This window comes from Dipteris shenzhenensis, chromosome 3 (genome assembly GCF_047967505.1).
Source record: "Dipteris shenzhenensis isolate YYH24624 ecotype China chromosome 3, Dip_SZ_1.0, whole genome shotgun sequence".
NCBI classification, from domain to species: Eukaryota; Viridiplantae; Streptophyta; class Polypodiopsida; order Gleicheniales; family Dipteridaceae; genus Dipteris; species Dipteris shenzhenensis.
Genome location: NC_141598.1, coordinates 53,974,229 through 54,045,472, shown reverse-complemented (window position 1 = coordinate 54,045,472; position 71,244 = coordinate 53,974,229). Strand labels below are relative to the sequence as shown.

The window sequence follows — 71,244 nt, the reverse complement described above, 5'->3', positions numbered from 1 at the left end:
TGAGAGGGGGTTCTTTTAGAAGACATTACAATTCTTTTTAAATTAGTTTCTTATTTGAGTTTTTGAGTTCTATTTTAATTAGTTTTTTATTTATATTTGAGTTTGTAAATTTGAGAAATGAGAGAATAGGGAGGGAGAGAAAGAGAGAGGAGAGAGGAGAGAGGGAAAGAGAGAAATTCAGAGAGAGAAGAGGGGCTCCTTAAATGAGAGAGGAGAGGGAGAGAGGGAGAGAGAGAGAGAGAGATTCACAGAGAGAAGAGGGGCTCCTTAAATGAGAGAGAAGAGTAGGGAGGGAAAGAAAGAGAGAGGAGAGAAGGAGAGAGAGATTAAGAGAGAGAAGAGAGTCTCTTGGGGGCCGTGGCTGCTTTGAGGGAGGGAGAGAGTAGGGAGAGAGAGAGAAAGAGAGAGAGAGGGAGAGAGAGAAAGAGAGAGAGAGGGAAAGAGAGAGAGGGAGAGAGAGAGAAAGAGAGAGAGGGAGAGAGAGGGATTAAATTAGTTTCTTATTTGAGGTTTTGAGTTCTATTTTAATTAGTTTTTTATTTATATTTGAGTTTGTAAATTTGAGAAATGAGAGAATAGGGAGGGAGAGAAAGAGAGAAGAGAGAGGAGAGAGAGAAAGAGATAAATTAAGAGAGAGAAGAGGGGCTCTTGGCGGCTCTGGCCGCCAAGAGAGAGGGAGAGAGGGAGAGAGAGAGAGAGAAGGGGCTCCTTAAATGAGAGAGAAGAGTAGGGAGGGAAAGAAAGAGAGAGGAGAGAGGGGGAGAGAGATTAAGAGAGAGAAGAGGGTCTCTTAGGGGCCGTGGCTGCTTGAGGGAAGGAGAGAGTAGGGAGAGAGAGGGAGAGAGAGAGAAAGAGAGAGAGGGAGAGAGAGAAAGAGGGAGAGAGGGAAAGAGAGAGAGGGAGAGAGAGAGAGGGAGAGAGAGGGAGAGAGAGAGATGTTTATAAGAATGAAACGTGGCGAGAGGAGAGAGGAAAAGAGAGAGAGAGAGAGAAGAGAATAGGGAGACTTAGGGAGAGAGAAAGAGAGAGAGGGAGAGAGAGAGAGAGAGAGAGAGAGAGAGAGAGAGGGAGAGAGAGGGAGGAATGAAACTTCTGTGCTAGAGGGAGGGAGAGGGAGAGAGAGAATAAGTGGGATGAGGATAGAGAGAAAAATACTTAAGAGTTGTTAGAGAGAGAGAGAGAGATTAAGAGAGAGAATGAGGTGTCTTGACTATGGCTACAGAGAGATTTAGGAGTCGAGAGAGAGAGAGAGAGAGAGAGAAAGTAAAGAGAGTTTTATATATTTACATGTTTTATATTATACTTTTAAAAAATTATAAAAGAGTGAATTTATGGTTTGTTTTGAAGGTGAGATAATATTTATATATATATTCATCTTTTAAATTGAAAAAAGTTAACTTTTCTTTAGATACTTGTTCTTCATTTATATCACATGCAAGTTTAGCCTCTACATCACAACCCCTTCTTTTGCATATTTAAGCCTCTTAAACCCCAGCACATTAAAATGAACACAGAAAAAGAAATTATTTATTGCTTTTCTTTGCTTCGACGGTTGGTTTAGCATAGTTTAGCATAGATTAGATTGCCTTAGAGGAGAGACAATTCTCCAAGTTGCCAATCAAAGCCATGCTCAAATTTTTCTAACTAGTTCCTAATCGTTGTCAGTCCCTTCGCTCACATGCGGTTTAACACTCATAACATGCTATTAAATAAGACCTTTTACCATTTACCAAGAAGTTTATCAGTGGGCAGATTGCATGAGCAGATATCAGTGGACAGATTACATGTCATGGGACATATTGGAGCTTGATGATTATTGGTTATTTTTATTGCATTTGTATAAATATTTAAGCTCCTTTATTGTCATAAAAACCCTTGTAAAGCCTTCTATGCTATTTTTTACATTTATTGTCATATGAAGCGCCTTGTAATAAACCCGACCATCCCGACCATTCACTATTTAACGAGTATCAGTGGGATGCATAAGTGGATATCATGTGGGCTGCATAAGTGGATATCAGTGGAACAGTTTTTAGTGGATAGATTGCATTAGTTGGGTATCAGTGCACAGATATCAATGGATGGACAGATTACATGTCATCATGAAGATTGAAGCTTTATGACTAGAGGGTAAATCAATGGATGGACAGATTACATGTCTTCACAAAGATTGAAGCTTTATCACTAGATGACATTTTATATTACTTGTAAAGCTTTATTGGCTAATTTTTTTACATTTGTACAAATATTTAAGCCTTGTAAAGCCTTTTAGGCTATTTCCCACATTTATTGCCATATGAAGCCTTGTAAAGCCTTTTGGGCTATTTCCCACATTTATTGTATCAAGGGTTGTATATTGTACTTTACTTGTATGTATCTAAATTCTTCATTATCTTTTCTTGTAGGATTATGGAGCAATCAGCTAATGTGATGGCTTTCCTAAATGACTCTGAGATTAGAGAATGGGTTTCTGATTTCTGATGTCACTCTGAATTTCAAACGAAAGGAATATAGCCCCAATGGCTTTTGTAGGTGGACTCGATACACATGGGCAGAAGAGCTTGGTTTCTTCATCAAAAGGAAAAGAGACTCTTTCTACTTATGTCAAAAAGGGAGTTCAATGGTGTTGAAGATCCATGGGATGCTACTTTCTTCAAAAAAGATATGACTTCAAGCCTTGTGGTAGGCATAATAATACAGCGAAAAGACACATTTGTGGATATTTTAACAAAGAATTCAGATCCTGAAGTTGGCGGTATTCATTTTATTGTGTCAAGGAGAGACTCAAAGACCTTTGTGATGCCTCCTCCTCAACCATCAAAGTTTCCAGAGCTGCAAAGTGCATTGGAGACTCTTTCATATACTTGGGAGCAATTTCCTAGTGTGGTGGCAAAAAGGATGCATGCAAAGATAATGTTTGAATACTTTCAGGATGCAGACTATGCTCCTCATATTCAAGGATCTTCACATGAAGGAGATAAAAAAGCTCAGACTTCGATGTAGGGACAAGAAGAACAGGCACACTATCACAAACCTGTAGAACATGAGCGTAAACTTCTAGAGCCAGAAATGGTGGATGTAACTAAGGATGATGAAAAACAAGCCTTGAGTGCATGGGAATTAAAAAAAATTGAAGAAGATCAAGGTCGATCCACTGCAGTTATGCTAGAAGCTCTTGCTAGCAAACCACGACGTGAAATGCAAAAGGCTAGTACTGCAAGAGCCACGGTTCCAAGCAGTAAAAAAAGACATCGTCCCACTGTAGAGAAAGATAATGTGGATGAAAAACGGTCAAAAAAAGAGAAAGATGAAGAAGACTCAGAACTCGGGGCTGAAGATGATCAGGATGAACTCACATCAATCAAAAATCTTAATCTGCGTCTTAATGAAGCAGTTACAGATGATGATGTGGGATATATCTGGGGTCAAAGGACGTGGTTTGTGAATGCCAAAGATGTGGAAGCTGCAGCTCTCTTTACTAATAGCCGAAGCCTTGATATATCCTATGCAATGCAAATATACGAGGCTTTGAGAGATGGTAAGAAACCTGTGGCAAGCAATGTGGTCTTGCACCCAATAATGTTTTGTCCAACCAAAAATAGTTTTCTGGATCAAATAACATTTACAGGGCCTACACATTTCGAGGAAACCTTCAGTCAATTCTTTAAAGACACTCTGAAAAATATTCCACATGAACAAGGTGAAGAGGCACAAGGTGAGAATATGCTAAAGGAAGTAAAGAAGGAATTCCTCCTTCATTGCAGATTCCAGCCCATTGATGGTCAACATTGGGCTTATGCTTGTAATCAGATCGCAAGGGAAGCAAAGGAGGGCAAAAGACTCACTCTAGAACAATTTGTAAAGATAAGTTCATTCCATTATTATCCTGCAACAATCTGTGTATTCAAGCATGAGATCAAGTATTTGATTGAGAAGACTTAATCATTATGTCCATGGAAAGCGTAAGATATCCTCAACATCAAAGGTCTTACAGAAGGCAAGGGTTATATGGACAACATTTGGTTCTCCAAATCGTGATTTGAAGCAAAAGGTCACAAAAGTAGACGCCGACACACTCACAAACTTTTATACTTCTTTGAGTGCAGTTGTGCCTAGGGGAACTCAAGAGCGAGAAGAAAGTATGACAAGCCTCAAGGTGGTGAGGGACAGATATGCCGACTACACTTCTATCATATTTCGTCCTGTTGAAGTGTTCAATGAGATGCTTGAAACGTGCATTGCTTGTGAGCGTGGACAGCTGACCTATGAAGCTCCTTTGTTTATCTCCGGCAAGTCAAAGGTAATGGATAAGAAGGAGTTGATGGCAAGGATGTGGAGGCCTGTAAAGTACTTACCTGATAAGTATGCATCCATTGATGCATTCTTCCATGCAGTGGTCTTTGTCTTTTTTTCCAAAAAACCATTCTTTCTTTAAAATTTTTCAGGTGAGGCGTGATGCAGTGCATAGTGCCATTAAGTATTTGCTGTCAGAGAAACAAATTCCACTTACTCATTGTAACATTGACTATAATGTGGTGAAGCATATAGCTTCTTTGTCAACACCCAAGGTAAAGCTATGGCCAAACAGGTGGATTAAAAAGGATGAAGATGGGTCGGAGATAGTAACCTCTTATATGAGAAAAGAAATCCCACAACAGGTGGTTGCATATGTGGAAAGATTAATCAGCGAGATAAGGATGCCAACAGATATGCACCAAAGCTTTCAATTCAATGTAGAGGTTACGGCAGAGTCTGGAAAGCTTGTGAACTTCAGGGGAGTCTCAGAAGATGACTTCTTCAAGAATGGTCAGCATGGGATAAGCCACAACTATTCTTTATCAATGAAGTTTCTAGCGATGATATCCATAACTTCATTGATAGAATAGTATATACCACCATTAGCAAAGTGGCGATTTGCAACATTGTCATTTTTGTTGATAAAAAAGACAAAGAAGCCATGCAGGTTACTCTAGAGCGAGCATATTCATCAGATTTGAAGATCTATAGTGGTGTTTATGCAGCAAAGAGAGGCAAGAGAGAATGTGGCATAGCGATTCAAACTCTTGAATCATTCTTTCTGTGTATGCGGAGTCCCAACCCTGATCACTCCTTACAAAAGAACATAATAGGGAATTCAAATAATTTGAGATTGATGCTAGAAGAGTAAGATATTCCCAGGTCCATACATTATCAAAAAAACAACTATGGAAGTCCTACAAAAAGTGGGAGTCTCTTGCTTACCATGATGGAGAATTTGCTACCGGCAGGTTGGGAGGTCACCTTGTGCAGGATGGGATATTTATTTGAGGATCTCCTAAGAAAAGGCAACTCCACAAATATTATTGAAAATAAACATTTCATGGCTTATTTCCAGCTTCAAGCAGATCTAACCACAGGCTATGAAAAAGAGATAGACCACAAGGACACCGATGACATGGATGATTACCTTGAAGATCATAATGTCCCAGTTGATGATGATGAAAAGATGGACTTACATGACCCGTTCACAGAGAGGTTGGTGGATGAAGACAAACATGATGATGCCTTCTTTGATAATTATGGCTCGTAGGGTTATGAAAAAAGGCCACTACGACAATACTTAGCAATATGAACTCTCTATTTCTCAACTAAATACAATTTTTTAAATAAGATTTAAATTTAAAGATAATGAATCTAATCTCTCATATTTGTTTACAGGCAATAGAGGGAGAAGAAATGGATGAAGTCAATACGGAGGCACTCCCTTCTACTTCAACAATGCAACCACCTCTAAATTTGATTGAAAAATCAAATTTAGCTGCATTGGATGAAATGGAGAGCTCATTTGAAGTTAGGATCGTTTTGAAACGAGAACCTCAGTATTTAAGCTTTGGTAGAGAGGAGGTTTCAATCCTCTCCAATCCTTTAAAAGAGGTTAATGACAATGTTATCTTGGCCATTCTGGGAAAAATCTTTTGGTGAGCTTTTTAATGTGAGCTTTTTTACCATTTCCTTTGTTTTTGTGAGCTTTTTTTAGAAATCCATACATGTTTTTGTTATAAGAAAGATGGGGAGGTTAGAAAGAGGGGGAGAGGATATAGGATATATTCATTTTCATAGCATGTGGAAGGGGTGGAAGAGTGTATACTATGCACAAGGGGGGGGCGGATATGAGTGGCAGTAGGAGGCAAAAAATTATGGAAGATATGTCCATATTCAAAGTAGAAGGGAGGAACTATGGGAGATATGTTCATTTTAAAAGTGTATAATTTGAAACTTTTGACCTCATATTTGGATTCCTCGTCAAATTCCGGTCATTTTGAGTACCAACATGACCATATTGCGATAAAAATTGGAAAAATGGTATTTTTGTCATTTTGGCCTGTTTTGGGCCTATTTTGAGTCTGCGCTAGCGCAGACTCAAAATAGGCCCAAAACAGGTTAAAATGAATTCATGACAAAAACACCATTTTTCCAATTTTTATCGAAATATGGTCATGTTGGTACTCAAAATGATCGGAATTCAACGAGGAATCCAAACATGAGGTCAAATCTATCAAATTATACAATTTGAAAATGAACAAATTTCCCATATGCTCTCCCTTCCCCTGTACATTTAGTAGATGAACATAACTTTCACATTCCTCATCCTCTCTCTCCTCCTTACACTCCTCTTTGCATACCTTATAAGTTCCCCCTCTAACTATGATAACGAATATATATTCCAACTCCCCTCCCCTCCCTTCTCCATGCCACTTTACCCATGCACCCATCCCTCCCCTTTTCCTTTATCTCCCCTCCCCCCCCTCTCTCCTCTTAACTGCAACCACAACCCAAACTTTCCATCCACCCCACTCCATGACCCCCCCCCTCTCTCTCTCTCAGGTTAATGAAAAGCTCACAATATTCATGAAAATTGAGAAAAAGCTCATGACAAAAAGCTCACCAAAAAATCACATCCGGCCATTCTCAGGTAACGTTTATTTATTTGTTGCTACTTCAATGAGCTAACATTTTTTTATTTATTCACAATGTAGTTATATATCAGTTTCCTAGTGTAGAATGCAAATCAATTCTATGAGCTAATGTTTGTTTATTTTTTGGTGCAGTGTAGTTATTTCTCAGCTTCCTAGAGCAGTGCAGCATCGTGTCTACATGCTCGATGCTCTCCTTTCTTCTATTCTTAGCTCTCCTCAAAAGACTATAGAAGATGTTTGTACCTGGTTAAGCCCTTTGAATTTTGAATTTAGATGGGGTGCGAGTCATCTTAATGCCTTATCATGAGGCGTAAGTATCACCTCTAACCTTATTTTTACTATTTCTTTGGCAAGTTTGTGTAAAACAATAATCATTTTTATTCTGGTCATGTAGCTCACATTGGAGTCTGATCTTCTGGGACCTTGAACTCAACCATTTATGGTTTGTGAATTCAATAGAAGGCTATCATGCCAACTCCCCAAGGTAATTATTCTCTTAATATTTTTGATACTTTCTTATTTTGTATCTTATGATCATGACATATTAATATATTTAATATGTCATGATGGACAGTGCTGCATATCGGCTAGTATCTGCTGTCAGAACAACCACGGAGCAACAAGATCAAGTAGAATTCAAAAGACGTCTGCCAGTGGAGCAAAAAGATGGACACAGCTGTGGGTGGAGAGTTGCCTACAACTGCATGTTGTTTCTTAGAGAGATTTTTGATTTGGAGTTACCAGTCAAAATGGAATCATATACAGAAGCCGATCTGCTAGCATTTCGGGCTGAGAGTATTCAGCATCTAATTACTACCATTGGGAAACAACCTGAAAATATGACTACATTGCAGCATGTATAAAACCTTATCTTTATACTTGTATGCTTGTTCCAGCCTTTAATTGGGATGTGTAAATCTCATAACTTTTTTATATTTTCCTCCAAGAGGAGAAGAGACTGAGTCTAATGAAAGCATGCTATCTTTATACTTTTATGATTATTTAAACCATTATTTTTATTTGGGATGTGTAAATCTCATAACTTGTCTAATGAAAGCATGCTATCTTTATACTTCTATGATTATTTAAGCCATTATTTTTATTTGGGATGTGTAAATCTCATAACTTTTTAAATTTTTCCTCCAAGAGGAGGAGAGACTCACTCTAATGAAAGCATGTATGAAACCTTTTTAAATTTTTGCTCCAAGCAGAGGAGAGACTCACTCTAATGAAAGCATGTATGAAACCTTATCTGCTTGTTTAAGCCTTTATTTGGGATGTGTACATCGCATAACTTTTTTATATTTTTATGGCAGAAGGAGAATGTGGAGGACATAGCAAGTGAAGAAGAATATGATGTAGACTACTCTCTCAATAAGATGAGTCATGAAAATATGAATCTATTGGAGCAGATTGGAAGTTCATTCACTGCTATGTTGTTAATTTGACAACAACCTCATTTTTTTGAATTTGGTGAAGAGATTTCAATCCTCTTGAATCCTAAGAATGAGGTTAATGTCAAAGTCATTACAACCATCCTCAGGTTTGATGCAGCCTTTTCCTTGGCTTTATACTTTCCTTATTTTGATTAAACCCAAGAAGCTAATACTTTTCCTTGACGATTTTCAGTAAAGCACTGAGGATCCTTCTTTTGGAATCTTAAAGTTATTGAGGGTCATTCGTAAAATACTCCTTTCTCTTGCACATAGGCCTGAGAGGTCCTAAAGTATGTGGCTACTTAACATCACCATATCTTCATTCTGTCATTAAATGACTTTCAACCAAAAATACCATCATAAATACATACCAGTGTTAGTCCATGTGATCTCAGCAAACATAATTTTGTCAACATACACACCTGAGCTATAGAATAAATTTGTCTCATGAAACCTCACTAGCAAATTTTCCGCAAAATATACAAAGCGTTTCATATATGCTCGATCCTCATATTTCGGAAGTGCTTAGCAACAAAGAAGAAACCATAGAGAATGTTTGCAAGTGGTTCAAGCACGTTCCTATGAATGACACATGAGTTATTTTTACAGCATATTATGAGAAGTAAGCATCAAACCCTACTTGTTTTTTCTATTGCATTGCTAGAATTGTCTCAAACACAGTAATTATTCTTTATTGATAATGCAGCTCACATTGGAGTCTGGTAGTCGTGGACATCCTTGCGAAGAAGTGCTTCTTTGCCAACTCAATGACATCCGTCCATGGCAATGTGTTAGAGTAAGTATAGACTACACTTGTTGTCACTTCTTGACATATAGATTGATATGCAATGCACATATTCACTGTTGTTATATGTTTTGATGTGTAGATCAGCTCGAAAGTTAGTAGGTGCTATCGACATAGTAATGTGGCAATGTGACTTGGCACAAGAAATAGAGTATATAACATGTCAGGTATCACATCAAGAGAATAGCCACATCTATAATTGTGGATGGAGGGTGGGCTACAATTGATTTTTGGTACTTCGTCAAATTTTTGAGATACAAAATGACACCACACTATCAACATATACGGATTTGCATCTCTATGCATTTATAACATGTACCATTCAAGCAATCATTGATTGCGAAATGAATGCCATCAAAGAGTCAAAGAGGATAGAAGACCTCAACTCTACAAACATGGCTTCATTGGAAGAATTGGGAAGCTCTTTTAATGTTAGGGTTATGATTCAACATAGACCTCAGTATCTTGAATTTGGGGGAGAGGAGATTTCAATTCTCTCGAGAGCTTCAAATGAGGTCAATAACAACGTTATGATGGCCATTCTCAGGTTTGATACAAACTTTTTCTCTGCTTGATAATTCAATATTTTGATTAAATCTAATAAGCTAATATTCATTTATTTGTTGGTGCAGTATAGTTATCTCACGATTTGGTAGAGTCGTACAAAATCGTGTGTATATGTTGGATTCCCTCCTTTCTCCTATACTTAGCGATAGCAGAAAGACAATAGCCGATGTTTGTAAATTGTTACAGCCTTTACATTTACATGGCGTGCGAGTCCTATTTATGGCATATCATGAGATGTAAGTATCATGGCAACCTTTATTTTCATCTTATACTGGCAACATTGTGTTAAATAATAATGGTTCTTAATTATTCGTGTAGGGAACATTGGAGTCTGGTGGTTTGGGACCTTGAAGACAACTATTGTTGGTTTGTAAACTCGATTGCAGGCTTTCATGGCTCAGTGCAAATGTAAGTATTCTATTAATCTGTTGTTACTTATATATTATGTACCTTATGTAATAGACACACTAAGTTTTTTTAATATGTCACGATGAGCAGGTCGATTGAGAAGTTGGTATTTGCTATCAGAGAAACAGGACAGTACAAAGACTCGGTAGACTTCCAAAAGCATTTAGTAGTAGAGCAGGAAGATGGGCATAGTTGTGGGTGGAGAGTTGCCTACAACTGCATGTTGATTTTCAAAGAAATTTTCTCACTTAAGCCACAGATCTCATCGGAAGACTCTTTGGAGCTCAAATATTCAGAGGAGGATATACAATTGTTTAGGGCTGAAATTATTTGAGACCTAATTGCTGCCATTAGAATACAACGTGCAACTGAAGCAATATCAGAGCTTCCCTTTAAGGAAGAGGAGATTGAGTCTACTATGAAAGCACTGCACACTACAGAAGAAGTAGAGACCCAGTGTACACCTACAGCACCACAGCCTCCACTGGAAGCATCAGAAGAGTTGCCACCACCTCCGCTTGCATTTAAGGAAGAGGATACTGAGTCTACTCTGAAAGCACTACATACTACAAAAGAAGTAGAAACTGAGTGTACATCTACAGCACCACAGCCTCCATTGGAAGCATCAGAAGAGTTGCCATAGTCTCCACTAGAAGCATCACAAGAGTTGTGATGCATGTATGATGTTGTGTTTGTAGTTTTTGTTGATTATACACGAATTTGTGACTTATTACTTAAGTGGCATTTACTGATGATATTTATATAATTATTTCATGCACACAATTTTATGATATGAATGTGTGATGATGTGATTATTTGGAAATAAATCCTTGTGTGATGAGAATTTTGATATGAATATGTGATGATGTAATATTTGTAATATATTTCTTCATGCACACAATTTTATGATATGAATGTGTGATGATGTGATTATTTGGAAATAAATCCTTGTGTGATGAGAATTTTGATATGAATATGTGATGATGTAATATTTGTAATATATTTCTTCATGCACACAATTTTATGATATGAATGTGTGATGATGTGATTATTTGGAAATAAATCCTTGTGTGATGAGAATTTTGATATGAATATGTGATGATGTAATATTTGTAATATATTTCTTCATGCACACAATTTTATGATATGAATGTGTGATGATGTGATTATTTGGAAATAAATCCTTGTGTGATGAGAATTTTGATATGAATATGTGATGATGTAATATTTGTAATATATTTCTTCATGCACACAATTTTATGATATGAATGTGTGATGATGTGATTATTTGGAAATAAATCCTTGTGTGATGAGAATTTTGATATGAATATGTGATGATGTAATATTTGTAATATATTTCTTCATGCACACAATTTTATGATATGAATGTGTGATGATGTGATTATTTGGAAATAAATCCTTGTGTGATGAGAATTTTATTCAGTTGGACAGTCTCCACTCACTTAAAGTAGAGCATTCGCAATGCTTCTCTCACTTTATTCCAACCCTTATCCTTATCAACTCCACTCACTTAAAGTAGAGCATTCAATCTCCACTCGCTTTATTCCAACCCTTATCCTTATCATAGTGAACACATCGTGCCTCTCACTTTATTCCAACCCTTATCCTTATCATAGTGAACACATCGTGCCTTAGTGCACTTGTATTCTTCCATCCTAGTCCTTCCACAAACACTCTCTTATTTCTTACATCCTAGTCCTTCTGAGTAACTTGTATTCTTCTATCATAGTCCTTCCACAAACACTCTCTTCTTTCATCCATCCTGATAACCAAGTATTCTTCTATCCTAGTTTTTTCCACAAACATTTTCTTCTTTCATCCATCCTAGTGCTTCTCATTAACTTGTATTCTTCCATCGTAGTCCTTTCGCAGACACTCTCTTCTTTCTTGCATCATAGTCCATCTCCCTTTCTTTATCATCTCCCCACCCATGGATGTCCTTGGCATTGTCGAAGACGTGGAGTTTGGAATTAACAATCTCAAAGAATGGATTGCTAACCAAGGAGCACAGAGAGGCCAAAATTCGACAAGGTTCTCCTTTGACACACATGGAGAGAGAGGAATTTGCTGCACAAAGGCACGCAGAGAGGGAGGAGACTCTCAAGATAGCAGAGAGTGAAAGACTTTTAAGACGTATGATAAAAGCACGACAAGATCTATTAGACTTCTTAAGTAACCTGCGTTATCGCAGCTCTCGTCATGGGCGATTTGATGCCGATGCTGAGAGAACAATAAGAGCCTCTCAGAGAAATTATAAAGAAACAATTTGTGATTGCTTAAATTTCTTCTTCGCATGTAATTATGTTGAGGATACAGCTGTGGAGGCAGTGAAAGATTGGGTTGTTGAGAAGATAAGAGAGACCAATGATGAGATCTTCTAGACTTAGTGTGATTAAGAAGATAAGAGAGACTGTATTAAGGTGTTTTTTGACACCATATGGCTTTGAGTAATATGATCTACTTCTTGTACAAATGTAATGTTAAGATGATGTTAAGAGAGACTGTATTAAGGTGTTTTTTGACACCATATGGCTTTGAGTAATATGATCTACTTCTTTACAAATGTGATGTGCTCTTTTTGAAATGTACTCTAGTTTTCATAACATGTCACGCCATTTTTTCTAATTTGATTTTTTAAAATCTTACTTTTTGTCTCTTTTAACAATGTGATGTACTCTATTTTTAATGTACTCTAGTTTTAATAAAATCTGGTCATTTTTTCTAATTTGATTTTTTAAAATCTTCCTTTTTGACTCAATGTTTTGTTTTATAAGAGCCTCTTTTTTTGAAATGTTTTATCCAAAATTATCTCACAAAATGAATTTGGACAGTGCAAGAGTCCAAAATTAATGAAATAGGTGTTCAATGTAAGAAAACGATACAACGTCTATGCTCAACAGATAACAGGATCTCATATGCAAGAGAGAAAATCAGATAGTATGGAGAATAAAAAATTTTGATTACTATAAAACTGATACAATAGATGGTGCTGCCTCCCAGCCGTGCGCTCCTATGAGAGGAGCTTCAATGGCACATTGGAAACAATAGAGGACGGAGGCTGGATGCTAAGGAATCAGGGTTGCTATAGCCAATGATGATAATGGGCTTCACGGGCTTGATCTTCTATAGCCAACAGTCGTAGTCGGTTAGACCCAATTGGTGACCAACCCAGTCCACCCAAAACGGTCGACTAGAGGTCCGGTCCCAAATAGGCCACCGACCACACGATAGAACCGTGGCACAAAATAGAGCAACTGACCTACAATTGATGTTCAGCCTAGAGCCATCAAGGATTATTTGGGGCTCCAAACGAGCCCCGCAACCCGAGAGTGGGCTGCCCCAGGAAATGCTCCATCTACCCTCAGTGTGGTCAGTCATGGGATGCCCTCCCGCACATGCATGTAGCCTAGTTGGTAGTGTGCCAACTCTATCTGAAGCCATCTAGCCATCAGGCCACACATGGCCCCCATCTGGTGTCCAAACCAGGACCTACCAAATAACTGAGCTACTCAAATGCCTTCTCCTCATATGGGGGGCTTACAAGTAGAGTTATCTAGCTCTCGCGTAGTAACATGAGAGTGGAGCATTGATATCTAACACCCCCCCTCAATGTCCACCTGCAAGTGAACTTACTTTTTTGGCCCAATGCCAAGTTGATCAAGATGCCTCTCCAGCAAGTCTCTTCCAAGAGCCTTTGTGAAGATGTCCGCAGCATTCTCTGTAGTTGGACACTACACCAAGTCGACCTCTCCATCCATGATGAGCTCACGTACAAAGTGATATTGAATCTCAATGTGTTTTGTGCGAGCATGGAACATAGGGTTCTTTGCAATCACCATGCAACTCTGATTGTCACATGATAACTGTGTAGGCTTGTTTTGCACTGCACCCATGTCCCCTAAAATCCTCCTCAACCAGACTGCCTCACAAGAAGCAAAACATGTTGATTTGTACTCAGCCTCGGTAGAAGAAAGAGCAACTGTAGGTTGCTTCTTGCTGACCCATCACACAACTCCAGATCCAAGTGAGAAACAGTAATCTATCACTAATGTCCTCCTGTCCACATCTCCTACCCAATCCGAGTCACAGAATCTGGTCAAGATGTTGCCCTTGGTATAGGTGATGCCATAATCAAGAGTGCCTTTGATGTATTTTAACACTTGCATCCCCGCCCTCCAATGATTCTACTGGGGCTTATTGGAAGACCTTCTTAGTACACCAGTCGCAAAGCTGATGTCCGGCCACGTGTTGCACAAGTAGATCAAACTGCCCACAAGCCTTCTGTACTTCGCTTCGTCCACCAGTGGTGATGAATCCTCGTTTGAGAGCTTCACATCAACCTCCATAGGGGTACCATTTGTCTTACACTCAGCCATACCAAATGCCTTTAGTATCTCTCCAACATACTTCAGCTGTAAGATGAAGATCTATTTTGGCTCTTGCCAAACTTCAATCCCCAAATAGAAATGCATCATTCTAAGGTTTGTCATTTCAAACTCTCTTCCTAGCAATTGCTTTGTCTGCAAGATCTTTTCTTCATGGTTCCCTGTTATGATAAGGTCGTCCACATAAAGGACCACGATCATACACCTACCTCCTTCTTTGAAGATATACAAATTTGCATCAGATGGCCTCCTCCTGAACCCGTTTTGCAGAAAGTGGGCATCAATCTGCTGGTACCACACTCGTGGGGCCTGTTTCAGTCTGTAAAGTGCCTTCTTTAGTTTACAGACTTTGCCTTACGAACCAGGGATCACAAAACCTGGTGGTTGTTCCACGTATACCTCCTCCTTGAGATCTCCATTCAGAAAGGCGGATTTTACATCCATCTGAAACACGGGCCAAACTTCCCTGTGCTGCTAAAGCCAAAACACTACGAATTGTGGTTAGTTGAGCTATGGGAGCAAAAGTATCCTAATAATCAAAACCATGTACCTGTGCAAATCCTTTTGCCACGAGCCGAGCCTTGTACTTATCCAATGTGCCGTCGGACTTGTACTTGGTCTTGTACACCCACTTGGTGCCAATGACCTTGTGTTTTGGTGGTCGATCCACAAGGTCCCAAGTGTTGTTCTTCATTATGGAGCCATACTCCGACTGCATAGCCTCCATCCACCTATCATCACCCTGTGCCTCTTCAAGACACTTGGGTTCTTCAGCACGGATCACCTCTATCATCAAAGCATAGTTGACCAAGTGTTCCTGCGCCCTTCTTTGCTCCTCTAATCTCTTGGACCGGCGGTGTTCGGATGGTTCCTCCTCAATGGCTGGAGGTTCTCTACCATCCAAAAGCTGCTTTACCCACTTCAGGAATGGCCGTTGCCATTGTGGTTCCACAGGCTCTTCTCCCTCTTCTATATCTTGAATCCTCCCAAGCACCGTTGGGGGAGTTTGGTCTGCTGTTGGTGGTTGTACTGGATGGATATTCTGGTCCTGGTTGTTTGGGAAGAAATCATCCTCCTCCAATTGATGTGGCTGTTCTGAGAAGACCACATCACGACTTACTATTACCTTCTTGGTAACAGGATTATAGAGACGGTAACCCTTCGCCTCTTCAGTGTAGCCAAGAAAATACACTTCCGGCTCTTCAGTTCCCATTTGGTCCTGTTCGCATCAGGGACATGCACAAAACAGTCACATCCAAAAACTTTGAAATGTGCAGCTGAAGGTTTCTTACCAGAAAAGGCCTGCAGTGGAGTCATCTCATTCACAGCCTTCGTGTAGCTACGATTCAGAATGTAAACTGCCGTGTTACATGCTTCAGCACAGAAAGTCTTTGGCAAATCTTCCCCTTTCATCATACTCTTGCCCATTTTGCAAATGACGCGCATCTTGCGCTCTGCTACTCCATTTTGCTATGATGTATGTGGCAGGGGTTTCTGCCTCTTGATCCCGTGACTTTTGCAGTAACTTTCGAATTCACTTGATGTGAACTCACCACCTCTGTCTGATCTCAACTTCTTCACCTTCCTCCCCGATTCTTTCTCGACCATTACATGCCATTCTTTGAACTTACTAAAAGCCTCATCTTTAGTCTTCAGGAAGTATATCCATATCCTTCTACTGTAGTCATCGATCAGCATCATGAAGTAGTAGCCACCCAAAGCTTCCATCTCCATCTTTCCGCAGAGGTCCGTGTGAACAAGCTCTAGAGGAGCCTTAAAAATATCTTTTTTTGTGGTCTCAAAAATACTCATGAAAGTGAAATAAATAGATAGCATAGAATAAAATAAAATTAGGATGGCAACATTAACCCTCATTAACATAATATAAAATTAGTATGAACATTAACCCTCATTAGATTTATATCAATCTCATTTTAGGACCTAGAGAATGGCATTGGTGCTAATGTTCGAGTTGAGATTCTAGGGAATGGCAGGGGCACCAGCCTCCATGTGAGCTTGGCATCATTGCCATTTTCCATAAAAAATGTGTGAAAAATGGGAAAGATCTATGTTAGGCTCATGTAGATTGGGACGAGTCCCATTCTATGTGAAAAATGTCAAAGATTTATGAGTAAGTTTTATTCCAGTGCCATTCTAAAGTCCAAAATATGGGAAATTTTCCAAATATTGGGGAAAAAAAGAATGATTTATGTCTCACAGGTAGAGTGCCGTTCCAAAGTTAATAAACATGGGAAATTTTCCAAATATTGGAAAAATATTAATGATTTATGTAGAAGATTTATGTCAATCACATGTAGATTGGAAACAAATGTGGAAGATTTATGTTTAATATTTATGAGTGATTGGCACAAGTGCAATTCTAGTTTAGATTCTAGGGAATGGCACTGGTATCAGTCTCCATGTGAGCTTGGCATTAGTGCCATTTTCCATTAAAAATGTGTGAATGAATGGGAAAGATTTATGTTAGAAACATTATGATTGGAACCAGCTTCTAACCATCATCAGTGCGATTCTAAAGTCAATAATTGGAAAAAAATGAATAATTTATGTAGAAGATTATGTCCATCACATGTAGAGTGGGAAAAAATGAATGGTTTATCTAGAAGATTTATGTCAATCACATGTAGATTGGCATCAGTGAAACAAATGTGAAAGACTTATGTATAATATTTATGAGTGATTGGCACCACTTCCATTCTCCATAAACTTACAAGAAACTTACATTGATTAAAATGGCATTGGTGCCATTCCCCGTGTGAGTTTGTGTTGCATGGCACTAGTGCCAATCTCATCTGAATGGCAACAATGCTATTCTCTAGAATCTGAATTAGATATTCATTTGTATCAATCTCACGTGGAAAATCCATTTAGTTTGTGGGGAACATACTCACGTGGAGCTTGTGCTAGAGAATCCATTGTACCAAAATCCTCCTTAGTTTTGTCAGACATCTATTTCCTTTTTATGAAGTCCTTTCTATTCTCTTCTAATATATATATTGTCATTCCCCAATCAATGATTCCAAATTAACATGCACCCTTTGAAGTAAAATCAAGCAAAATGTTGCCAAGCTAAAAGTTTATATGGAAACATTTGGCTTGATGCAAGCATGTTAGTTCAGTGATGAGGAGAGCATGGATCATATAGTATGCATAGGCTCAAAAGAAGTGGTTTCTCTATATGGCATCTCCTCCTATGATTGGATCCTCTAGCTTGTGTTCTATCTTTGGCCTCATATGTTCTCCTCCCTTCAATGATGCAGCATGAAGGACCCTTGCCTAAGGAAGAAATAAGAAATTCTTCCATCGATAACAAGTAGTGCAACATTGGTCTAGAGGGGCTAATATTGGGTCGTGGAAATATCTTAGCTGAGGGTAGGGTGTGCTATTTACATGGCCACCTCTCTTCATGCCTCTTTTCTACGAGTCTCAGCAGTGCCCTTCTACCATTTGGCAGAATGTTATTTGTTTTGGGCTAGGTGAGCCTATTAGATAGACCCGATGCATATTCTTGTATGGACTAAGAAAGATCTCTTTCTCTACAATAAATGTTACAAAAGTAACATTTCTTAGTGACTAGTTAGCTATTATAGCTTTTGGGTGTCACCTCCATGCACGTTCCCTTTCAACATAGTAGTGTATCCTTCCTCAACTTGCTCAACTGCTCCTTTTCCATCCTAAGCATTAACAATGCATTTTTCTCCCCACTCTGAATCATGAGGGTATTCTTTTCAAATCATAGCACTCCATTTTTAAAAAAAGCACATATTGCATCCCATCATTCCATATGTGATGCAATGTGATATTGTCTACAAATGACAATCTTGTAACACATTTTTCCCCTAATGGTGTGTAGATTTTTCCAATGTGGGATTCTATATAAAGCAATGTGAAGCTCTAAAACAAGAATTGATAGGGATTACATTAGATCAATTGTTGAGATTGGCTCCATAATTTTAAAAATTTTCATTAAAAAAATTTAAGAAGGCGGCCAAAAAAAAAAGAACAAGGACCCCTGCAAGAAGAGGATTAGATTGATTGTAATTCCTTTACATATATTTACATACATGGACCCAAATCCTCCTACACGAAGCCAACTACTCAATGCAACTTTTAATGTATTGCAACCTCCACTCCATTAGGAGATAAGTTCTATATGAATTTTGTAAATCCCGGTTTTACTTGTGAAATCCTAATTTGCAAGGTTGGATACAGTCTAACTTTATATAATATATAAACTCCTATGTCATGCACTTACCTTATGAGGAGGAGTGTGTTCCAATAAGGACACCAGTTGCAAACAAGCAATTTGTGCATAGTGGCCAAGTATTGTACGTCACATAATTATTCTTTGACGATATGTACACCATGATAGCCATCTTATGAATTTCAAAAGACAATCTACAATTTGTACATGCCAGGCATGAATCAACCATTGCAGTATGCACAAAGCTGATCGCACATAAGAAATTGTCATCTCCAATGCTAATCGAGTCTACCAACATCCCAAGTCTAAAAATTTTAGTCTTTCAAGTATGACCATGAGTATATACCCTTCTACATTTTTCTTGCACACCACTACTACAAAAAAAAACCTCACTACAACAAGCATCATGGCACCAAATCGTAGAGATGGTGCTGCATAGCTACATTTCGATTACCATGTTTAAAAGAATTGTCCTCTTGTGAGAAAAAATTGCTCTTAAAGATGTAAGGTCATCCCCACAAACGTAAGGGCTATGCAATTGTAAAAACATATGATGACCAAGCCATAAAATGTATGGGTGAGTTTGTGCTCGTTCTAAGTTCAAGCCCTAGGGCAATCTTGGTGACCTTGTATGAAGCATATTGTCTAGCAATTAAAGTAGAAATAGGTTGCAAATCAATAAATATGTATGTATATGATCTATGGTTTATTAGCTTATAACAAGAAACTGAGACTTTGATTGCACTTGAGTTGCTCAAAATTAAATTGCATTTCACAAATAGTGACGCTTTAAGACGGATACCTTTCATTCCTAAGTACAGCTGTAGCGTTTTATTCACAAATATGGAATAAATGGGTCAAATGTATTATAACATAAAAGACAAGAAATGGATTAAGACATGGTAAGATTAGCATTCTATTTGCTACCATCTCATATGTGCGTGCACTCACCAGTATATAAGTTATTGAAAGTAGTCAATTAACAGTATGACAATACTTGTTAAAGCAATAAGTAGATATGTATACACACGCACATAAAGTCATAGGATCAGGCGCCCACACATGAGCATGCATGTGTGCACGCCAATGGGTGGCGGGCGGGTGTAGAGGTAGGCAGGCGAGCGAGTGCATGCATGCATGCATGTGTGTGTGTGTGTGTGCGCGCGCTCTCTCTCTCTCTCTCTCTTTCAATAATTCATTCATATATATATGTATGCATGCATGGAGAGAGAGAGAGAGAGAGAGAGAGAGAGAGAGAGACTCTGAAAAAGGATTTGTACATAAGAGTTAATTCAAAAATAAGAAACAAGGGGCACACACGTGCATACAAAAGGATTTGCACATAAGAGTTAATTCAAACATAAGAAAGAAGGGGCACACACGTGCATACAGCACTGCCCGAAGTGGCTGAATAGAACTCGAGTTGATCCGCTTTCAAAGGGTCTTAAAAAAGAAACTTTTTAGTAGCTAGAGAGCTCTGCCCCCTAACAAAACCCCTCTAGTAATCAAAGATCATACGAACCAGCTGCTTTATTTTGTGAGCTATAAACCTTTGGATTCTTTCATTGACCTGTTGGCATGATTAATTTCCATACTGCAGTCTCAATAATTCCAATGGTTTTCCCTTGAATGTCAGGAGCACACGTTGAAATCAGAAAAGATCACTCCACACCATCCAGATGTGAGTGGCTGACAAAGCTTGGGAAAGTTGTGGTAATGTCCCTGCAACATCAATAAAATGTACGTTCAAATGCCATTGCGTCTGTAAATAAAAGATAACTCACTTGTTTCTAATCTAGCCAACGTTTTTCAAGATGTAATCCAATAAAAACTTTGATCATCCAAATAGGATATACTAAAATTAAAACGAATTGACTAATGCTGTGCTACTGACGAAGTGATTGCCCCAGTACGTAACCTTCCTCTCAAACAGCACTGGCAGACTTGTAAATTCTATCAGACATCAAGAAGACTGAGCACAGCATGCGTTATTTAACTTATTAGGATACTGATGACAGAAGGCACAAAGAACAAGCCCAAAAATCGGCATTAACATATTTCTCATGTTAAGGATTCAGCAGCTGTACTTTAGATAAGGCAAAGTCATTATCTTTATAAGAGATGGATTGCGACAAACAAAGTTCCTCCATTCCTCTTTGTCAATTTTCCCATCCCTGTTTAAATCTGCCTCTGCAAAACTCTGCACTCAAAAGGAATACAGGAGATGATAGTTGCAACTCAACAGTTTTTACAAAAGCAATTCCAGTTGAGAGATTGATATGCTTGTTCAAGGTCTGAAACAAATAAACTGGATTGTAGAATTAGGATACCTTATCAAGAATCGTTTCAATTATCTCATCTTCTAGTTCCATATCTGACTCTGTAAATAGTGCCTTCAGCATCAGTTTAACCTGTCATCACAAGGATCGCACCTAACAGCAGTCAATTGCTACAGCCTTTACCATTCCTTCTGGGACATCAAGACAAAAGAACTACAAAATGCCTGCACATACAGTCTATGCATATGACACTAGGCTGGTGTAGATCCAATCCACTCTCATGGCCGTGCCAGATCCGGCTTGAAAGAAAGGCAAACCGTATTCACAGAGCCACAGCACGATGCAGAAGCTCACCTCTTCCCGCTCAATGTATCCAGTATTTCTTAAGTCGTATAATTTGAATGCAACTGCATCAAACATCAATAATGAAAATGTGCTTTTGAAATTAACATGACAACTAGCATTATGCAGTAAAGATGTCCTGAGATTGCTCACACTCTATTTTTTCTACTTCAGATGCATTTGGGTGAAAAACGCTGAGTGCCCGAACAAATTCACCAATTTCAATCACTCCATTTCTTTTCACATCGAACACATCAAATACCTGTCCATCCAGAACAATCCCATCCAAGGTCAGTTCAGTCCAACAACAGACTTACCTTATTGCAGCATTGAACATTCTATATGTTGTCATAGTTACAAAAGCATATAGGGAAAAACAGCATACACATGCACATGCTTGCACACACATTACATATGTGCATGCACGCATACACATGTACACAGACACCCCACACAGACGCATGTGCCCCTGCCCCCCCAACAATGCACACATGTATGCATGCATGGACATGTGTATGCTCACACATTTGTGTATGAGTGCGCAAATATATGAGCACTACACACATATATGTGCAATGCCAATGTGACCTATGTGCCTGTACATGCTCTGTGTGCATAAGGCTCGTTAGACAGATCTTGTGACACTGCAATTGCCCAACTGAGAAAGAATATAGTCACTTTATGGCTCTCGATTATCCTAAATAGCGCATTTGATATAAAAATAGACATTAAATGAAGATTAAATGAGGCATTGCTGGACAGAATGCTCACCCTATCAGCAAACAAATTCTCCCTTTTCCGGTTCTTGAACAAGGCCAACTTGAATTCTTCCTAGAGAATTTACCACCATGGCAAGGTCAGCCTCAATCAAGTGTCTTTTGGTAGTGCCTCTCACTGATGAGCTCCAAATTTTATTCTTTAAGGAATACAAAAGGGAAATTTTGTGACCTTAAGTATAAGACCGTTGTCAATCAAAGAGCTGCTTATCTTCATGAAGAGCTCATACAAGGCCTTAACTTCACTTACACTAACTGCAATAAACATTCTATAATCTATTAGACTTGGAATTCCAAAATGCCTTCAACAAGCTGTCACATTATGTCAAACTAAGGCCGAAAGCATGCTGTCAATAAGTAAAATGTCCAGAGCTAGCGGGAGTACAACATAGCAACCTCTTCGAAAAAGTAAATGCAATCACAAGAAATGTCCTAGCATTGTCCAAGCAGTTGATTCATGGTGATGTTTCAAAAAAAAAAGAGAGACATGTAATGCAGAAACTACAACTGCAAAGTTGTAGCTCAAAGAATCTGTATCAACACCCTTAAATGAGCCAAATATTCAAGCCTAAGCATACAACTTCAGAGGTCAACTTACATGATGTCTCTGCTGCAAGCTCTTCAGGGTTTTCATACCCTGGCAGCCGATTTGTGAGCTTGGAGTTGAAGCAGCCCATGTAAAGTGCACCAGCATAATCCAGCAAATATTGACCAGCAACAACAGAAGTGAAGTTTTTTTGACTGCTGCTATCTCTAGCTTAAAAACGCTGTTGACAAAATGGGAGAACTTATTAGCAAACTTTCACTGCTGTCCTATAATTCTTCCTACAGGTAGTTTGACCAGAGTATCTGAAACGTTTAGCTAGGTTATATGATTCTATGCAATAAAAAAATTCCCATAACACGAGGATTCACCCTGTACATACATTGGCCATGTGAAGAACCAGCCTCTTCAAGAATGCAAATGTGTGCAATGCATGCAGAATTTGAATGCCGATTGGCCCTCCAATGGGAAGAGCGCCCTCGTGAGAGTACTTGTTTCTAATTCGATCTACATGCAAGGTGTGTGAGAGATGGCGGATGAATGCAATGTGAATGAAGAATGCTACGTGAGATTCACAATGAAAGGGTGATACCCTTTCATTAATGTCCCTTGAGATCACTCAAGTTCCATCTTCCCATTTACACCTACCCTTAGCCTATGACCCATGCATCTACCATTCAATGCACCTTAATGCACCCTTCCCTTCCTATTGCCCCTAGGACCTAGACACGTGTGTGCACATTTTTATTAATAGAATAAGTATCACATGTCCAAATTCGATGCCGTCTGAAGCAGTGGTTCCAGCTCGACTAGTCCTATCTACTCAAATGATCCACCGCCATAACCAATCGATCGGTGTCCATCATAAATACATATACATGTTACACCATTGGCATATAATATATAATAATGTTTTAATGTCTACTAATCACAGATTAGTGATTTCTCTTGTCATGACAGGCCATCATTTGGACAGATACATACACACCTTGGTGGCCATCTGGGGGAGCAACAAGGGGTCATCCTGAGTAGCCTCTACCAGGAGGACTGTTTTCCTCATGGAGTGGAGTGGCTCCCTGTTTTTCTTGGAGTCCTCTACAAGGTTGAGGTGGCACTTTGAGCTGTAACCTTCGAGTTTTTGAGATCTCTTACAGGAGCTTGATTTTGCCCAAGTAGGGTGTTGGTTTTCTCATGTCTTGCATGATGTTCTCCGATGCCCTTTGCTCTTGGAATTGCGGGGGAAAGACAATTGGCAGCCCCTTGAGTCTCTTCTTCCAAAACCCCTCCCCTCCCCCACTTTGGCTGGGGTATTTTTGTCTAGTGTCCTAATTGCATATATTCGATGCCCCTGCCACAAAATGTGAATGGGCTTTTAAGGTGAGTTCTCTTCTATTGAAATCACTAGTGGACAGCCTTTAGATAACATCACAGGAAAAAGGCCTCCACATTTTCATAGTGAAAATTGATGTTCTTGACAAGTCCTTGGTGTAACTGTTTAGGACTACAAGCACTCTTTGTCTGTACAAGGAAGCACAGGCAATTCAAAACGTCCTCAGATTGGGATTCTGTGCTGTTGTGTGGTTACTCAAAGTAGATATCCAAGCTTTCAGAGAACATGATTGACAAGGGTCACGAGAAGTGCTGCTGCATCTATCAGGACAGCAACGACTTCATCGTTTTCCCCAGCTCTCCTCCTGTTCATTTCTACCCCCCCCTCCCCCATTGTGTCCTTGCCCTTCCTTTTCATGCTCCCCCTCACTCGAGTAACCTTTGATGCCCCCCTTGTTGCTTCATCTCCTTCCACCTAGAAAGGCAATTTTGGCCGTTTTACCTGCATTAAGGTTTCTTTAATTCTTTGTGCAGTGACCCTCAGAGACCTAGGCTGCCTCAGTCCTCATGGATGATGAGATCTCCAAGGTCTGTGTGTGGTCACCGACCCTACCTTCCTCCCTTCAGGTCTTTCTAGGGCCCTTTTTGTACTGGAGCGCTCAACTAGATGGGCATGAAACACCCCCAACCAGGCTAAGGCACTTCTAACTGCGCTACGGTGCCACCCTTGAGCTAGTATTTTTACTAACAAGTGATAGAGCAGAGCAGCTCACCTCCCAGTCCAGTACGTCGAGTAACCCCCGAGCTTGAGGTGTGGACCACCACAAGAGCATGTCAGCTTCAAGGTCAGATACTACATGACCCTTCGCCTAGCTATGCAGTGAAGGTGAATGGGGAAGTGAGAGAAAGCCACGGAAGGCAGGGGGAGATAGAGAAGGAATAGGGGAGGGAAGTAGAGAGAACAAGACTGGAAGTACACAAGTGATGAAGGAAGCAAGGAGAAGTGGATTAGACGTCAAATCAATAGCCCCTTACAATCCTTTTGGGTTGACTTATATAGTCCCCCACAGTTCCCACATTTCCCCTACTATTCTCCCATCTATTTCCCCCTTAAAATCCATCTTTTTCCCACCTTCATTACAGCCATCCCTTCCCAAAGAATTTTGCCCTCAAAATTTCCAACAGGCTGCCCTGGATGAGAAGGATACAACAGAAACTTATCAGATCTGTAGGAGATAGGGGTAGTCCTGCACAATGCTCTCAGGTTGCCAAGAATTCTCATCTTCCGTTAAACCTTTCCATTTGATGAGGTATTCTGTGTAGGCTTTGTTCCTGAGTACATGATCTCTGAAGCCCTTGATTTGCTCCGGCACATAGATTATGTGGCCCTCTTCATCCATAGGAGGCAACTCAGGAAGAACCTAGACATGCTGTCCGACATGTGGTTTCAGCAAGGATACATAGAAAACATTATGGATCTTGGAGGTACTGGGTAGTTCCAACTGATATGCTACCTACCCAACTTTGCGGGTGATTTTGTAGGGGCCATAATACCTGTGGGCAAGCTTTGTGTTGGTATTACCTTTCAGCGAGGAATATCGATTCTTATGGAGACGTAAATGCACATAATCCCCTTCTTCAAAAGATAAGTACCTCCTTTGTTCATCCGCATACTTCTTCTGCTTGGCTTCGGCATCCTGCATATTCCTCTTAGCCAACTGCAGAAGGGCATCCATACTCTCCAAATCATTCCTTGCTTGCTGATTTTTCACAGCCAAGTCTGCAACCCTGGAAGGCATTCCCACTTTGCATCCATACATAGCCTCGAATGGACTCATGCCAATAGAGAGGTGTTTGGTGCTGTTGTAGCAAAATTCAGCCAATGCTAACCATTTGTCCCAAGACTTCTGCGTGTCATGACAATAATGCCTTAGATACTCCTCCAACCACTTGTTCACCCTCTCTGATTGTCCATCCGTCTGTGGATGATAAGCAGTACTAGGCGCAAGGGAAGTACCAACTGCAGTGAATAACTCCTGCCAAAAGTGACCCATAAATTTAGCATCCCTGTCACTGACAATCTCCCGAGGAAAACCATGGTGCTTGAACACATACTCAATGAATTGCCACGCAACCTGTGAAGCGGAGTACCGAGTCCTAGTCGGTATGAAATGGGCCTGCTTAGTCATCCTGTCAACCACCACAAATATGCTATCCCAACCCTTATCTGTAGAAGGCAAGCCTGTAATGAAGTCCATGGCAATGTGAGTCCATTTGCCTTCAGGAATGGGTAGCGGTTGCAGAAGGCCTGCGGGTAACCGGCTGTCCACTTTATTTTGTTGGCAGGGCAAACATTCACTGACAAACTTAACCACATCTCGCCACAAACCATCCCAAATAAAGCTCTCCTTGACTTTTTCATATGTTTTTGTGATACCCGTATGCCCTGACATAGGGGATGAGTGCATTTCCTGTAATACCATCAACCCGTACTTGGAGTCTGGCACAAGATAAATTCTGTCCCTGCACCATAACAGTCCGTTGCGGAGCTGAAATCGAACATGTCCTTGGCTGGACGGACTCTGTAACTCCACAAAAATAGGGGCTGCATTAGAATTTTGCATGTATTCCTCCTGAATCCCAAGTATCCACTCCTGATGAAGCGTGGAAATGGCAGACAGTTTGCATGACCACATCCTGGACAAGGCATCAGCAACCACATTCTCTTTCCCCTTTCTATATTCAATGTCAAAATCATAGGACTGAACTGCAGCCAGCCATCTCTTCTGCTTCATGGATAAATTAGGCTGCGTTAAGAAGTACTTGAGTGTCCTGTGATCCGTTTTGACCTTAATCTTGCTACCGTACAAGTAGTGGTGCCATTTTGCAAAAGCATGCAAGATTGCCAGCATCTCTTGATCATAAACATGATAATTCATTTCCCTGGCATTAAACTTCCTGCTCTCAAAAGCAATCACACCATGCTCTTGTCTTAGGACAGCCCCTAAACCTTTGCCACTGGCATCCGTCTCAATAATGAAAGACCGTGAGAAATCAGGGCACACCAATACAGGTGCATTGCTAAGGGCATCCTTGAGGTTATCAAAGCTGAGTTGTGCTGCTTCTGACCATTGGAAGGCATCCTTTTTCAGCAAATCAGTGAGAGGGGCAGCCCTTTTAGCGAAGTGCCTAATGAATCTCCTATAAAAAGAAGCAAGACCCAAGAAACCTCTGAGCTGCGTGGTATTTTGTGGCTGCGGCCACTCCTTAATGCATTTCACCTTAGCTGGGTCTACCCTGATTCCGTGCCTGCTTACAACATGACCAAGATATTCAACCTCCTCTGCCATAAATGTGCACTTGCTGGCCTTGGCATAAAGCTGATGCATCCTCAAGATTTCTAGCACTTGTCGGACATGGTCAATGTGTTCCTGTGCATCCTTACTATAAATGAGAATGTCATCGAAAAATACTAGCACACATTTGAAAAGAAGGTGGTGTAAGATCTTGTTCATGAGTGCCTGGAAGGTGGCTGGTGCATTAGTCAAACCAAAAGGCATCACCTTGAACTCATATAATCCTCTTTCTGTACGAAAGGCAGTCTTATGCTCATCACCCTCTTTCATCCTGATCTGATGGTAACCTGACCTCAAATCAATCTTCGTGAAATATTGAGCACCCTTGAGTTCATCCAACAGGTCATCAATCCTGGGAATAGGAAACCTGTTCTTAATGGTGGTCTTATTCAATTCTCTGTAATCAATGCACATACGAAAAGAGCCATCCTTCTTCTTCACCAGGAGTACTGGAGATGCAAAAGGCGAGGTGCTATGATCAATGAAGTTCTTCTCAAGTAAATCCTGCACCTGTGTTGCCACTTCTTCCCGTTCAACCTTAGAAAGTCGATACGGGGCCTTGTTTATTGGTTTACTGCCATGTTCCAGAACTATGGCATGATCAACATCTCTTTTTGGGGGCAACTGAGATGGCATATCAGCAAACACATCCCCAAATTCTAAGAGCGATTTCTGCATTTCACAATTATCCACATGGGGAATACCACCCTCCTGAGGTACAGAGACATTCAATGCATAAATGGCACTTTCGTTCTTGAGCTCCCTAGCTAGCTGCCTTGCTGAAATGACCTGCAATTTCTGATTCACAATGCCCTGCAATGTAACAGTTCTACCCTTGTGGCAAAACTCAAGAGATAAAGCATTCAAATCTATACTAATTTTCCCCAAGGATTTCAGCCAATCACAACCCAGGACAGCATCTATGGGCCCCATATCCAATGCCAAAAGATCACCTGCAAACTCATAATGATCAGAAAACTTGATCCTGGCATCCTGGCAACAATGTCTGCTGATCATGTGCTGTCCATTCGCGATCTCCACTTTCAGACCATGGTCTATCTCTGTAGCAACTAATCCCAATCTTTGCAATGTTCTACAATTAATGAAACTGTGAGTGCTACCACTGTCTACCAATACATGGACAGATCTGCCATTAATCATTCCCTTCAACCTGATTGTGTCAGCACTTTTGGCACCCATCAAGGCATGTAGTGAGATCGTATACAGTGTAGACTGGGCATCCCAATAAATCTGTTCATCATCCACAGGAACATTACCATTAGCATCACCTCTGACATGAAAAGGCATTGTAGGTTGATGCTCCAACACAGAGAGTGTTGGCCTACGGCCTTTCCTGCTACATGTAGGCTGAATATCAATCTCATGCATCACATGAGTGGTTTGCTCAATAGCCCCACCCGGATCAAAAGGAAAAGCAGTCCCCTTTGTGGCATCTGTGTCAGGAGACTCATCTGCATCATGAGCTCCTGTCAATTCCTCATGAGAGACATCATGGGGGTCTGCTACATCAGCCACTTCATCATCATCAGATAATTCAATTATCATGCTGAGTTTGGCTGAGCTGACATTCTTCATTTTGCACACATCTCGGTGCTCAGGTGTCCATTTCTCTCCACACCTAAAGCATAAATTTGCCTTCTTCCTACTGTCCATTATGGCTCTGGAATGTTGTTTAACTTCTGATTTGTCAAAACCAGCACTGGGTTTGACACCTGTCTTTGCATCCATGGGCCTGTATGGCTTTGCATATGGCATCTTACTTCCAGAAACCGTTGGATATCGTGGGAAGGAAGCAGCTGCTGGTTTCTTATCAATCCAATCAGCAGAGTTTGTCTTCCTGTCAGCATCATAAGCAGTACCATAGAAGCTATGTGACACATGCTTGTACTTGCCAACATATTTTGGCTCAAACACCTCAGCAAGCTGGGCTGCTCGCTTAATGGTTAGAGGATTGTGAGCTCTCACATCAGCAGCTAGAGAGGGATTTAAGCCTTGTATAAAACGCAGCAACTTCCCTTTCTCAGAAATATCCTGTACAAACAAAGAAAGTCTCCAAAAACGCTGCAAGTACTCCTGGACCGTACCTGTCTGTGATAGTGCATAGAATTCAGCAAGGTACTGTTCAAGGATCAGGGCCGAGATGAAGGTCGTGACCATAAGCTCCTTGAACTGTTTCCAGGTGGTAGGCTTCTGAGGTGACTCTCGCATGTAACGCCACCATGTATGTGCATAATCCTGTAAATGCATGCCAGCAAAAATGATCCTCTCCTCATCATTCTTAGGGTAGAAGCGGAAATAATCTTCCAGCTTCGTGAGCCACTCCTCCAACTCATTGGGAGTGCGAGTGTCACCCTTAAACTTATGCACAGAGATTTTATCTTTCACATCTTTGGCTGCGTTATTCCTATAGTGACTACCAGCATACTCACGCTTGAAGCTCACATACTGTGAAAAGGGCATCTCATCACGAACATCCTCAGGCAAAGCCCTATATGAACGTAAGGCATCTGAAAGCATATCATCCATGTTTGCATGCTGCCCACTTACAGCATCATGCTGGTTAGGAGAACCACTCCCCTGATGCATAAAGTGCGTCTGACTGAAAGCATTACCTCCCTGATACGCAGGCTGAGTCTGACTGAATGTATTAACAGGAGGTGTCATCGAAGCATGCAATCCCTGCTGAGTCTGCCTGCCATAAACATCTCGGTGGGTGGGTGGCATAGAAAAAGGTTGAGAAGAGGACTGGCCCCTCTCCCAACTGCCCTGAAACCCAACACCCAATCCAGGCATGCTCGCCGTTGGCAAAAATGTGCCAATGGGCCGGCCCAATATGGACGGCTCAGCCAATGAAATATGCGAGCCAAATGGAGGCCTGGAATCAATAAGAGAAGTGCTCGGCGGCACGGGCAAGGCATCACCAGAATCAACATAATCCCCATGCTGGGGTGCATGCATAGAACCAACATCATAAGTGCGACGGCCATCAGCCATAAATCCCTTGTGTGGGTCACGAAAATCACCCTGGCTATCCGACTGATCCCCGCGCTGGGGTGCGGGCTGCTTACCCTTATCGTGCATACTGATGGCGATAGTGATCTGTTGCCCAATGTTCTTACCCATCTGGGTGATAGCTGTATCGTGCATAGCCATAGCAGTGGTGAGCTGCTGCCCCAACTGCTGACCCATCTACTGAAAAACCCCCTGAAGCATCGAGGCCAATACATCCAAAAACTGTGTGTCTGTAGGCATAGCAGCAACTGGCTGTGAGGGAGATACACCCTCTGTAACTGGCATCAGCTCCTGCTGAGCAACATCATCGCCATGCTGAGATGACTCATCTGATCGGGATGCACGCCTGGGTGCCATGAGTGTGCGATGGAGTCGATGAAAGGGGGGGGTGCGAAGAAAGCTCGGTGAAGAGGATGGAGATGAGGCTCGAGATAAGCCACAAAGGTGGCTGAGAAGGAACCAAAAGAAACTGTCGAACTTCGAAGTGCCCAAAAAAGAGACAGGCCTAGGACTGTGCGGGCCTAGGACTGTGCGGGCCCTAGGACTGTGCGGGCCTAGCTAGGACTGCTAGGATTGCCCAGGCCTAGCTAGGATTGCTAGGATGGTCCGGGCCTAGCTAGGACTGTAGGACTTGACTAACTAACTAACTGACTAACCACAGTTAACAGTTAACTAACTCGTAGGTTAACTATCCTTAGAAAAAAGATTAGGTAAGAAAATAATCTAAGGTGTGAATATTGGCGATTCACGGTGGCATGGGCGGAATCGACGGGGGTGGAAAGCGGTGGCTGAGGCGGAGGCGGGAGACGGTGGCGGAAGATGGTCGACAGTTGGCAGAAGATGGTCGACGGTGACAGGCTGAGGCGGATGCGGGTGACGGAAGGCGGAAGGCTGAGGTTGAGGCGCTGGCGGTGACGGTGGCGGAAGACGGTGACGGTGACTGTGACAGGTTGATGGTCGACGTGAGGAACGGACGGAGGCGTGAGGAAAACGGGCGGGAGCAAAGGAAAACGGACGGAAGCAGGCCGGAAAGGAGGTGTCGGAGCGAGGTCACGAGTGAGAAAAACACAGGACACAGGCTCACTCCGTTTCCCCCGTTACTGGAAGCAAGGATTTGCAGATGGCTCTCCGTGTCCTGTATCAGCCCGAAGTCGAAAAGCTTCCCGACATTTTCAAGCGTCTGAGTCTCGAATACAACGAGAAAGTGCTTCCGTCGATTGGAAACGAGACTCTGAAATCGGTAATGGCGCAGTTCAACGCTGATCAACTGTTGACAGAACGTCCTTATATTCCAGCAAGCATGTGTAGCTTCGTAAGATGGCGCAGGTGGTGGCTTCACATCCTTCAGTGTGTGACCTGCTCGCACGATTCTAGTCACCCATGGCAGAATTGCTTTCGCTAAAGATACAGTTGCCTAAATCCTGGTTCACGTAGATAACCATCTGTAGGTGCCAGAATTTTAAGCTCTGATACCAATGCAGTGAAGGTGAATGGGGAAGTGAGAGAAAGCCACGGAAGGCAGGGGGAGATAGAGAAGGAATAGGGGAGGGAAGTAGAGAGAACAAGACTGGAAGTACACAAGTGATGAAGGAAGCAAGGAGAAGTGGATTAGACGTCAAATCAATAGCCCCTTACAATCCTTTTGGGTTGACTTATATAGTCCCCCACAGTTCCCACATTTCCCCTACTATTCTCCCATCTATTTCCCCCTTAAAATCCATCTTTTTCCCACCTTCATTACAAGCTACAACTCCCAAGCCAACCGGTCTACATCCACATGAGACATCTGTCAGCATAATAACTTGATACTGAGGCTTGGCTTATATTTATAAGCCAAACCTTGCTACCGTTAGCAGCTAGCCTTAGCTTTAGGTTCATAAATAAAGTAGCCTCATTTTTCATAAGGAACCTCTTCCCAGAATAGCTTACATTAGTTTGGGTCAGCTTTATTCCATGCTAGCTCCAGCAACCTGCGGTTATTCTAACCCTAGGTTAGATTGCATACCTATGCTATGCACAATGTACTCTTGCCTTGAACATTTTGCTATTGGGGCTTTAATCATACTTAAAGCAAGTCCTTTTCATCTAAAAGAAAAACATAATTTACAGATTTAACAAAACAACTAATATGAAATTGTGCTCACACGAGCCTGATTGAGAATAGAACCAGATAGCACACATGACAGTCAAGAGTGGGAAATAACAGAAGACATAGGATAGATCTGAATGAGGCGGCATTGGTCACATTGGTAAAAAAGTCATGGTTGACAAAAATTTCAACAGATTGAGCTGTGACCAAAAAGTGAACACTGATTTTTTGGTTTGTTTTGCCTTGATGGTCCGCATTTGCACTCCTTGTCCTCCATAGCAGTCCCAAGATTTGTCTGAAGAACGACTGTCCAAGGAGTATGCGTCACCTTATTTGGATGTTTTTCCTCTGTTCTGCTCTTTGGCTACCAAGTGTATACTATTACTAAATGCAAGTCTAACCTATGGCTTCCACCTTTGACAAGGCAGAGCTTATGCTAGATGATGGTGGTCTAGTTATGCCACTGCAATCAAATGGTGGATGATGCATGTGGTACTTTCCCTCCCTCCTCATGCACTCCACATTTTTCTAAAGTTGCATCATGCTGGATTTCCATTTGCTGTTCCACCTCCTGAAGCTCTTGACCTATGCTAAGTTCCAAATAGTTTATGTGGAGAAAATGTTTATGTGGGGTGCTTATGACGTCTGTTGGGACCACATTGTTTGTTCCATAATCAAAGGATGAGTTTGATTGTGTGTGCGCGAGTGTGTGTTGTAGATATATGTATTTGTTTGAGGCCTGGAAACAACTTTCAGTATCAGCTGCAGATTATAAAATTCAAATTTGCTTCTACTCTTTCAATGCGATTTGCTCGACATTTGTGTGGGGCTTGTCCTGCACCCCACATGCTCCCTACAGCTAAATCATCTCCTAGAAAGAGAATTGAGTCTAGAGCTATTTGCAGCCAGGAGTGGAGAGATGGTTGCGTTCTTGCAGCTCCTGATCCAGGAATAGATTGCAATATTTAATGGGCTTCTCCTGAAATTCCAGAGTCTAAGTATTGATCACTGAGTGCACTCACAAAACATGACCGTCTAGATGGATGCAGAAGAAAAGATCAAAGACCAATTTCTAGGATATAATTCTATCCTAGCCTGCTCCTTGTTCCATGGCATGTCGTCCAAAAATGCCAGTTTTATGTGTGACAAACAAGATCCAAAGTATCAACTAAAGGTGGTAATGCATAACATATGCATTCAGGGAACAACAGAAAGATTTCAGACGGAAATCTATCCTTTGTGAATACTTGCACACATCTAACGCACCTTCTCTTAGGAAATTACAAAACAAGCCCATGTATGGAGAATACAGGTGGAGCTTTGAAGACCGGAGAACCGGTCTGCTTCACCAATTAATAATGGAAGAGTCTTAACTGACCCCCTCCTATTGACAGCCTGAATAGAGACGTACGTTTGTAGAACAATTCGAAACTCTTTTCTGTGCTGTTCTTGTGTAACTTTTTACTGAAGCGAGAGGACAAACCATTACAGTGCTCTTATTTATCCTGAGAAGTTTTTTTTTTTCAAAGAATTATCCTGAGAAGTTTAAATAGCTTTCCCTCATGCTCAATGAAGCATGAGGAGGCTATCCATGAATTCAGGTTTTTTAAGTACTTTTCAGGCGCAGTTGATCACGGTCGAATTGAGAAGTTCGTCAAGTTCGAGAACTCCCTGGCCAGTTCGTCCGATAAAAGGATTCTCTTTCTGCTGCCTATGAAAGGTTTGGCATGCAAAGTCAGAAGTCAGGGATGATAAAGGGCTGCTGGAATTACACTGTCCCCGTATCTGAGGTTTTATAGCAAAAGCAAAGAAAATTGAAATGACAGCAAAGTCAAGATGAGACGTGCCAATTATAGAAGAAACCAACCAACATCTTCCTTGTCAGTGGTAAACTTCCATCAATGGAGAAGCCGAAACACGCTTTCAACATATGATTTCTCAAAGCAAAGAGATGGGTAAAGAGACGCAAGAGCTAGTAACAACGGTGTTGAGATAACTTATTTCATGACTAAGCTCATCTCAACTGGTTGAGCTGCGGCAAAAACACAGACCCAAGAAATGAAAATGGTGGTCGTTCACTCTGACCTCGTACTGAAGGACTGCGAGACGAGAGCTGTAAGCGTCTTCAGGAACAAGGCAGGAAAACAAGACAAGACACAGCAAAGATCTTACGGATCTACTTACGGATCTAAGATTCCGGGATATCGAGTACGATGTGACAAGTGGCAAGAGAATCAAGCTGTTATTAATGTTTTGAAAAACGCCCATGATGATAAAACGCCATATTAAGCGGGCTGCCATTTCATGTCACAAAGGGCTGATTGGACCAGTGGTGGCTGAAGGAGCTCATTATGGTTGTAGTAATCTCCTCCTCAACTCAAGTTTTTTGTGTGTGTGTCTTGGTTCATCCCTCCAACAATCGAGCTAACTAGAACGGCAGCCCTTCACTCACATTTTTTGACGATGGCCGCCGGGTGGGGGATAGCTCAAACAAAAAATAAAATAAAGGGATCGGGGCCAAGGTATTATTCCGTATGCAATACTCAATGCGCATGCCCTCATGTTCTTTCGGTTGCATGGAGGAGAGAGGAGAAAAAGTCTTGAAAGGGAGGACATGAAAGGGGTAAAATAGTGCACCTTGTCATGCATTAAAATACCCCATTACATGACAAATTTCCACGTTTTTTATGACTCATGCATGGTGAGAAACAAGAAAAAATACATGCCCAACCATGCAAATGACATCCGATGGCCACAATAATTAGGTTAAATCTTATGCAAAGTATCGTACCCATCGAAGACACACATATACGATACATGATGCTTTGACCCCAATCCCAATATTCCCTAATAGAGATCACAAGAGCACACAAGTGCACGTAGGCACTGCCTCCTAGTATAGTGGTAAAGCAAGTGCTTTTGGATGTAAGCAAATGTTTTTTTGGGCTATTAAAAGGAAAATTCTTTTAGGATGATCTCCATAAATGCAATTTGAAACACACAGGAAGGAGGAGAGGAGTGGTTTCACTTAAGGGTAATTAGGGAGATGAGAGGTAGAGTAAATGGAGGAGTGGAGCCCATCTAGTGAGCATCTAACTCTACCCAAAAGGTAACTTTCACATCACTTTAGTCTAAACATTTGACTATGCTACTTTGAGAAAGACATACACCTTGACTCAGATAATAAAGCTAAGCTTGGAGCTTACCTACACTAGCCAAATATCCCCCTCCTTAGTATAAAATAAAAATAATAAATTAGGGTTTGTAGGCCATGTACAATATGAGGAGGAGAAGAGGGGAGGGAAAAAATCCCCTCCATCTGCTCATATTGCACATGTACAACCCAGCTTAAACTAAAGTACTTTAAGCTAGATTGTGTGTAAGTTTAGCAAGCATGTGTGTGCGTGCATGTGTATGCGTGTGCGCACGTGTGTGTGTCAATGTGCATGCACATCCGTGCATACATGTTCGTGTGTGTGTGCACGTGTCTGTGCATGTGTGCATGTGTAATTGTGTGTGTGTGCACGCACGTGTACATGCATGCGTGCGTGCATGCGTACAACTTGTGTGTGTGTACACCTGCGCGTGCACATGTGCATGTGTGTGATTAGATTGTGTTTTGTTTTGAGGTTAGTTATTCCATTAGGTGTTGTGATATGAATAGTTGTGTATGTTTTTTCAATTACCCCAATCACTTGAGCATTTTGAATTGAGTTTTCAAATTTTCTACATTTTGTAGGATGTGTATGTCTTGGTGATCCCATCAATAAATGAACCATACAATTAATTCAATCATATGGATAATTATAAAAAGATGCCTATGAGAAATGGATTGAAATTCATTAAGAAAACAAAATTGAAGTAACTTTTGACAATATTGTAATCCAAAAATTTGGTATGAAAGGCCAAAGGATTGCCAATAATTTATATATATATATATATATATAGAGAGAGAGAGAGAGAGAGAGAGTTTGCAAAGAAACAGTACAACAGTGTCAAATCCGTCAGGTAGTCCACGCTCCGAGGTTAGGGTCTACTTACCTTCCACCATCCAACAAAACCATAAGTTAGAACATTATAGCTTTACTTGGGTAGAGAGGTAATGCCTGTGTCCCCCGGCTTATTATTGCATTACCTAGGAACATGCACAACCTTCTAGATTCTAGAGCATAAAAAGAGTCAATAGGTAGCAACTGTAAAGGGAGAAAGTCCACATCTAATGTGGGATTAAAAAAGACCAAGGGATGAAGCACTTTATTTTTTTAATATAAATCATTCTTAATGGGGGGTAGTCCATAACATTTGAGAAAAAATTAATTATGGGGGGTAAACCACACCCATGATTGCAAACCAAGGACCATCTAGACACTTTTAATACTTAAGGGGAAATAAAACAAATTGCTGGAGGATTTCTATAAATATCTATGGTAATTATTAAATTAAGTCAATCAATTTAAGGGAAAAAAAATTTTTGAAGGAAAAGTAAGGGAGAACATCTAACAAGGGACATTTATTGGATTTTTAAATAAGGCAAACCATTTAATAAAGGAAAATATAAGCATTATCATGAAAATCAAGTTAAGGTCAAAAAAGGGAAAAGGACTTAGGCACAATATTTTTAAGGAACTACCACATACTTCTCTATTAAGCTAAGCAAGTAAGACGATGTGCTTAAAATACAAGCTAGAAAATTTGTGAAATAACACAAATGTTAATAGACCAACTCATCCCTTTATAAAAAAGTGTAACGGTGCTTAGCTACAAATTACAATAAATTGAGTAAATGAATTAAAGGAGAAGAAAGTGTACTGGAATAAAAGAAAATAAATGAAAATTAAATAAAACACATAAAATAATAATGGAAAGTAAAAAGTCTATAAAGTCTCACAATTAATTAGACAATAAAACAAAGAGAGACTAATAATAGGGGGAAATAAAGGAAAAATAAAGACTTAAGAGGGGTAAATAAAGAGCTTAAACAACATCTTCTACATAATAAAGACCAAGAGGAAAAAAATAGGAAAGAAAATAAACAAGACTGAAAAAAATGGAATAAATATAAATAAGGAGAGATATATATAAACTAAATATATATAGATAGGGTGTAAATAAGGAGAGAGACACAATAAACCTATGGCCAAAGAAAAGGAGGAGGACTCTAAGGAAAGTATAAATCTAAGGGGTAATATAAGTAAATACACAGATCTATAAATGTGCAATGTGACAAATTAAATGAAAAAATAATCTACAAAACTAAGGGGTAATATACATAACTATAAACGTGCACACAAGAAAAATTAAGTGAAAAAATAAACTATAATAAGAAAAATTAGCAAGTAAAAATGTCTAGGTAAGTCAACTGTAAGGTTGACAAGGCAAGAAAGAGGACTTGTTCTAAAAAGACCCATGTAAACAAGCAAGCGAGCCAATTCTTTGGCATAAGTAAAAAGTGAAGAGGAACAGCTCTGCAAAGAGGACCTAGCAGGAAGCCGCTACTTCCAGAACTGTGCAAGAACGACCGGCCAGCCAAAAAACATAGCGTAAGGTAGTAAATAAGTCAGAATCCACAAGTTGGCAATGCCATCCTACAAACAAATGCGACGTGAACATGTATCTCCTACAAGACCCGTGAACAACACACTGTAGTCACAGGTGGCCTTCGCAACAATTAGAGAGGGTTGTAAAAGACCAACAAGCTTATGTAAACAACAACCAAGTAGCTACAATATCCTGATCTCCAATAAAGGTGAGTACATGTAGCAACCTGTGTGTCTGCCATTATCAAGGAATGCTCCAGTAAGCCATTGAAGTAAACAGTTATGAAGGGCACAATAGGCAAACTGTAGGAGACGAAAAGAGGAGGTAGGCATATGTGAAGTTTATGGACAAGAAATGCCGTGAGAAAGGGTCAACTAGATCGATTTAGTACTGAAGCATGAAGTGGCTAGACAAGGAATCAGCAACATCGTGTGGTAGAGGAAAGAAGTTTTGGAGCCATTAAAGGGATGAGTGCCTGAGACACAATGGGCAAAGCTAGGAATGACAAACAATAGTAAGAAGAGGACGCTGGAGATACATAAAGAAAAGGGAGCAATAAAGACTTGTGAGGAAGCCATGGTACCGGCTTTGCTAGGGTTCGTAGAGGAGGACCGTAAGGAAAGGGAGTAAGAGGAATCATCTGCTGTGAGCTTTAAAAAAGAGAAACAAAGGGAAATTGCAAGAAGGCAAGTAACCACCAAGAACATTCTTGCTCCTACCACGATGTGTAAGAACGTGGGTGGTGAGGAAAAACGTGGATTAGGATGTTAATAGTGGTTTTTAGGAGGGTTCTAGTTTAGAAAGGTTAGGTTAACTATAGGGCTCAAGAAGAGAAATTGGGAGGTCTAATGTTGAATCGAGGGTTAATCCTTGAATGTAGGTGTAGTTACGTGCAAATATCTTTGTGATCTAGAGAACTTCCATTGCTAAAGTTACCTTCCAACAAAGACCATGCTTAATTGGTTCAAGTAGTTGCCAATTGCAAACTAGTCTTTTTTCTTTCATTCCCTACCCAATGCTTGTGAGAAGTGTATTTCAAATTAGATATAGGTAGAGGGCCAAGAGAAAGGGACCTATGAAATCAAAGGGACCTATGCAAAAGGGGGGCCACTAACTAAAAGGAAAAAACAAATTTAAACCAAGAAGGGGCTAAGGGAGTAAGGTAGGGGCCTAGGTAGGGGTTAGGGAGTATGTGCACATATGTGTATGTGTATTAAAAAATTGTGCTAATAGAGATACAGTGGGGTAATTAAATGTATAAATTGTGTGTGTGTGTGTGTGTGTGTGTGTGTGTATGTGTGTGTGTGTGTGTGTGTGTGATAACCATTGATAAGACTCCACAAATCAACATAGGGGAGAACCCAAATCTGGGGCAGTCAAATGCATAGGTGATGATGTGGATGTATAGGGGATGAGAAGGGGAAAATTTTTAACATATTATTTTCTAAAAATAGTTTCAAATGGATTAGTTAGTGTGTGTTTTAACTCCTAATTAAAAAAAGAATAGATTGCATCAAAAAAAAGGTTATGGTTATTATGTGCTTGTGTAAGTGTGTGTGGGGTGGTTTTGGTAGAGAGAGAGAGAGAGAGAGTGTGTGTGTTTGTGTGTGTGTGTGTGTGTATGTGTAAAGAAACTATCAAACGACACATAGTTTTGGACCATAATCAATCAAATAAATTTCATGATTTTCCAAAGAAAATTTGGGTAATGTCTCCTCGCAGCAAGAGATACTGAGGAAGATGGCACCCAGCTTCACCGAAAGTGTAGAAGAGCCTGCCGCCGTAAGCTAATTCTCCCTCCCGCATCTGCCTCGCTTTGACCCCTTGCTTGCATCTCTCTCTCTCTCTCTCTCTCTCTCTCTCTCTCTCTCTTTGCTCAGCCTTCTCTCTTCCCTTTGTTCCTAGCTCCCTTTTGCCATCCCCCCCTCTCTTCTACTTACCTTGCCATCTCCTCAACTTTGTTCCCTGTCTCTCACCACTCCACTTTTGTGCCCTCCCAAAACGCCTCTCAATCAAGCCATTTGCATCTAGAGAGAGGGACGAGGGAGCAGATAATCGTTGGTAGGAGCAAGGAGAGCGAAATGGAAAGAAGAGATTAAAATGGAAAGCAGTGCTCGTTTAGATATAAAGCAGAGATGGAGGTGGTTGAAGTTTCCAGAAGGAGGAAGCGTCGAGAAAGGAGTGCTTTAATTCGTAAGATAGACTTATGTTAATTTTCCATAGAGAGTGTCGACACTATTACTAATGTGAATTTCTCAACACCATGGGAACCTATTTACTAATCAAAAAATATTTTGTGTGTGTGTGTGACACTATTACTAATGTGAATTTCTCAACACCATGGGAACCTATTTACTAATCAATTTTTTTTTGTTTTTTTGTTATGGATAAATTTGACCAAGGTAAAAGGCATAGATATGTGTGTGTGCTTGTATGTGTGGCAATAGTATAATAAAATATGGTGTGCAGAGGGCCGAGGGTTGAGGTGGCAGGGCATGACCATGTGCCACCCTTCCACGTAAGAGGACCCATAGGTGTGTTGTACATAATCCATGGTAGTAATATTATAAAATGTTAAGGTGGCATGGTTCCTACATGTGGCACCCCTCCACCTAGGCGATCCCATGCCTGCATTTAGTGAGACATGGCCCAAGGACCATGGGAGAAGTAATATAAAATAGGTGGAGATGGATATTATATTGGATTATTCCCTCCATGTAGGATAGGCCCATGTGGGGGGGGTGTAGATAGCCCAAGAATGCAAGTTAAATAATGGGGAAAGTAGGATGAGGTGGAATGTCCATGCACCAAATGTGCAAGAAATGGTACCACCAAGTACTCCCACACATATACAATCAAGGGTAGATGATGGATCATCTATTGGTGGAAATGATGAGCCAAATGTGGTTGATATGTAGGTGGGACAGCAAGCTGAAATGCCCTTGAGAAGATCATCTAGATTGTCTAGACCACCTGATAGGTTTGTTCCAGGGGTAGACTATGTGATGCTTACTGATTGTGGGGAGCCTTCTTGCTACAGAGAGGCTATGATGTGCGAGGATCAACACAAGTGGGAGTATGCTATGCAATCAGAGATGAGTTCACTTATGAAGAATAAGACTTGGGACTTGGTTTCTTTGCCATATGGAAAGAAAGCATTGCCATGTAAATGGGTCTACAAAATGAAGGTCACAGGTGATGATGTGCTTAGGTACAAGGCCCGTTTGGTCACTAAAGGGTTCAAGCAAGAGAAGGGTGTGGACTTTGATGAGATATTCTCTCTGGTTGTGAAGATGACCACACTTAGATGCATGCTTGGACTAGTGGCATCAAAGGATATGGAGCTTATGCAGATGGATGTCAAGATAGCTTTCTTGCATGGGGATTTGCATGAGGAAATTTACATGGTGCAGCTAGAAGGCTTTGAAGAAAAGGGCAAAGAGCATTTAGTTTGCAAGCACCTAGAGAATGGTATCAGAAGTTTGATGCTTTCATTCGGTCCTAGGGTTTTAAAAGGAGTGAAATTGATCACTGCCTCTACACTAAAAGGGCTAAGGATAATAGCCTGATAATCTTGGCACTATATGTGGATGATATGCTATTGGCTAGCAAGAATACTTATGAGCTAGATGCATTAAAGGCCAAGTTGCATGAGGCCTTTGATATGAAGGATTTGGGACTTGCAAGTCATATTCTTGGTATGCGCATCACGCATGATCGGAGTAGGAAAATCCTTTGGCTTTCACAAAAAGAGTATGTTACAAAAGTATTGCAGCGTTTCAATATGGAGGGGGGGAAGGCAGTGAGTACTCCATTGCCTCCATATGTGAAACTTAGTCATATAGATAGTCCCAAATCAGATGAGGAAAGGGCCATGATGGCCAAGGTTCCTTATGCATCAGCAGTTGGGAGTCTTATGTATGCTATGATAGCTACTAGACCAGACATTGCATTTGCAGTGGGAGTTGTTAGCTGGTATATGGCTAATCCAGGAAAGAGGCATTGGGAGGCAGTTAAGTGCATCATGAGGTACATGAAGGGTACCAAGGAGATGTGCATCTGCTTTGGTAGAGGAGACATGCATGTACTTGGGTACATAGATTCAGACTACATAGGGCATGTGGATAGTAGGAGATCCACTTCTAGTTATGTGTTCACCTTTGCAGGTGGTGCAGTGTCGTGGATGTCTCGCGCACAGAAGTGCATTGCTTTGTCTACCACAGAGGCTGAGTATGTTGCAGCCACAGAGGGTTACAAGGAGGCTATATGGCTTGATCAACTAGTGGGAGATTTGTCTACCACAGAGGCTGAGTATGTTGCAGCCACAGAGGGTTACAAGGAGGCTATATGGCTTGATCAACTAGTGGGAGATTTGGGGATTCATATAGGTGTACCGACATTGCATAGTGATTCCATGAGTGCTATTCAGCTAGCACGAAATCTAGTCTTTCATGCAAAGACCAAACACATTGAGGTCAGGTACCATTTCATCAGGGAGGTACTTGAGGACAAGCGCATCTAGCTTGTCAAGGTTCATACAGATGATAACCCTACAGATATGCTGACAAAGAGTCTACCTAGTCAGTGGTTTGAGTATTGTCGTGTTTTGATGGGCATTGGATAGTATGCTCACTGGTTGTTCTCCCTTAAAGGCACATTGTCCTTTAAGTGGGAGGTTGTGGGGGTTAAAGGTCATTGTGCCTTTACCTCGGTTATGTACAATACTCAAACACATATATAAATGAATGAAAAAGAAGATTAGGGTGGTTCTGCACCCACCAAAACTTGTGTGGCTCTCTGTTTCTCTCTCTCCCTCTTTCGTTCTTGCTTCCGTTGAGAGCACTCTCACTAGGCTACCTTGTAGTAGGAGCACTTCATGAATTCCTCCTCAAGCTTAAATGGGAGAATCTAGAGACCATGGTGCGAGCACAAGAGATTGCTCAAAAGTTTGACAGAGTTCAATCTGACCCGCTTTAAAGAAGATGGTTGTCTCTCGACAACCCCCTCAATTCTTGCAAACAACAACCTGAGGGGTCCAACTCAGGGGCATACCCCCACCCCCCATCAGGGATGTATCCACCGCCTCCACCTAAAATGTATGGTCCTCCCTTATATGCTTACCCTCAACGAGATGTATATCCTCACCCTCTGCCTGGAAGATTTCCCCAGCCTCGCCCACGAGCCCCCCTCCTTCCTACTCTCTCAGTCCTCTTGCTAAAGAACCTAGAGTAAATGACCTTGCCAAGGCCCTGAATGATCTTCGGCTTGAGATGGTGGGCATTAGAAATCAAGCCAATTACCCTCCAAGAGAACGTGCCAATGTTGTGTGCTATGAGTGCCATGAGAAGGGTCATTATCGCACCGAATGTCCTAATATTCCAAGGGTAAATCTTCTAGGTGAATTAGGCAATGAGGATTTTGACATAGAGGTCCTTGACCTCGAGAAGAGATGTCGTACCACCTCAGACCCCTCTCCCCAGGCTGCCCTAGGAAGAAGGTGTTCTTCTCAGAGCCCCCAGATGTTGAGATAATAGACCCACCAATAGAGAAGGCTAAAAGATCTCACAGAAGTAAGTGGTCGCCCTCAGATTTCCCTATTGGATTAGAGTAAGAAGAGTACTCGGTCATTCAAGACCTTGCTCATTGGTCTTTGAGCATCACACTTCCTCAACTAATAGCATTAAGCCCTAAGGTAAGAGTGAGCTGTAGCAAGGGCTCTCAACAAGGAGGAGCAAGAAAAAGGAAAAGGTATGAGAGATTTCTTCTATCTCTGAAGATGTTGATTGGCACCTACATACAGTAGACGTCATCATAGATAATTGTCATATCAAAAGTGTGTGTGTTGATGGGGGAGCCCTATGTAATATCATGGTGCCCTGCATCATGAAGAAGTTGAATTTGAAATGCACAAGGCGTTCTCCACTCGAATCAAAGTAGCAGATGGTCGACGACTCGCCACCTTGGGAGTCATTGAGGATTTGCCCATCACTGTCAATGGGTTAACCACCACTGTCAATTTCTATGTAGTGGACATTGAAGATAAAGGTAGGAGTTACCCAGCCATACTTGGGAGACCGTGGTTGAGAAAGAGTGATGCAATTAGTTATTGGAAGATGGGACACATGTCTTTTGGTGCTTCAAAGGAAAAGATCCCGATGCAACCAGGTGCCACTGAGCCAGAAGAAGAAGAGGACTCTTCGCTGACCTCTTCGCAACTAGCTACCACCACCTTTGCCATGTGACTACCATAGAACACAAGATAGAGCTGAAGCCTGATGCTAAGCCAGTGGCTCAGAAGTATTGGAGATTAGGGCCCCTACAGACCGACGCTTTGCGCTCAGAGTTGCAGAAGCTTATAGCAGCTAGGTTTATTGTTCCGCTTCACAATACTGAATGGGTTTCACCAGTGGTAGTCACCCCAAAGAAAAACAACAAGTGGCGGGTCTGCATCGATAATAAAAAACTCAATGCGGCCACCAAGAGGGACCATCATCCTCTGCCCTTTCAAGACCTCATTCTTGAGAAGGTAAGTGGTCATGAGATGTATACTTTTTGTGACGGTTACTTTGGGTTTTATCAAATCAAAATTGTTGAGGAGGATGTGCTTAAAACCACATTTGCCACACCCTGGGGGACGTTTGCATTCAAAGTAATGCCATTTGGCCTCACCAATGCTCCTACTACCTTTCAAAGATTTATGCAATTGGTGTTTGCTCCTTATTTGGGGGTTTTCTTGGAGGTGTTTTTAGATGATTTCTGTATATTCTCGGCACGTAAGGAGCATGTCATGAAGGTTAGGTTGGCCTTCCAAAGGGTCAATGATGCTAATGGCAGTCTCAACCCTGATAAATGCACTATTGGAGCCACTCCAGGGAGGTTACAGGGACATATTTTCTCATCCGAGGGCGTCAAGCCTAATCCCGAGAAGGTAGAAGCTATCCTCAAGCTCTCCCCGCCAACAACCAAACGTCAGGTATGCTCATTTTTCAATCTAGCAGGATACTATCGCTGCTTCATTGATCAATATGCTACTTTGACGCGACCCATGACTACGCTATTAAAAGATGGGGTTGATTTCTATTGGGATGAGGATTGTGATCATGGGTTTGTACAAATCAAGAGTGCTATGGCTTCAGGACCCACACTATGCAATCATGATTGGTCAAAGACTTTTTATATCAATCCTGGGTTTGGTGAGCACACTTTGGCGGTATTCTTCTCCAGCAAGGGGAGGATCGGTTCATGTATTCCATTCGATTTGCTTCTCGACAATTGCTCAAAACTGAACGACACTACTCTGAGGTTGACAAGCATGCCTTGTCTTTGGTGTTCTGCATTGAGAAATTTAAGCATTATGTGGCTAGAAAGTCCTTCATTATAATCTCTAGCAATGGTCTTGCAATGCAGGTTCTTCAATCACCAAATCCCATGGGCCGGTTGGCCAAATATTTGGCAACTCTACAAGAATATGATTTTTCTTTCAAAATTGTAAAAAGGGGGTTGTTCCAACTTGAATAATGCTTTGATTGATTTAGAGGAGTGCCTCGAGTAACCCTTGTAGCAGCCATAGAAGTTGGGGATCCATGGTACGGTGGTATCTACAGGTTTCTAACCGCTTTTTTCTCCGGAATGTACTAGCTACTATGAGAGAAAAAAGATTCATAGAGATAGTAGGCGCTACAATCTCTTTGATGGGGTGTTGTACCATCAAGGCATGGATGGGGTACTAAGGCAGGCCGTTGATGCAGATGAAATATCTAAGGTATTAAAGCATTATCATGATGGATTTTGTGGAGGCCACTTTGCCGGTGACTATACAGCTAAGAAGATTTTACATGCTGGGTATTATTGGCTGACCTTGTTCAAGGATGTCACTATGTATTGCAAAACTTGTGAACCATGCCAATTCTTTGGTAGGAAGGATTTGCGTCCTGGGCAACATCATCCAGTGATGTCCATCCATCCATGTTAGAAGTGGGGAATAGTATTTGTCGAGCCCCTACCCATGACTGCCTGCAAAAAGAAGTATCTTTTGGTAGCCACTCAGTATGTCATAAGTGAGCTGAAGCTATTGCCCTCCCCGCTACAAATGGTAAGGTAGTTTCAAATTTCATATTTGAACGTATCTGCACAAGGTTTGAGACACGCATGGAAATAGTATCTGACCATGGGAGTCCATTTTTAAATGAAGCAGTGGAGTTGCTCATGGATGATCATCGCACTTCTAGCATCTATTATCCACCATCCCTGGGACAAATGGAGTGGACCAATGGCCTCCTTTGTAAATCCATGGGAAAAATGGCCACAGAGTACAGGAGCTAGTGGGATCAGAAGGTCATTGAAGCCGTGTGGGCTTATAACATCATCCATAAAACATCTATAGGTCACACTCCTTTTGAGTTGGTGTATGCTACTGAGGTAGTTTTACCACTAGAGATAGAGATTCTGGCCTTGAGATTGGCACAAGAATAGAGGATGATAGAATATGAACATGTAGAGGCTAGGTTGGTACAACTTGAGAAGTTAGATGAAACCCGATGCCTTGCACTACATCAAACAGAGATCCAAAAGAATCGACAAAAGGCCCGCTTGGATGCTAAGATTCGCAAGGGATGGGAAAGACACTTTGCTGAGGGGGATGTTGTGCTATGCTTTGATAACAGATTGGACCACCAAATGGATAAAAACTTCCTTCCACTGTGGACCGGTCCATACAAAGTCATCAAGGAACGTAGCAATGGGTCTATACAAGTTCAGGATCTGCATGAGCCATATGGCAAGAAGGTGATCAACAAGCATTATCTCAAGCCCTTCTTTGTGTGTGATGGTCCCAGGCATGGAAATGCTATGCATTCCCTGCTTGGGGGGGGGAACTGTTATGGATAATTTTGACCAAGGTAAAAGGCATAAATATGTGTGTGTGTTTGTATGTGTGGCAATAGTATAATAAAATATGGTGTGCATAGGGCCCAGGGTTGAGGTGGCATGGCATGACCATGTGCCACCCTTCCACGTAAGAGGACCCATAGGTGTGTAGTACATAATCCATGGCAGTAATATTATAAAATGTTAAGGTGGCATGGTTCCTCCATGTGCCACCCCTCCACCTAGGCGGTCCCATGCTTGCATTTAGTGAGACATGACCCAAGGATGATGGGAGAATTAATATAAAATAGGTGGAGATGGATATTATATTGGATTATTCCCTCCATGTAGGATAGGCCCATGTGGGGGGGGTGTAGATAGCCCAAGAATGCAAGTTAAATAATGGGGAAAGTAGGATGAGGTGGCAAGATTCCTTGTGCCAACCCTCCACTTGTCCTCCTAGATGTTTGAACGTATTGTTTGAACGTATTATAAAATTGAGAAGAGACCAAGGGAGTGGGGTTTGATTTATGTAGAAAAATGAGGCAAAGGGTTTTCGCACACAATTGAGAGTGATTTTTTTTATTTGGCATTGGTATTGTTTTTCTCTATGTTTGATAAGAGTTTGAGTATCAAGTGATAGCCTAGTGGCTCTCACTTATTTCTATTTTCTAAGATATTGTATGGGATTTAGAGGATGAGTGGAATGGATCATTGTAAATACCATAGGTATGAATTATAAATACCTTGGTATGGGGTGAGAGTTATTTGTGTATGGGATATTATGGGGTTTTTAGAAAATAGGAAGAGTGAGTCATATAAAGAGGTGGGCTCATGTTCATGTGATCCAATAATATAAGAGAGACCACATGCCAAGCATGTGGAAGGCATGTGGAGGAGTGTTGAGTCAAGAGGAATCCTTCTAGAATTCGTATGTGGAATAAGGAGGATGTGGACATATGGAAAAGAGAGGGTCCCTATGGGCTCCATGTGAGGAGACTCTTGACTTTCTCAATATTTTAAGAGTCTTGAGCATCTTTTGATGGGACACATGGCAAGAGTAGCCAAAAAGGACATGGATTATGACATATGGGCTTATGTGATTGATGGGGAAAGGAATCTACAAGCAGCAATTGTAAATGGGTGAAGGAGGGTGACAAAATCTCTATAAAAGGAGCCCTCCTCTCCCTTGTTCATCATCTCTTCCACCATTAGGCCTCATGTTGCTATAGCTCTAGTCTCCTCAAGCCTCTTCTATGAGCCTTCTCTCCCTCTTGTAGATATTCTCTTATGTAGACTCTTGAGTCCATCTCTCTCTAGTTTATTCTCTCCCTATGAGTAGTCTTGGAGCTTCCGCTCCCTCTTGTATGTATGAAACCTCTTCTTCTCCCTTGTGTTTATAGTATTTTGAGTTGCATTGGAATGGAGTCTCACTCTTGGTAAAACAAAGGTCACTTCAGGTTCTCTCTCTTGAGTGTCTCTTCCCTTTTCTCTTCCAAAGTGCTCAGAAGTGTCTATTCGGCTGCTCATTGTGTATACATGGTTTATCTATTTCCCAAGCCACAAAGGGGGCTCTTCCTTCCCTCCTAGGTGACCTTTATGGGACTTGGATCATTGATGAATTCTAAGCATGGAAGTAGTATTCTCCCAAGTCGGCACCAGTAGAAGTAAGTGTTTTTCATGACAGTTTGACCCCTTGTCAGTATTTTGCTCATAACTTTTCACTCGGTGGTTTGATTTGGATAAAACTTATATCAGCACGAAGCTCCTTCAAGAAGCATCATCTTATGTCTTCAGTTATTGTATTAGATGTCAAACCAAAAATCTATGACTCTCTGTGTGTGACTATTTCTTTTTTAGATAGTTTTTAGCCCCGTCCAATAAACTGCCCATATCTTTCCGACCGCTTCTCTTTTCTTATGAAACTTATATCAGAGTGAAGCCCATTTCAAGGCACATCTCAATATGTGTTTTAATATTTGATATCATGTCTCTCCTAAAAGTTATGGATCTCTGTGTCTTATGATATTTTGGAGAGTGTTTTGAGGTAATTGTAAATGTATCTATGAAGGAGGTGCAATGTTTCCTCGAAACCTACCCATCCGACCCAATCAGCCCCTTCAAACTCCTCGATATATATCAATTCATGTCATGTTGAGCCACAAGATCTTCTTTCAACAACATATCGCTCTTGTCTTTGGCGCAGACCGCCGGCTTGCTGAGATTGTGGCCTCCGCTGATCCTTTCCTTCTCCCTATGCTTGAGTACATCACTTGGGATGTTACCATCTTCATTCTCATCTAAGGGAGGAAAGTATGGTGTGGTCTCTTGGTATAAAAGCTTCTTTTTAATGTCTCTTTCCTAGTGATAACTATCTCTATCACTTAGTTCGAAGCGACAATATATATTGAATTTGGTTGGGTGACATTCAACCCAACACTTCCTCTAAAGAATACAACATGGTATTGATACAGTATTGCAGAGCATCATGTTCTTGTAAGAAGAATGCAAGTGAGGAAGAAGTGTATGTAAATTGTTGGGAGAAATTTTGGATGTGCAATGACAAAGATCCTACACATTGGGATCAGATAGACTCAATACTGTGGAGTTGTACACCGAAAGGAGGGAAGAATCCTAAGAAGATAAAATTTCCACCTACCATGCATGAGAAAGTAGAAGCAAGCCTAGTAGGGGTCGATCAAGTAAACGACAAGAGTGTAGATTGAGCTAATAATTAATGGTCTTAAGGTTTTGTTTTGTTTAAATATTGGCTTGTATTGAGTAGTTCAACTCATTGTCTTTCTATTGGTTGAATGTGTAAAAATTACCATTAACAATGTAATTATGATGATGACAAGCTTAGCTTCACTCAGGTGACTGTTTTAAACAAATGGCATTATATCTTTATACCAACTATTAGATAAATGTGTTGATAATTCAACAAAGTTAGCTCTATGGAATGGCATTGCAATGTTAAATTTGAGATTTTCATTGTGCATTGCAGTGTTTTTCAAGTTTTCATTGTCAAATACTATATAATTTAAGGTGAGTTACTGTAAGTGGCTTCTGCAATCATGTTGCAATTGAAAAAAATGTTTGAGTTTACACAACAAATACTTCATTCCCAAAAACAATGAAACATCTGACTTAATTTCTCATTAAAATGATAGAAATGAGATAAAGAAAGATCATATGCATCATTCCCAAAATTAATCCTATGAACATCTATAGATTCATGCCTACTCTCCTTAATACCATTTTGTAGTTTTGTTGGATATGAAGTATATATCCATGCCTATCTAGGCTTGGATTCCATTCTCCAAAGAAAATTGGTAATGATTGGCATAAATAAGGATAGGATAGAACAAATCCTTTGTGTCTCAAGGCCTCCTCAAGGCACTACTACCAACAATGTGTCACACAAGCAAATGCACAAATCTCACAAAAATCCAATCAGGAAATAGTCAAGAATATTCCTTTTTTATTGAGGCAGACCATAATGATATCCAATCCACATCAAAATCTATGAGTACATGCTATTTTTCCCCATCATTTTATGAGATAACTTGACATGTGTTTGATCAATAAAGTGAGACTAGAGAATCCAAATATTAAAACTTCTTTTGTTCTTTTATCGATGGAAATATTGACTCTATTATTTTTTTAGAGATTATATTGACAGAAATATTGATTGAACAGACAAGTAGTACAAATTTTCACTCATCTTATGCATTTTTTATCATTGAGCTAGGATTTTGTGACAGTGTGTAGTAGGTCCAGTGTTTTTATTGTAAGTGGTTTCAATCTCATTAGCATCTAAATAAGACACAAATAAAGGGAATCATTATCAGTGGGTCTTATGTGATGGTGCATAGTGTAAAGGTATTATAAGGAGACTATGCAACTTATCAATGACACAAAAATAATGGTCACTTTTAGACTTTACCTAGGGTTGAGTTTAATGATGAGGTATAAAATCCATTTTAGCTATGTTTGTGATCATAATAGCAGCTCTTTCTTGTATGTGACTTTTTTGAGTCAATTCACTAAAGTATTTTCATGCAGGGAGATAAACTTGCTCCCATGAAGTTTGAGAACACACACATTTATCATTTTCCTCATGAGTCAATGTTCTCCCAAGAATACTAAAATGCTTTAAAGGAAGAGTGGTGGCTAGAAGAGTGATAGAAATAGAAGCATTGAAGAGAAGGATGCATTAAATGCAGCTGATACATTAGGGGAGAATTGGGGTCTCAAAAGGGCATCATAAGGAATGGGTTAAGAAATGGATTAGGCCTAATTCAATCCCTCTTGTGGGGTCCAAGGAAGTCCTAACCCCCCTACCTAGGTGGGTTAAGCCTAGTTGATCCCACCTCTTACACCTCTTACACCTAGGAGGGGGCCACCTCTTACACCAAGGAGGGGACACTTTTCTCAAAGTTAAAATTTCAAATTTCAAATTTGAATTCCCTCTCTCTCCCTCCTCCCCCCATCCTCCAAAGTCAAAATTTTGAATTTGAATTCCCTCTTCCTCCCCCCCCTCCTCCTCCTTGTCTTGCTCCTCCCTCCTCCTTCTCCTCCACACATCCCATTCCTCCTCCTCCTCCTCCTCCCTCCCCCCTCCTCCCTCTTGCCTCCCCCCCTCCTCCTCCCTTTGTCCACATGCCTCCTCCTCCCTCCTCCCACATGTGTCATCCTCCTCCCCCCCTGTTGCTTTTTCCTGCTCCTCCTCCTCCCTCATGCTCATCCATTATACTGCTCCTCCTTCCTCCTACTCATGCATTCTCCTCCTGCTTCATGCTCACACCTGCTCTTGTTGCTTCTCCTCCTCCTACTCATGCATATTCGTCTGCCCTCATCCTCAAACCTAGTCCTCCACTTGCTTCTCCTCCCTTGTAATCATTCATGGTCCTTCTCATCCCTCCTCAAGCATGACCTACCTTCTATCATGGCCTATCATAGTCTCTATAAACTCTATGACTATTGATGGCACCATTTGAGGAGATCTCCCATGTTACCATGTGACCGTACAGTTGTAGGATCAATATGTGATTCATGATCTTCGTTTTCAAGAAAAGAAGCATCTTGAACCATTGGAGGTGCTCTAAAGAGGACAATATGAGCTAAAAGGTTAATTCCGTAGTGTAATTTATTACTTTAGATTATCCACATTTTGCATTGCTTTTGCTAAGTTTCCCTTAGTTGTTCTTTAAGGAGAATTCATATGATTCATTACATTTAAATTTAAATTTCTAAAATGATGTTTCTTCATGTGTGATGTAGCAAGTAGGAATGGAAAATCTATCCATTTGGAACAAGAAGGCATGGAGAATTCATAGCATTGACCCAAGGCAACCTATGTGATCCATTCCAATGTGTTGTACATGAGATTATAAAAACTTCTCAGTTAAATGTGAGATTCCAAATAGCATAGCGATCTTTCTAAGGACTTAGTCGAGGATTCAAAGACCCTATTATTGGTGTATTAGAGCTAAAGAAGAAGAGAAACAAGCTCTATGAAGCCTCTTGTAATACAATTTGAAATGCAAACACCTATTTCTAATAATATTCTTCTATCTAAAGCTAAAATTTGTCATGTATCTATGGCAAAATGGTGAATCTTTTGTTATGGCTATTTTAATTATCTGTTGTTTTTAATATTGCATCTTTTTTTATGTCAGCTTGCACAAAAAAGTTATATCACATTTTGATGTAACTTACAAGTTAATAAAATGTTGTTTGCCAAGTTTGGCCATTCCAATACATATGTGTAAGGGAATGCACCATGGCACCACATTGATTAGATGGAGTGTTAAAAAACAAAAATTTGAGATTTTCCTACATCACCTTGTAAATAATTGATGCATTTCATGATTTTCTACGAAGAAATATAGATTTTGAAGGGGTAGATGAAGGAATTTGACAACTTTAGCCATTTCAATGTCCATTCTTTGCAAATGTAGGAGGAATTTAACCGCCATGACGCAGAAGGCAAGGTTGGTCGGGACATCAATGGGTGTCCAAAAATGCCTAAACCCACCATGGCGTGAATTTGGCCATTTAGACACCCTCCAAATGGCCAAATTCATGCCGTGGTGGGTTTTTGCATTTTTGGACAGCCCATGACATCCTAACCAACTTTGTCTTCTATGTCGTGGTCAAATTCCTTCTACATTTGCCAAAAATGGACATTGGAATGGCCCAAATTGTCAAATTCCTTCATCTACTTGTTTGAAATCCATGTGTCTTTATAGAAAGTCATGGGGCGAATCAACTTCAACATAGATAAACATAGAAAAGAAAATATTTACAAAGTAACTTAGCAAATGACAGTTGGTCAATATGACAACTTATGTGCCCTGTAGCATAGCTCTGGTAAGACCCTTAGGCAATATATTTTCTATATAATTTCTTGCCCTTGGAGGAACCTTGTAGGTTGGCTATGTCAATGTAGTTTTTTATTTAATCCAAAAGACTTTGATCTTCCACTGCATCACCTTATCAAGTTTCAATTTCTCTGTTTACCTTGCCTTTGGAGCCACCTTTTAGGTTGGCTATGTCAATGTAATTTTTGATTTAATATCACTAAATCACCTTCAAATTGTTTGATGCATTACATGAGAAAATATATATTTTGAAGAGGAATCAAAATTTTTCATTTTCTATGTTTTCTTGGTCATGGAGGTTGGCTATGTCCATGTATCTTTTATTTTAATTTTTAGGTTGGTTACTATATCACCTTGTAAAGGATTGATGGATTTCATTATTTTCTATGAAGAAATATAGATTTTGAAGGGGTAGATGAAGGAATTTGACAACTTCGGCCATTTCAATGTCCATTTTTTGCAAATGTAGGAGGAATTTGACCGCGACACAGAAAACAAAGTTGGTCAGGACATCATGGGGTGTACAAAAATGCCAAAACCTGCCATGGCACAAATTTGGCCATTTGGACACTCTCCAAATGACCAAATTAACACTATGACAGGTTTTGGCATTTTTGGACACCCCATGACATCCTGATGAACTTTGCCTTCTGCGTTGTGGTCAAATTCCTCCTAGATTTGCCAAAAATTGTTACCAAAATGACCCAACTTGGTCGAGAGTATTTTTTTGACTTGGAATATTCATAATATTTTCCTAAATTAATTTTATAAAAGTATATATACAAGTGATAAAACTTAATTGCATGGAATATGAAGTGAATAGTAAAATAGCTATAACTCCGATTGCAATTTTAGTTCAAAATCGAGAGCATGAGTAGCTCTATGACATTTGACCAGAAAAATATGGTGTACGACCCTATTTTTTGCGGAATGTTAAAATTCAATGTAGAATACCTTTAAAAATCAATGTAGAAGACCTTTAAAAATTAGTTACAAGTTGAGGGGATCATAAATGTGTAATTACTTTGGATACAAATGAAGGAAAAGGGGCAAGTTTGCATATAAAAGGTTCACCTCTCTACACAACAAACTTGGAGGTGGTGTATTCAATACTCTACAATTCCAAGCAACATTACCTTATATTGCATTAATAACACATTAAAATTTTAACCATGACTGAATCAAAATTATTGCTTATGGCACGGTATCTACAAGGAAGTGAATGTGATAAAATGTACATTTTTGTATTATAATCTCTCCATTCAAATACAAAGACTCTTCATAGCCTATACCTCCTCTCGCTACCTCTAATACCTCTAATTCATAGCGAGTCATAAAAAATGACAACAAGTAATGAGTTATCATGTGCAATAGACTATCTTCTTGTTTTACTTAGCCTAAATATTGTTCAATTTTAGAAAGTTTTGGAAACCTTAAAAATAACTATTTTCATAACTTTTACAAAATAATCTTATTTTTAGAATTGATTTAGAAAATGCACATATCACAAAAAATATCCACTTTTCAAGTTAAATGAGAAAATTGGAAAAGTGAAGCTCAATGATAAGATCTAATATTCTACAAATCTTTTAATAATTCATGCATGTCTATGTAATATATAATGAATTCATCAATTAGAATCACAAAGATGTGTTTTTTTCTTCTAAAAGAAATGATCTATCAAAACAAAATATTGCTCACATTTCACCATGAAATATTTACAAACCATCAATAAAAAAGATAGTGACAACATCTTGTGAAGAAGATAATGAGACTCATGAATAACACAAACATTTCTGAGTCTCATGACTAATGGGCAAGAAAGTGAGATCCTAATGAGACTCATTAACATGCGTAATGGACAAAAAGGCAAGAAAGACTATTCTTTCAGTGGATGTTCTTCTAGTTGTTGGTGTTCCTCTCCCTCTTGTTGCTCAAGATTAGCATCAAGAGTATTGGTTATTGTTTCATCCTCCTCATTAATAGCATCTAGTTCATAACCAAGTAGATCTACAATCTCCCCAAAAACTTGTTCACCAATGGGAGATTGAGGCTCTCTAGAAGCATTAAAAGACCTTGGATCAAACTCTCTAGTCTTCATTCCCACTTCTTGGTGCTCATCTGGCAACTCTCCTAGTGTCGTCACTCTTTGTTCAATAAATTGTACCTGTAAGGGGTCACACTCAACATCAACAACATTTCTCCCTCTCTTTAGAGCACTGACAGTTGTGGTGCCTGTTTTGGCAAACAAGTCCATTATCCATTCTCCCTTAATTGAAAGAAGGTCAATTAAATCCATCATCAAAAGCTGAGGCTTTTGATAAGGATTAATTATGCCTATTAATTTACCACTCGTATGCCTAAACTTTTTGCAAATGCCAAGTCTCTCAAACACATTTGTATGAGTTGGTTTCATGGCAAAATTATATGTCCCTTGAGCTCTTAATCCAGATGGAGAGTGAAAACCAATCATTGCAAACTCACATGCCCAAGAAAGTCCATCAAGTTTGTACCCCATGGATGTTGGGTTTAGTCCTGCACGTAAGATTCTATTAAAAAATGCCACAAAAATATAACCAAAAGAAAAGAAAGGGATAAAGAAGAGAAAAAGTAGAAATAGTACTATATGATCATCTGATTCGCCATGTTAAGATCTATGAAGGCTTTTTGAGCAATCGTAGTTTGATCATGAGCATGAAAAAATATGAGTGCCCATGATTCACAACTTGTCACTTTTTGAAAAGTTTGAATGACTCTTTTACAAGCACTTACTCCATACTTCACATCATCATTCACTGAGTTTGGAGCTTTGAAACCATATGGAGCATCAACGATTGCTAAAGTATAAGGATGAGCTATCACAAATGTTTCCATCTCCTCTACTCATCCTTCATGAACTGTCCAAAGCAGAGGAGGCTCATCCACATCATCCGAAATATATTTGTGTAAACCAGGAACATTTTGAATTGTTTGTTCTTGCTCTATTCTTTTCCTCTCTATTTGACAACGAGACAAAAATTGTTTAAAGGGTTGAGGAATTTCCCTCAACTTAACACTAGGGTCTTGATTCTGCATTTTATAGATATTAAGTAATACCCAAGATACTTGAAACATAAAATGGTATCAAAGAGTTCACATTTTAAAATGTAAATCATAACATTTGACAAGCATTGAGATTGTTAAGCCTCAACAATAAAATATTGATCTTAGAAGCTCACATATGACCTTAAGATAGAACCTAGAATGCAGAGTCCATGTTGATGAGACTAGAAGTGGATTCTAGAATTGAAAGAGTGTTCATGTGACCTTAAGAAGAAAACTAGAAGAAGAACCTTACAAACATGGAGGTAGGATTATGGAATCCACTTACACATTTTTCAAATAGAAATCAGAATCTCTCAAGCTCGTTTGGGTTACTTGAATCAAAATGGTATTTCCTAACTTCATCCCAATCACTACAATTCAACTTTTCTATCATAATTCTTTGCATGTGCAAATAAAATTTTTGCCTGCAAAGACAAAACTACGTTGATTAAGAAGCTAAAATAAAGTTCTTGAGTGAAAAAGATTATTATAACATTTGAGTGAATGAGCAAAGTAAGAAAATATACCTTTCAAATTATGATCCCATCTCCTGTAAGGAGATGTTTCCAGCCTTCACATGTGCTAGAACTCTTACTATTAGAGATGTATCACGAATTCATTACAAAGATCTCAAAGGAGTTACTTTCATGGCTTCAGGAAGAGGCTTTATGGCTTCATCTGCCTTGGCTTTCCCACAAGAGCTAGAAGGAGCATTCAACATCTTTTGACCTTTCAACTTTCCTTGCTCCCATAAATCAAGAATCTCTTCTTGCATGTTCCAGACATCCCCATCATCACGAAATGCCAACTGAAAATAATTATCATAATGCTTTATGTTAGAATTTTGGTTAGCACCACGTGCATTATTCTTGTGTACATGTATACCACATCTCTCACCAAGCGTGACTCAAAATTTATCATCAACAATCTAGCCTTCACTTTGTGGCTTGACCCATTCATTATGAAAGAATCTAATTTTTTGAATGAAAGTCATCTGTAAGCGATAATTAGAGTCAACATTGTGATCCATGGATAATATTGTACACTCCTCATCAGTCAAACCCACATAAATCCAACAAATTGCTGTCTTATAACTATCAATGTAGTCATATTCTAGACAAAGTTCTTTTTTTGCAAGCAATCCATGGGTTCCACCGAAGAAATTTTTTTTCCCCTTTGGATGTTGTGTACTTTCATGTGTAATTATGTTTCAATAATTATAAACAATCGGCACAAAGTTTATAGACAAGAATATCTCCTCATAACTAACTCTATACCTCAGACTAGCAAAATTTGTTTCTTATCTTTTCCAAACATACGAAACCTCATAAAAACTACCTTTGTGGAATCCCAAAACATTAATCACAAATTAAGGAATGTTCTCTAAAAAAACTATATTTTTAGAACGTAAACTAAACAAGACAAGTAAAAGACCAACCTTTACTTAAAAGTTGTACAAAAATGTGTGCAAGCCTCTATAGTGCTCTCAAGCTCCAATTCCAACTCTTGCAATTGAGAAATAAGGCCCTCCACCTCCTTTTAAAGCACTCTTTCTCTATTTCTAGAAAGTTTTGATATTTTTTTAATTTAAGTAATTAAATTACATGAAAAAATGTTACATAAACTCTTTCCATGTCTTTAAATCCTCATTTAGAAGATGTAATATTTCATTTGTGTTTGGTGATAGAGTGGTAATATGGAGCTCATGAGCAATCCTAGCAAGTCGTCCCTTTTTTGTCCATCTCCTTCACAGACTTCCACTTTTAGCAAGGATATTGAAGAAATCGACCACACCCCCTCCTCAAAGAGACTTAAATTTCGGCAATCAGCATGCACATTAAGCATTGACGCCAGCAATGCTAACCAAAGAACTTCAAGAGGTGCAAGGAAGGAAGGGATACTGTGACACCAAAATTTGATATTTTTAATTTGGCATAGGTATTGTTTTTCTCTATGTTTGATAAGAGTTTGAGTATCAAGTGATAGCCTAGCAGCTCTCATTTATTTCTATTTTCTAAGATATTGTATGGGATTGAGAGGATGAGTGGAATGGATCATTGTAAATACCATAGGTATGAATTATAAATACCTTGGTATGGGGTGAGAGTTATTTGTGTATGGGATATTATGGGGTTTTTAGAAAATAGGAAGAGTGAGTCATATAAAGAGGTGGTCTCATGTCCATGTGTTCCAATAATATAAGAGGGATCACATGCCAAGCGTGTGGAAGGCATGTGGAGGAGTGTGGAGTCAAGAGGAATCCTTCTAGAATTCCTATGTGGAATAAGGAATATGTGGACATATGGAAAAGAGAGGGTCCCTATGGGCTCCATGTGGGGAGACTCTTGACTTTCTCAATATTTTAAGAATCTAGAGCATCTTTTGATGGGACACATGGCAACAGTAGCCAAAAAGGACATGGATGGTGACATACGGGCTTATGTGATTGATGGAGAAAGGAATCTACAAGCAGCAATTGTAAATGGGTGAAGGAGGGTAACAAAATCTCTATAAAAGGAGCCCTCCTCTCCCTTGTTCATCATCTCTTCCACCATTAGGCCTCATGTTGATGTAGCTCTAGTCTTCTCAAGCCTCTTCCATGAGTCTTCTCTCCCTCTTGTAGATATTCTCTTATGTAGACTCTTGAGTCCATCTCTCTCTAGTTCATTCTCTCTCTATGAGTAGTCTTGGAGCTTCCGCTCCCTCTTGTACGTATGAAACCTCTTCTTCTCCCTTGTGTTTATAGTATTTTGAGTTGCATTGGAGTGGAGTCTCACTCTATTAGTAATGAAAGTCACTTCAGTTTCTCTCTCTTGAGTGTCTCTTTCCTTTTTCCATTATTTTCTCTTCCAAAGTGCTCAAAATTCGGCCGCTTATTGCTCATACATGGTTTATCTATTTCCCAAGCCACAAAGGGAGCTCTTCCTTCCCTCCTAGGCAACCTCTATGGGACTTGGATCTGGGACTTGGATCGTTGATGAAGTCTAAGCATGGAGGTAGTATTCTCCCAAGTCGGCACCAATAGGAGGAGTAGGTGTTTTTCATGACAGTTTGACCCCTTGTCAGTATTTTGCTCATAACTTTTTGCTCTCTCACCCGATTTGGACGAAACTTATATCAACACAAAGCTCGCTTTAAGGAGCATCATGTACGTCTTCAGTTATTGTATTAGATTTCAGATCAAAAATCTATGACTCTCTACGTGTGACTTTCTTTTTCAGATAGTTTTTACCACCGTCCAGTAAACTGCCCATATCTTTCCGAACACTTCTCGGTTTCTTATGAAACTTATATCAAAGTGAATCCCATTTTAGGACGCATCTAGATATGTGTTTGAATATTTTATATCATGTCTTTGCTAAAAATTATGGGTCTCTATGTCTTATGACAATTTGGAGAGTGTTTTGAGCTAAGTGTAAAGGTGTCTATGAAGGAGGTGCAATTTTTCCTTGGAGCCTACCCATCCAGCCCAATCACCACCAGCCCAATCAACCCCTTTAAACTCCTCGATATATATCAGGTCATGTCATGTTGAGCCACAAGATCATCTTTCAACAACGTATCGCTCTTCTCTTTGGTACAGATCGGCTTGCTGAGATTATGGCGTCCGCTGATCCTTTCCTTCTCCCTATGCTTGAGTACAACATCACTTAGGATGTTACCATCTTCATTCTCATCTAAGGGAGGATAGTATGCCATGGTCTCGGTATAAAAGCTTCTTTTTAATGTCCCCTTCCCAGTGATGAATATCTCTATCATCACTCAGTTCCAAAGTAGTAGGAAGTGAAGAGGTGCATGAAGTTTATTACCCCCAACTTCATGTCACATATTTTGGTGGAGACACTGGGTACGTTTGGTATTGGATTCATCCCACCTTAATAAATGGTCTCGGGTGTACTTGATTGCATGTTATTGTGAAGATAGTGGGAGAGAAGGAAGGAGTCTCACTTGCGGCTTTCTCATATACACAATGGGAGAATACACATAAAGGTGGAGGCTGAAAACGATTTTCCTCTTCTTAGTTGTGAAAGCCAAAAGAACTCTAGTACAAAGAAATAGAAGAACCCTATATGTGGGTCTCAAACCAAACCTGCATCTGCGCTCAGCTTCACATTTTGCTCCAAAGGAACTGAAATAGGGTTACAACCTGCCATCCCATATTTGGACAGCATGTCCAATCCATACTGCCTCTGCAAGAGCCGTATCCCACTTGGTGATCTAATCACCTCAATGCCCAAGAAATAACGCAGCTCTCCCAAATCCTTCATCTCAAACTTCTGCTTCAATAGCATTTTCACATGAAGGATATCTTCATCACTATCACCTGTGATGATCAAATCATCAACATAAATGACAAGCAGCATAATACCTTTCTCTGTTTTTCTCACATAAAGTGAGAAATCTGCCTTGAAAATCTAAAAGCCAATAGTGACAAGATACTGTCCTATCTTGTCGGACCATGCTCTAGGTGCTTGCTTCAAGCCATACAAGGCTTTCTTCAACTTGCAAACAAACTCAGGATGAACAGCATGAACATAACTTGGTGGTTGCTCCATAAAGACCTCTTCTTGCAAATCACCATGCAAGAAGGCATTCTTTACATCCATCTGATGTAAAGACCATCCCTTTGATGCAGCCATAGCAATGACTGCTCTTACGGTTGCCATCCTTGCAACCGGACTGAATGTTTCTTCATAATCAATGCCATATGTCTGTGCATACCCCTTGACAACTAATCTTGCCTTGTATCTGTTCACAGAACCATCTGCATTGTGCTTCACCTTATAAACCCACTTACAGCTAATTGCATTCTTGTCTTTAGGCAAAGGCACCAATTCCCATGTAGCATTTTCTTCCAAGGCATCCATTTCTTCATCCATGGCTTTCTCCCATTTTTCTTTTCCCATGGCTTGCTCAAAAGAAGTGGGTTCTGGTTCGTGTATCACTTTGACCATATAGGCATAGTGAATGGCTGTAAATCCATCATATTTTAGCCTATCCACATGATACCTAGCTCTGGTAGACCTGCGCAAAATAGGCTCACTTCCAGGTGCTCTCAAAACATCCCTGGTCTTCCTTACTCCAGGTGTAACAATAGAAGGAATACTCAACTCATCATCAATGCTCTATTCTGAGCCACTGGATTCACCATCCACATAAGATTGACCTGCATTCACATCAAACATGGGCTGATCTACCTTCTCTTTTCCTTTTCGTGATACCTGCATACCACTATCTGCATTGCTTTGAGGAGATTCTCCTGATCTCAATCTACTTGTCCATGGCGAAGTATGTGAACCACTGCTAGAGGACACTGCAGGTCCACTAATATTTTGTGATTGCTACTGTGAATTATGTGCAACATTACCATTTTGTGTATCTACATCATCAATCACATTTATTGGTTTATACCAGTTGCTCATCTCATCAAAAACAACATCTCTGCTTACTGTAAACTTACGAGTAGAAGGGTTATAACATCTATACTGTGACATTAAGTTGGGGGTAATAAACTTCACGCACCTCTTCACTTCCTGCTACTTTTGAACTGATAGCCAAAGATATTTATAATTGAGAATGGGACATTAGAAAAAAGCTTTTATGCCAAGATACCACACCATAATTTCCTCCCTTAGATGAGAATGAAGATGGTAACATCCCAAGTGATGTTGTAATCAAGCATAGGGAGAAGGAAAGGATCAGTAGAGGCCATAATCTCAGCGAGCCGGTCTGCGCCAAAGAGAAGAGTGATACGTTGTTGAAAGAAGATCTTGCGGCTCAACATAACATGAACTGATATATATCGAGGAGTTTGAAGGGGCTGATTAGGTCGGATGGGTAGATTCCGAGGAAACATTGCACCTCCTTCATAGACACCTTTATACTTAGTTCAAAACACTCTACAAACTGTCATTAGACACAGAGGCCTAAAACTTTTAGTAGAGACATGATATCAGAAATTCAAGTACACAAAGAGATGCGCCTTGAGATGGGCTTCGCGCTGATATAAGTTTCATTGAAAACAGATAGACGGTTGAAGAGATATGGACAGTTTACTGGAAGGGGGTAAAAACTATCATGAAAACAGACTGTCAAACATAGAGACTCATAACATTTTGCAGCAGTATTTGATTCAAGATCTAAGTACATAGAGACATGCGCCTTAAAGAGAGCTTCGTGCTGATATATGTTTCGTAAGAAACAGAGAAGCAGCCAAAAAGTTATGGACAGTTTACTAGACGGGGGTAAAAACTATCATAAAAACAGACTATCAAACACAGAGACTCATAACTTTTTGCAGCAGTATCCGATTCAAGATTTGATTACATAGAAACATGTGCCTTGAAGAGAGCTTCGCGCTGATATAAATTTTATTACAATTGGACTATCGAGCAGAAAGTTATGAGAAAAACGCTAACAGGGGGTCAAACTGTCATGAAAACTACCCTCCACCCAGGCTAATTTCGCCTGAGCAGGATGCTCCCTCAAGACTCCACCTTCATCAACGATCCACCCCTCATAGATTTTGCCTAGAAGAGGGGAAGAAGTTTGCATGGTGGCTCGGGAAACAAATGGACCATGTATGCACAGTGAGCGGCCGAATAGAAAGAACTTTCAAGGCTTTAAAAGAGAAAAGGGACGAGACAGTCAAGAGAGTCTGCAGCTTGCTTGCGAAGGACTCTCACAAAGGAGATGGCTATAGATTTTGTTCCAGGGATGGATGTGATTTTATATAGCAAAAGAGAAGTAGTTGCATTTGCTACAATCCATGATAGTGATCCCAATTCAGTTTGCCACTTTCGAAGACTTGGCGAAGATAAGGTGGCAGTTACTATATCAAAGATTCTTAGCACACATGTTGAGCTAAAGTATAAATGTGGATATATGGAAACACTTGGAGATGTTATGCCCTACAATACATCCAACAAATCATTTATAGCATGGGACAAAGATGAGACTTATGCAACAGACATTATCAAGAATACAAAGTGCACCACCTTGGATTTTACTATAGGGGACATTTTACAAATGAGATCATTTGCAAATAAGACTGTAGCAAAAGGTGAAGTATTGGGATTTGAACAAGTGGAGCAATGGTCATTTGCACAGATGAGGATTCTAAAAGTCACTGATGATGATATGGTTGATAACATAACATCCTTATGTGATCCCTACTATGAGGTAAGCCAGAATATGAGATGGAGCATGCAATTTTTAAACATGAGAAAGAGGCACGTGGTTTTCAATGATAAAGACAACGTATACTACAATATCAAAGGACCTAAAAAGCGTGCCCATGTGCCAGGCTCTATCACTTCAAAAGTGGATGATTTCAGTATACTCAATTATAGAAGTGACATCTTATCTGGAGTGGATGAGTTCATTGGTTCCGAGAAACAAAATGATTTTAGAAGCGAAGCCTTATCTAGGGTGGATGAATTCTTGCACAGTGAGAAGGGCAAAGGTTTCAATAGCGATGTCTTGTCAAGTGTGGATGAGTTCATGCATATTAACAAACCTGGTGTCAATCAAGGTTGTGGATTTGTGAAAGCCATGCAAGATGTCCCAATGAGTGATGTTCTCTCAGGAGTGGAAGAGTTTCAAGGTTCTCAATACTCTCGTAGAATATTGAATTCATTGAATGGTCCTAAGAGTATGTTAAAAACAAGGATGAGATCAAAGAGGATTATTCAATATTTAACTTTGATTGTGATATGGACAAGGATGCAACGACCAATCATGGATGCTTGGTTACAAACAAATGTGAGGAGAAGAAGTGCATAAATACAGATAACAACGTGCATGAGGAACGAAAACGGTCATACATATGCATGAAGAGAAAGCGAATCCAGGCAGATCCACAAAAGCAACCAAAGAGGAAGAGAGTAATGAAGGAGGAGAACATGTTAAATGCATTGGGATATCTATGTTGCAAGCGAAGATGTATGCGCTTCATTGATCTTGCAGACATCAGGGAATGTAGAGGACACGTGTGGCAAAGAAGAGGAAGCGAAAGAAATTCATGAATACCTTCTCACAAGTCTCTCTTGCTTTCTTCAGAATGGCAATAAAAGGCTAAGTTCAAGACAAAAGGTAAAACCTATCGTAAATGGAAAAAGGATTTGCAATAAGGCATATCGCAATATTACTGGATTATCCCATGGTACATATTGGGATTTAGTCACCAAGGCAAAGAGCGGCAACAAATTTAACATTCACGGTAATAGAGGAAGGTCCAAATCAAGAATCTCAACTGTCAGGGCAGCAGCAATTTTGCAAGACTTCATACATGAAAATGCTTTACCTCAACCCCATATATCTACCAAACTTCCTAACGGTGACGCGATCACTGAAATGCACCTTCCAATGGGCTTGACAAAGCTCGAAGTAATTGACTCTATTGCAGAAAAGCAAAGGCAAAGAGGGGATGCCGTAGCTTCTTCTCATACTTTGTATACTCTTTGGAAGAAGAACTTTGGATATGTTAAAATCCCAAGGAGGCAAAAAATGTCAAAGTGCAATGTCTGTGATGATTTAAAGCGAGCGATTGAGAGTGCAACATGTCCAAATCAAAGGGAATTATACAAAAAAAACCGAAAATCTCATCATGACCTTATTCGACATTCCAGACAAAAATATGCATTTTGGAAGGAGCAAGCTATTTCGCATCCTGATGACTACATATGCCTTATTGTAGATGGCATGGATCAGAATACAACAACATTGCCTCGTTTTGTTGCCACTCCACCTAAATTACAAGGAAAGCACTTTCTAAAGACACATCTATGTGGACTGTTAGTGCATGGAATTAAGTTCTTTGCAGATATATGGATTGATTCCTTGCATCTACATGATAGCAATCAAGTTGTAACATCTATTATGAAGGCAATTCGCAATGTACATGCAGAAAAAGGTCGCCTGCCACCGACTTTGAGAATACAAGCTGATAATTGCTGGCGAGAAAATAAGAATGTACTCATGTTTGCATTCTGCTCCATGCTAGTTGCTCATCGAATCTTCAATGAGGTCGAATGTGGATTTTTGTATGTTGGGCATACACATGAGGATATCGATCAGGTTTTTAGCACAGTATCAAGGGAGCTTAAATGCAAGGATGTGGAGACAATAGATGACTTGGTAAGAAGATGTGGCAGGCAAGTTGGTGGTCATGAGGAAAGTACAGTATGTGAGAGGCTCGAAAGAATGTATGATTGGAAGAGCTTCATTCTACCTTTCATACAAACGGGTGGTGATGCATTGATAGGTCATACCAATCCACACTACTTTCGTTTTTTTTTTAAGATGAAAAACCCGTAATGCAATGGCAACAGTATTCTCATGATACAAAATGGGAACCTGAAGAACCTTACAGTCTCTTAACTTCAATTCCCAGCAAGGAAAGGTATCCAACATGGGCTCCTATACAAGAATTTAATGAGAGGTATAATTGTGAAATAGAAGGATTGAAAGCATTTATTACATACAAAGAGGAAATGCTCCGGAGATATCCTGATTCGAAGCCTACTTGGAGAGAACACACTACCACTATAATTAACAAGACACGAAATTTAATAAAGGACCTTGAGAGAATGCAAGGCTCAAAGGATGTCAAGGAAGAATGCAATATGTTTTGGCCAAATGTTCATAACGATTTGTGCCCAGCTCCAGTCTTTGAAAATGAATTTGTATCATTACTCCTACGTCCATATTATGGACCGAAGAAGAGAGAGTTTATGCCACAAGTAGATATAGAGGTCGATTGAATTGTTGTGGTTCGGCCATCGGATGATGAATATGAGAATGTGAAGTTTTGGGTTGCAAAAGTAGTTGATGTGCAAAGAGATGACCAAGGGAGAGCTACAACATTTACAGCAGTATGGTATGAGCCAAAGGGCAGGAAGGAGAATATGGATAACAACACATTATATACTAATTGTATAATGAAGGAGTGGGTCCCAAATGATGAAGCGGTCTCTCAAGTTTCGACGAAGACAATCATAGTGGCATTCAAGGGCAAAGAAATCAAAGAAGCACATGGGATATGAGGTAGAAGGAAAAATAAAAATACCACAGCAAACTATTTTGCATATACACGAATTTTTACGGATGCTCGCCATGGAGGAAGTAGAAGGAGACAGCGCAAATGAAGAATGTCCATGATTAAAGCTTTGTATTGAAGTCCATTGAAGGATTTTATTTGGGAACTAGGCAAGGAGCCAATCCAAGACAATTATAATCAGAGTCATCACCTCCTATGTCAAATGAGAGTCAAAATATGCACTGGATGTCACCCAAGGGTCAAGGCTTGCCAAGACAATAGGGAGTTAATGCAGATGGCACCTGGCAAGGGACTATCACATTGAGCAATAAGACAATGGGGAGTCAATGCACCCAAGGGGCAAGGCTTGGCAAGATAACTTGTGGGAGTTAATGCAGATGGCACCTGTATTTTGCACTGGATGTCACCCAAGGGTCAAGGCTTGGCAAGACAATAGGGAGTTAATGCAGATGGCACCTGGCAAGGGACTATCGCATTGAGCAATAAGACAATGGGGAGTCAATGCACCCAAGGGGCAAGGCTTGGCAAGACAAGTGGGAGTCAAATTATGCAGATGGCACCTGGCAAGGGACTGTCGTGACATTGAGCAATAAGACAATGGGGAGTCAAATTATGCAGATGGCACGAATTGAGGCTCTTTAAGAGCAACAATTTAAATTGTAAACATATGTTCAATCTATATCATTTTGGATATAAAGACTCTAGCTGAGAGCAACGTCTCTCAATGTAATCATATAATAATAGCTATAATTGCTATTATACCTCTTTGGTTCAATACAAAACTTGGGTCTTATGGCATCATGTCTTCTTTCTATTTATTAAAAGTTTTGCTAAATTTTGTGCATATTGCCGAGTGACAATGTTATTTTCATGAAATATTTAAGTCTCCTTTCATGGATTTATAAATTTATCACGTCAACGAAAAACGTCAAGGAAAAATATTAAAAATAATTAAATTAACAAATAACTTAGATATAGCTAGAATTTCTAATATAGGATTATTTCAAATTCTTGCATGTGTGTGCAAAAGTATAGATTGAAAAAACAATATTTTTATGTGAATATGATAGTGCCACAAAGTGAACTTTTGATTTGGGAAGGAAAAACGTCAAGGAAAAATATTAAAAATAATTAAATTAACAAATAACTTAGATATAGCTAGAATTTCTAATATAGGATTATTTCAAATTCTTGCATGTTGGTGCAAAAGTATAGATTGAAAAAACAATATTTTTATGTGAATATGATAGTGCCACAAAGTGAACTTTTGATTTGGGAAGAATATTTTCAGAAAGTAAAATTTTGATTTGGGAAGGATATTTTCACAAAATAAAGTTTTCATTTGGGAAGGATTTTTGGGCTTCGTCCAAAAACAACACAAAAAGTCCAAAATTAATGAAATAGGTGTTATTGATAATCATGTATTTGGTGGTGTTAATAAACACCCTTTGGGGACAACATGGATATTTTACTTGAGGTGTTAATAAACACCAGTTGGTGGTGTTAACAAACCATGCAAAGTGATGAACCACTAGAAACAAAGTAGTTGGTGGTGAAAGATAGGTCCTAAAAATCATCATTAATAATATGCAAATATGCATTGATAAGATCACAAGAATTGAGAAACATCACATGAGAGAACATATTACATTGGAAGTTTGGGAGATCAAGAAGGAGAGAATCATCACCATTTTCTATGCTCAAATACCAAGCAAGCTCTCATGTTCTTTGACACATACACTCTCTGGAATCTTAATCTTGTTGGTTCTATTAATGGCTTTTGATGTCCACAACCACACCACCGCATCAATACACTCCCATAACTATGGATCCAACCTATTCTCTTCCCAATACTTGTTCCAACAAACAACATAGGCATATGCATCACTAAGCCCCATTATCTTAATTGATGGTTCCCAATACTGAATTAATAATTTCTTGAAGTTAGGAGATGCAACATCTATGTGAACACTTGACACGGCAACCCCAAGCCATATGGGGTGTATAGGGTCTGATGGCCTCACCAAGAAAAAGTCACCTTTTCTTAACATCAATCATTGGTCTAAACTCTTCCCTTGGCTTACCTTTTAAAGGCCCACAATAATGATCATTCCATTCCTCATAGCCTTGGAACTCATTAATGCAAGAATCTATATCATCCTCCTCATCAGGTGATTGTATTCTTGGCCAAAAATCTATGTATACTCCTATCTCTGAGATGTTTTCTTATTCCAGCTCACCGATCATATTTTTCCAATATTCTATCACTGGCCTAATGTAGGACTCATACGATACATTCTTTACACTTGTAGATCCCTCCCAAAACTTAATGTAATCCTTTATCCCTGGATATTACTTGCAAGTGGTCTATCACAAATGCAGCCATTGGTAGTATATCAGGGTAGCCTGTAGGCAACAATGGTCGACCCTCACTATCTTTAGCTCAATTCCCCCTTAAATGGGCATCCAGTTTGATGATTTTGGATGCACCTTGACTGCATCATAGGTGTGTCACCTTGCATGAAAAATCAAAATTGTAATGGCTTCGCATGATCGACTAGCATTTCTTGCCCATCACATAGGCGGCATCCACATAATCCTTGACGTTAGGAACCCATGTAAGAAGAAATGGTGCTGGTGAAGATGATGTACATGTTCTGAATGTATCCAACACATGAGGGAAAGTGAACGTTTGTCCCACTCACAAACTCTTAGAGAACCTCCTGGACATTGCATCAATGTCCTCATGTGTGCCCCCTACTATCCAAGAAGCCCAATTGAGCTATCTTGAAAATGCCCCTTGCTACAAGAAGAGAAAGGTATGTAAACAAGTATCTGTTTTTGTTCTCAGACCCACAATTATCTAGCTGGAGTAGCAAGTTCTTTGGCAACTTTCGGTATGTTGGCTCAACAGCAACACTTTCCTCTGAAGAGGGTGGGTTTTTGCATGTTTGTGATGGCAACAAATTTTGACATGCGTCTGTAGCCCTCACAATGGAAGTTGTCATGGCATCTGTGGTAAACTTTGAGTCACTCTTTGATATAGTCTCTTTGTGATTGTGGCATCTATAATTTTAGACAAGCCAGGTCCCCTCATGGAAAGTTGTGCACCTTTAGAACTGTAATGGGAGTCCAAAGCATTTCTTGAGCATAGAACATTGAGAAGGTGAACAATACTTCTTAAAATCCCATCAGTAGCAAGGTCTCTAAGGTCATGCATATCCATCCTCTCGAGGTTGCGCAAACAAATTGAGAGCGTTCCAATTTTTAGGTTGGGATCAGATGGCCACAAACCGCAGAATCGATGTCCTTGTACCTCACTTGAAGCCTTGGAATTGCCATCTTTTTTTGGTTCCATATTATCATAAATTATGCATACATACTTTTTTGAATCCATCTCAGAGTACCTATGCTATGCATAGTACAAGTTCCTGCAACCCTGCTGTTTCTATATCATGTGCATCTTTCTCTCCTCCATCACCGAATTGTGCTCATCTTGACTTTTTGTGGCTACCAATTGACCCTTGATCTGATTGCACAAGCTACATTTAGAGAATTCAATCGTTTTAGCAAGGGCTACATTTTTTAAGTTTGATTTCCAAAATTTTCCAAATGTGGATGTGGATAGGCTCTGATAACCATGTTGATTAAGCAAAGTGTTGATGTCACATAGGATGTCTATCTTCTTATACACTTCAACTTGCTATGTCTCTCTAGAACCATCCTACATGGTTCTACTCTTGTGAGGCATATGCTTTGTGCTATTACCCACAAAGTGTTGAATGAGAGCCCTACCTATACCTGTGTGCTCCCTACTTCTTCTCACAATCCCTGAATTCCATGCACATATCACTATTGCACACCACTCTCGGATTGCTCTCTATATTGATAAAATAATGTCCTTGGGATACCATGCATCTTGTACCATGCTCTGCAACACATCCCGCTCATTTACCCTAAAGTTGTAGCATATCCTTCTAGGATAGTCCCGATGCTAAGACATTGACAACACATCATATATAAAGTTTGTACAAGACTCTAAGGATCTACGCCAAAAATTCTTCCTTATAGACATTAATAGGTCTCACTCAACATGTTGGCAGCACCTACTACCACAATAATTGATGGAAGAAACATGTTGCACTGACTCTAGTGACATTTTGTACATTGGCATTGGAGCCTCTCTTTGCTTAGGCACCTTTAATAAAAGTGTACTTTGAAGATGGAGCATCCTTTTTTGACATTCGATCATTGACCACCTCATCTATGCTAGCAACCTAGTCCATGGGCATATATCAAGGATTGCATATTCAAGTAATCATGTGAATTTTATTGTGATTATGTGTCGTGATGATGTATTTCATGCATTCATGGATAGAATCATGCCTTTACACTATCAAGTGGCCCTGACCTAGAAATCGGATACATACCAATGGGAGTACCAACACTACTAGCAGTAGTTCTAATGCTACCTCCGGTAGTTAAACACAATACTACCGACAGTAGTATTAGCCATACTACTAGTAATTTTATTACGGTCGAGAGTAAAAGTATTTCCGCTAGGAATAGTAGCACTACTAGCGGTAGTATGTCACTTACCGCCAATAGTACTACTACTACTGGTGGTGATACAATAATTACCGACAATAGTACTACCGCCCCAAGATATATGCCAACTATCAGTTTTATTTTCACTAACAGTGGATTGAAAGGAGGTAAAAATCTTCCTCTCTCCAAGTCTTGGCCGAGGGGCCTAGTCT

General features: G+C 40.1%; 2 protein-coding genes across 5 annotated transcripts; both read right to left on the bottom strand.

The window, feature by feature from the left end:
- Positions 1-20,158: 20,158 nt before the first annotated feature.
- Positions 20,159-34,821, bottom strand: LOC147904005 (calcineurin B-like protein 1). 4 transcript variants are annotated; one of them, XM_087372666.1, is made up of 9 exons: positions 34,736-34,821; positions 22,799-22,967; positions 22,373-22,455; positions 22,196-22,255; positions 21,578-21,686; positions 21,437-21,489; positions 21,134-21,214; positions 20,891-21,003; positions 20,163-20,525 (listed from the first exon to the last, which is right to left on the bottom strand). In XM_087372666.1, exons 2-9 carry the CDS (start codon positions 22,875-22,877, stop codon positions 20,465-20,467), a joined length of 639 nt encoding a protein of 212 aa, XP_087228792.1. In that variant the 5' UTR covers positions 22,878-22,967; positions 34,736-34,821; the 3' UTR covers positions 20,163-20,464. The 4 variants fall into 4 exon arrangements, with proteins under 4 accessions (XP_087228794.1, XP_087228793.1, XP_087228792.1 ...); XM_087372665.1 differs by having other exon boundaries at positions 20,164-20,525; positions 34,637-34,744; XM_087372668.1 differs by lacking the exons at positions 22,196-22,255; positions 22,373-22,455 and having other exon boundaries at positions 20,159-20,525.
- Positions 22,954-30,444, bottom strand: LOC147904006 (uncharacterized). The gene is made up of 2 exons (XM_087372370.1): positions 27,303-30,444; positions 22,954-22,967 (listed from the first exon to the last, which is right to left on the bottom strand). Exons 1-2 carry the CDS (start codon positions 30,442-30,444, stop codon positions 22,954-22,956), a joined length of 3,156 nt encoding a protein of 1,051 aa, XP_087228496.1.
- Positions 34,822-71,244: the final 36,423 nt, after the last annotated feature.

Bases quoted from the DNA above. Each gene is read 5' to 3' on its own strand.
- LOC147904006 (XM_087372370.1), bottom strand. From the start codon at position 30,444: ATGGCTGATGGCCGTCGCACTTATGATGTTGGTTCTATGCATGCACCC.
- LOC147904005 (XM_087372666.1), bottom strand. From the start codon at position 22,877: ATGGGCTGCTTCAACTCCAAGCTCACAAATCGGCTGCCAGGGTATGAA. The intron at 21,687-22,195 runs GTGAGCATTCTG...CTGGATGGACAG, and splicing joins AGAATTTGTTTGCTGATAGG to GTATTTGATGTGTTCGATGT. The intron at 21,490-21,577 runs GTGAGCAATCTC...TGTTTGATGCAG, and splicing joins TGAAGTAGAAAAAATAGAGT to TTGCATTCAAATTATACGAC.